General features: G+C 40.1%; 4 protein-coding genes across 6 annotated transcripts; all 4 read left to right on the top strand.

Annotated features, from left to right (window-relative positions):
* The first annotated feature begins 5,303 nt into the window (after window positions 1-5,303).
* LOC122762625 (CD81 antigen-like) lies at window positions 5,304-10,639 on the top strand. Its single transcript, XM_044017814.1, has 6 exons — window positions 5,304-5,444; window positions 6,781-6,855; window positions 7,171-7,293; window positions 7,426-7,524; window positions 8,586-8,669; window positions 8,859-10,639. Exons 1-6 carry the CDS (start codon window positions 5,319-5,321, stop codon window positions 8,919-8,921), a joined length of 570 nt encoding a protein of 189 aa, XP_043873749.1. The 5' UTR covers window positions 5,304-5,318; the 3' UTR covers window positions 8,922-10,639.
* A 2,288-nt stretch (window positions 10,640-12,927) lies between these two features.
* LOC122762623 (plakophilin-3-like) lies at window positions 12,928-29,125 on the top strand. The gene is made up of 13 exons (XM_044017809.1): window positions 12,928-13,220; window positions 16,842-16,930; window positions 17,092-17,630; window positions 17,819-17,942; window positions 21,370-21,574; window positions 22,240-22,399; window positions 22,695-22,803; window positions 23,016-23,180; window positions 23,912-24,091; window positions 24,202-24,355; window positions 24,751-24,946; window positions 25,092-25,179; window positions 26,992-29,125. The coding sequence occupies exons 1-13, from the start codon at window positions 13,010-13,012 to the stop codon at window positions 27,031-27,033; spliced, it is 2,262 nt and encodes a 753-aa protein (XP_043873744.1). The 5' UTR covers window positions 12,928-13,009; the 3' UTR covers window positions 27,034-29,125.
* A 3,268-nt stretch (window positions 29,126-32,393) lies between these two features.
* asb7 (ankyrin repeat and SOCS box containing 7) lies at window positions 32,394-39,505 on the top strand. Of its 3 annotated transcripts, none has more exons than XM_044017811.1 (5): window positions 32,394-32,623; window positions 33,882-33,990; window positions 34,558-34,769; window positions 35,788-36,393; window positions 37,440-39,505. In XM_044017811.1, the coding sequence occupies exons 2-5, from the start codon at window positions 33,953-33,955 to the stop codon at window positions 37,577-37,579; spliced, it is 996 nt and encodes a 331-aa protein (XP_043873746.1). In that variant the 5' UTR covers window positions 32,394-32,623; window positions 33,882-33,952; the 3' UTR covers window positions 37,580-39,505. The 3 variants fall into 3 exon arrangements, with proteins under 3 accessions (XP_043873746.1, XP_043873748.1, XP_043873745.1); XM_044017813.1 differs by having other exon boundaries at window positions 32,394-32,619; window positions 34,516-34,769; XM_044017810.1 differs by having other exon boundaries at window positions 32,394-32,619.
* Window positions 39,506-47,509: 8,004 nt separating this feature from the next.
* On the top strand, window positions 47,510-62,117 carry LOC122762621 (aldehyde dehydrogenase family 1 member A3-like; the record flags this gene model as incomplete). The annotated part of the gene is made up of 9 exons (XM_044017808.1): window positions 47,510-47,668; window positions 49,979-50,083; window positions 51,741-51,881; window positions 53,733-53,862; window positions 56,102-56,163; window positions 60,308-60,436; window positions 60,743-60,856; window positions 61,678-61,780; window positions 61,893-62,117. Coding segments are annotated over exons 1-9 (1,111 nt in total), but the record flags the coding sequence as incomplete, so codon positions are not given.
* Between the last annotated feature and the right edge of the window lie 269 nt (window positions 62,118-62,386).

Consider the following 62,386-nt stretch of genomic DNA (forward strand, 5'->3'; position numbering starts at 1 on the left):
TGTTATATACTGTAATATAATGTTATACACTGTTATGTAATATTATATACTGTTATATAATGTTATATACTGGTATATAATGTTATATCCTGGTATATAATGATATATATTGTTATGTAATGTTATGCAATGTTATACACTGTTATATACTGTTATATAATGTTATATACCGTTATGTAATGTTATACACTGTTATATACAGTTATATAATGTAATATACTGTTTTACACTGTTATATACTGTTATGTAATGTTATACACTGTTATATACTGATATATAATGTTATATAATGTTATACACTGTTATATACTGTTATGTAATATTATATACTGTTATATAATGTTATATACTGGTATATAATGTTATATATTGTTATGTAATGTTATACGGGTTAGGGTTAGTACGTAACTGTTTTACACTGTTATATACTGTAATATAATGTTATACACTGTTATGTAATATTATATACTGTTATATAATGTTATATACTGGTATATAATGTTATATCCTGGTATATAATGATATATATTGTTATGTAATGTTATGCAATGTTATACACTGTTATATACTGTTATATAATGTTATATACCGTTATGTAATGTTATACACTGTTATATACAGTTATATAATGTAATATACTGTTTTACACTGTTATATACTGTTATGTAATGTTATACACTGTTATATACTGATATATAATGTTATATAATGTTATACACTGTTATATACTGTTATGTAATATTATATACTGTTATATAATGTTATATACTGGTATATAATGTTATATATTGTTATGTAATGTTATACGGGTTAGGGTTAGTACGTAACTGTTTTACACTGTTATATACTGTAATATAATGTTATACACTGTTATGTAATATTATATACTGTTATATAATGTTATATACTGGTATATAATGTTATATCCTGGTATATAATGATATATATTGTTATGTAATGTTATGCAATGTTATACACTGTTATATACTGTTATATAATGTTATATATCGTTATGTAATGTTATACACTGTTATATACAGTTATATAATGTAATATACTGTTTTACACTGTTATATACTGTTATATAATGTTATATACTGTTATACACTCTTATATGCTGTTATACACTGTTACATAATGTTATATACTGTTATATGATGTTATACACTGTTATTTACTGTTATACACTGTTATATAATGTTATATACTGTTATATAATGTTATTCACTGTTATACACTGTTATATACTGTTATATAATGTTATACACTGTTTTATAATGTTATATACTGTTATATATTGTTATACACTGATATATACTGTTATACTCTGTTATATACTGTTAAACACTGTTATATAATGTTATATACTGTTATATAATGTTATACACTGTTATATACTGTTATACACTGTTATTTAATGTTATATACTGGTATATAACGTTATATATTGTTATGTAATGTTATACAATGTTATATACTGTTATATAATGTTATACACTGTTATATACAGTTATGTAATGTTATATACTGTTATGTAATGTTTTACACTGTTATATACAGTTATATACTGTTATATATGTTATATGATGTTATACACTGTTATTTACTGTTATATAATGTTATATGATGTTATACACTGTTATTTACTGTTACACTGTTCTATAATGTTATATACTGTTATACACTGTTATATAATGTTATTTACTGTTATATAATGTTATATACTGTTATACACTGTTATATACTATATATGTTTATAATGTTATATACTGTTATATATTGTTATACACTGATATATACTGTTATACACTGTTATATAATGTTATATACTGTTATACACTGTTAAATAATGTTATATACTGTTATATAATGTTATACACTGTTATATAATGTTATAATGTTACTGTTATACACTGTTATATAATGTTATATACTGTTATACACTGTTATATACTGTTTTACAATGTTATATACTGTTATATAATGTTATACACTGTTATATACTGTTATATAATGTTATATACTGTTATTTAATGTTATATACTGTTATATAATGTTATACACTGTTATAATGTTATATACTGTTATATAATCTGTTATATATTGTTATACACTGATATATACTGTTATACACTGTTATATAATGTTATATACTGTTATACACTGTTAAATAATGTTATATAATGTTATACACTGTTATATAATGTTATACACTGTTATATAATGTTATATACTGTTATACACTGTTATATAATGTTATATACTGTTATACACTGTTATATACTGTTTTACAATGTTATATACTGTTATATAATGTTATACACTGTTATATACTGTTATATAATGTTATATAATGTTATATACTGTCATATAATGTTATATACTGTTATATAATGTTATACACTGTTATATACTGTTATATACTTCTACATCAGTACGTATCTCGTTCACACTCCTCACAGCAGCATTTCAAACATTAAAATGACGCTCTTTGAGGTGAAAGGTGAATTGATGACAGTGCACAGCGCCACTTACAGGCCTGGCACAGGTACTGCAGTGTTGCTGTGAGGTTATGGTGGAAGTGTGTTTCTGTCAGTGATCCACACAAAGACTCTCATTCTCAACACCAGGAGAAAAAGACCAGCACAGGAAAACATTCCTCACCAGTCGCCCATCCCCCTCTTCCTCCTCCTCCTCCCCCTCCTCCCTGGCTCCACCCCTCCTCCTCCTCAAAGTTTTCCTTTCCTCTCTTTCTTTCCACCGTCTGTTTCTCCTCCATCTGGTTGTGGTTAGTGTTCCAGTCGCTCTGTCTCACTGTTTTCCCTCCATCTTTGTTTTTGAAACTTCAGTATCATCTCTGTCTGTCTGTCTGTCTGTCTCTCTCTCTCTCTCTGTCTGACTGTCACAGAAACATTATGATTTAATACTGTAAATCTATCACACACACAGATGCTGGTTTTACATTCCTTGTGAGGACATTCAAAGACATGAGACAGTCTCTAGCCTCTAACCCTAAAAACAGCTCTTAATCCTCAAAAAGTCTGTTCAGTTTGTGTGGACCAGTGTCAGGATTAGTACCATTGAAATCAAAATGAGGCTTTATTTATTATAAAACATGAACAAAAAAAGGCAAAGAAAAACAAACCTAGAAACTAGAAACCAAAACTAGATCAGACGAGACGAGGACAAGGTGGACGAAATGCAGACCAACAGGAAACCCTAAACCCTCACCAAAATAAAACAGGAAATGACAAAAACGTGACACACAAAACAAACATGCTGAAGACAAAATGTCCTCCCAGCTGAGCTGATAATAAACTGTGACATCATCACACTGCCGGCCTCTGATTGGTCAGAGAGTGTCGTCACTGAAGAGCAACAATGTCCCACTGTAGATTAAAGGAAACAGAGTTAAACGTGTGTTCACAGAGGAGTCATAGCGTTAGCACGGCTCAGTCCACACAGCGCTTACCTGTTGGCAGTGCACTCATGACATGTTTTATTTTTTCAAAAACACTTTGAAACATTTCTGCTATTTTATGATTCAGGTGTTTTGAGTCATATTGTGGTAAAAGTTTAAGAAGTCATCGTTATTATGGTTGTCATGGTTCTGTCACAATGTAACATTAGTTTAAATGATAAAGTCCAACAACAACAGGAAGCCTTTGTCTCATAAACAATGGTCGGACTTAATTACATAGGCTTCATTGTTACGTCAACTTCATCAGTTCATAGGGAAGTTCCACCTGATGAACACATGAGGAAAACAACTGGCTCCTGTGTGTGTGTGTAACTGAATCACCATGAACAAGTTATTTAGACTCATTTTTAAATGTGAACTATTTTCCAAACATTAATGAAGTCTTCACTCTTTTATTTTGTGAATCATTTCCATCAAAAACAGCAAAGTCGTAGTAAAGTCAGCTTGGTTACCTGGTAACCTGGTTAAGATTAAGGTTAGTGTTAGTCATGAACTGGTCATGGTTAGAGTCCTGAGAAGGATAGCATTACTAACATAAATGTGTGTGTACTGTTTTATTAGAGAGGGAGAGTGAAGGTAAAGCAGAGAGAGAGAGAGGGAGAGTGAAGGTAAAGCAAGAGAGAGGGAGAGTGAAGATAAAACAGAGGCGGGTGAAGGTAAGAGAGGAGAGTGAAGGTAAAGCAGAGAGAGAGAGAGAGAGGAGAGTGAAGGTAAAGCAAGAGGCAGAGTGAAGGTAAAAGCAGAGAGAGAGAGGAAAGGGTAAAGCACGAGGAGGGAGAGTGAAGATAAAGCAAGAGAGAGCGGGGAGAGTGAAGGTAAAAGGGGAGAGAGAGGGAGAGTGAAGGGTAAAGCAGAGAGAGAGAGGGAGAGTGAAGGTAAAGCACTTCGAGAGGGGAGAGTGAAGATAAAAGCAAGAGAGGAAGGTAAAGCAAGAGAGAGGAGGTGAAGGTAAAGCAAGAGAGAGAGAGTGAAGGTAAAAGCAGAGAAGAGAGAGTGAGAGGTAAAAGCAAGAGAGAGAGAAGGTAAAGCAAGAGAGAGAGAAAGGTAAAGCAAGAGAGAGAGAAAGGTAAAGCAAGAGAGAGAGCGTGAAGGTAAAGCAAGAGAGAGAGAGAGTGAAGGTAAAGCAAGAGAGAGGATAGTGAAGGTAAAAGCAAAGAGAGTGAAGGTAAAGCTAAGAGAGAGAGAGAGTGAAGGTAGCAAAGAAGCGTGGAGGTAAGAGCTAGAGAGAGAGGAAAAGCAAGAGAGCAAGAGAGAAGGTAAAGCAAGAGAGAGAGAGAGCGAAGGAGAAGCAAGCAAGAGAGAAGCGGAAAGGTAAAGCAAGAGAGAGTTAAGATAAAGCAAAAGTGAAGAAAAGCAAGAGAAGGAAAGGTAAAAGCAAGAGAGAGAGAGTGAAGAAAGGTAAAGCAAGAGAGAGAGTGAAGGTAAAGCAAGAGAGAGAGAGAGTGAATAAGCAAGAGAGAGAGCGTGAAGGTAAAGCAAGAGAGAAGGAGAGTGAAGGTAAAGCAAGAGAGAGAGCGTGAAGGTAAAGCAAGAGAGAGAGTGAAGGTAAAGCAAGAGAGAGAGAGTGAAAGCACCACTCGAGGTCATAAATGACTTGACAAACATCTTAAAGGACAGTTCAGCTGTTCTGAAGTCACTGGTTTTTAACTGTAACGTTTCCAGGACTCACCAATATTGTCAATAATATCAATAATATTACCACTACACTGTCTGTGATGAACTATGAAACTTAGCCTGAAGGTTTCTGTTGGTTTGAAAATACCAAATATTTATTATTAGTTACAGCCCTACTTAAGTTAATCCCAGGTTATACAAGTGTGTGTGTGTGTGTGTTGCCATGGATACTCACACCATCTCTCTCTCAGGTGTTCACATCCTGATTGCGGTCGGTGCAGTGATGATGGTCGTCGGTTTCCTTGGTTGTTATGGTGCCATCCAGGAGTCGCAGTGTCTGCTGGGAACTGTGAGTCACAACCATCCTCACTTTTACACCAGAGGTCAGAGGTCACTGAAGCTTATGTTAGTATGTTTAACGTTCACAGCTTTATGTCCAGAATATTCAGACCAATAACATCATCATGTGACCCAAACACCAGAGAGTGGAGACCAAGAACTCACTGATTAAAGTCAGACAAGTTATGTCACATGATCTGGAACCAAAAGTAGGAGCTTTAATCCAGAAAAAAACAATAAACTTGTTACTTCTTTCCCTGAAAATTAAACTGTACTACTAAACTAAACTGACTGAAGTTTAACTAGAACCTTTAGTAGCATTAGTAACATGTGTTTATTACATTAGTATCAGATCTTTAATAACATCAGTAACATGTGTTTATTACATTAGTAACATGTCTTTCATAACATTAGTAACATGTCTTTAATAACATTAGTAGCATGTGTTTATTACATTAGTAACATGTGGTTATTACATCAGTAACATGTCTTTAATAACATTAGTAACATATGTTTACTACATCAGTAACATGTGTTTATTACATTAGTAACATGTGTTTATTACATCAGTAACGTGTTTATTAAATTAGTAACATGTGTTTATTACATCAGTAACATTTGTATATTAAATTAGTAACATGTCTTTAATAACATTAGTAACATGCATTTATTACATTAGTAACATGCTTTTATTACATAGTAACATGTGTTTATTACTTTAGTAGCATGTCTTTATTACATTAGTAACATGTGTTTATTACATCAGTAACACGTGTTTACTACATTAGTAACATGTGTTTATTACATCAGTAACATGTGTTTCCTACATTAGTAACATGTGTTTATTACATCAGTAACATGTGTTTACTACATCAGTAACATGTCTTTAATAACATTAGTAACATGTATTAGTAACATTTACATCAGTAGTAAAACATCATGTGTTTATTACATCAGTAACATGTGTTTCCTACATTAGTAACATGTGTTTATTACATCAGTAACATGTGTTTACTACATCAGTAACATGTCTTTAATAACATTAGTAACATGTATTTTTTACATTAGTAAAATCTGTTTATTACATCAGTAACATGTCTATTACATTAGTAACATGTCTTTAATAACATTACTAATATGTCTTTAATAACATTAGTAACATGTGTTTATTACATCAGTAACATCTGTTTATTACATCAGTAACATGTGTTTATTACATTAGTAACATCTGTTTATTACATCCGTAACATGTCTTTAATAACATTAGTAACATGTCTTTATTACATTAGTAACATGTCTTTATTACATGTCTCTTTTGTCTCCCGTGTGTCCCTCGTGTCCTGCAGTTCTTCGCCTGTCTCGTCATCCTGTTTGCCTGTGAAGTTGCTGCAGGGATCTGGGGCTTCATGCACAAAGACACTGTGAGAACAAAACTCAGACATTAATTCTCATTCATGGCTGAAATTATTTGTGTTTTCAGAACTTTGTGAAAATCCTTTAAACACAGATCATCATGTGATCATCACATGATCACACACGTGCTCCTCCGTCAGCCACACAGTTCTTGTATTCATGTTTTCTTCTATTCTTTAAATAAAAATGCTGCCTTTTGTGGTCACTTTGTGAGGTCTGAGGACTGAGGTCAATCGAATTGGCATAATAGATCATTTGAACTTAGTGATGGAGGCAGGCAGCAGTGTGTGTGTGTGTGTGTGACACGTTGTGTTTTCTTGTAGGTGTCGAAGGAGATGATCAACTTCTACGATTCTGTGTACGACAAAGGAATGACGGACAGTCTCTCCATGGACAAGAACAAGGAACAAGCTGCTGCCACTGTGCTCAAGGTGTTCCACGAGACGGTACGAACCTGTGCATCCAGTCATTTCTGTACAACAAAGACATGAACACACAAGTTCACTGTGCTGCTGTTGTTGTTGTTGTTGTTGTTGTTGTTGTGTTTCAGCTAAGCTGCTGTTGTTGTTGTGTTTCAGCTGAGCTGCTGTGGTAAAGGTCAGGGAACGGCCATTCTGACAAGCATCACTGACAGACTCGGAATAACGGACATCTGCCCCAAAAACCACCTCCAGACCGTAAGTTTGTCCGTTCATCGTGTTCACAAGTGTTTGTCACGTGTGTTCATTACGTATGTTTGTCACATGTGTTCATCACGTGTTTGTCACCTGTGTTCATCATGTATGTTTGTCACGTGTGTTCATCACGTGTTTGTTACATATGTTTGTCACGTGTGTTCATCGCGTGTGTTTGTTACATATGTTTGTCACGTGTGTTCATCACGTGTGTTTGTTACATATGTTTGTCACGTGTGTTCATTACGTGTGTTTGTCACATGTGTTCATTACATGTGTTCGTCACGTGTGTTCATCACGTGTGTTCATCGCGTGTTTGTTACATATGCTTGTAACGTGTGTTCATCACATGTGTTTGTTACATATGTTTGTCACGTGTTTGTTACATATGTTTGTCACGTGTTTGTCACATATGTTTGTCACGTGTGTTCATTACGTGTGTTCATCACATGTTTGTCATGTGCGTTCATCACATGTGTTTGTCACGTATGTTTGTCACGTGTGTTTATCACGTATGTTTGTCACATATGTTTGTCGTCACGTTTGTCACGTTTGTTCATGTTCATCACATGTTTTGTCATGTCGCGTTCATCACATGTTTGTCACGTATGTTCATGTATGTTTGTCACATATGTACATGTACACATGTTTGTCACGTGTTTGTCACATGTGTTCTCGCATATTTGTCACATGTTTGTCACGTTTGTCACGTTTGTTCATGTTTGTTGTCACATGTTTGTCACGTGTTTGTTACATATGTCTGTCGTGTCACATATGTTTGTCACGCGTGTGTTCGTGCGTGTGTTCATCACATGTTTGTTTGCGTTCATCACATGTGTTTGTCACGTGTGTTTGTCACGTGTTTGTCACATGTGTTCGTCACATATTTGTCACATGTTTGTCACGTTTGTTCGTCACGTTTGTTCGCCACGTGTTTGTTCGTCACATGTGTTTGTTCGTCACATGTTTGTCACATGTGTCTGTCACATGTATGTTTGTCACGTGTTTGTTGTTGTTGTTGTTTTGAATCTAACTTCCTGTTTGAATGTTGTTGTAATTCACAGAGTTGCCACCAGAGGATCGAGGAGCTCTTCTCGGACAAGATCTACCTGATCGGTATCGCCGCCCTGGTGGTTGCTGTAATCATGGTGAGATATGAAACCTTAATCCTTTTAGACTTTTTCTCCAAATGTTGCGACTTTTTATTGGGTGTGTCATGTGATGTGGGCATGTCCTGTGACATGGGCATGAGTCATGTGACGTGGGCGTGTGTCATGTGAGGTGGGCGTGTGCTGTGACGTGGGCGTGTGCTAACTGGATGTTTGTTGTGCTCACAGATCTTTGAGATGATCTTCAGTATGGTTTTGTGCTGCGGGATCCGTAACAGCCCCGTCTACTAAAGATCACGGTGGACGGACGGACGATGACGACTCTGCCGTCTGTCTCTCTCTCTCTCTCTCTTTTCTCCGCCTACATTCTTATTTACTGCTTGCTGGATTTCGTCGACTCGCGGAGAAGACGACGTATAAAACCTCTCTGTTTTTTTTATGATTCTTTTCAAACCTGCTCCTCGGTTCTGTCGCAGTCGCCTCACTTTAAACCTGTGAGCCGCAGCCCCCTGGTGGACCCTGAAGGTGCTGCAGGTGACCTGGAAGAGTTGAGGTTTGTGTGGCTGTGGGAGGTAGCGCCCCCTGCTGCTGAGAACACACAGGTTTTAGCCTCTCAAAGACTCAGCTGATCTAATCATTTTATGAGTTGTAGCTTTTTTAAGGCTAAAATCTGTCTTTATCTTCTTCAGACACACTTAACTTAAGTAAACCTTTAAAGTGAAATCAGTGGAAACATTAAAACTTTTAAAAAGTACAAATATTATTTTTAACAGTTTGTAGATCTGGTGTCGCAGGATTTATCATCTCCTCACGTTCACATGGGAACTTTGTTTTTCACCCGTGTGTGTGTGTGTGTGTGTGTGAGATCCATCAGCTGTTTATTGTTTACTTGTTTTCGCCTCGTTCTTCTATTCTTTGATGTTTTGATGACGTCACTGTTATGAACGTATGAACTGTATATAAATATATATATGAATATTAACAGTGCTTTATGACTGCATGAGCATGGACATTAGACTGTTTCCTTCCTGTTCATCTGAAGCACACACGTCAGTCACATGACCCGGTCCACACCACTCTCACCTCATGAGGCTTAAAGTGACGCCATTGTGATTAGTTTAGCTTAGCTTAGCTTGGTCAAAATCCTGGGTAGAAGTCATGACGACATGTTGCTCTGCTAAAAGAGGCAGATGAGGTTTTTAGATGTGTGGTTGTGTGAGGCGCTGTGAGCGCCCCCTGCTGCTGAGAACCAGACACACACACATACTCAGTGAAAACATGATGTTATTCACTTTAAAGACTCAGTCCGTGATCTCTGCGTCACATGATCACGACTTTATCTCACTGAAGTCTGTAAACCACACACACACAAGATCAAAGTACAAATGTCTTCTTTTGTCTCTTCACTGTTTGAAATGTAACGTTCAGATTAACGTCAGTGACACAGCGTGACCACACGAGGCAGCAGAGGACCAGCAGCTCCTGTGTGTGTGTGTGTGTGAGTGGCGTACAGGCGTCTGTGTAACAGTGAGATAAAGACGTGATAATGTGATGTGGTTTTTTTCCTTGTGTCTCTGTGGACAGATGTGTCTCCACCTGAGTGTGCTGTTGTTTGTTTTTCATGAGCTCATTACAAATATGTGTCACTGCTTCATTCATTCATTCATCCTTTCATCTGATTCTAATGTAACCTTTGAAAACTAAACCTTTGTCTCGTTCACATCTCAAACATAAAAGTGAGAAACGATTTTTACTAACGAAAAATAATGAAGGCTGTAAAAAGACCACAACGTCTCTGTGTCTCTGTGTCTGGTACGAGTTTGGAGGGTGACAGGGTGAGGACGCAGGGGGCAGAGTCCACTCACACTGACTCACACCTGAGACCTGGTCTCAGGACCAGGAACCAGAACAAACAGATGCTCATGAGTCCTCTGTCCTCTGTCCTCTCTGCCCCTGTAGACTTTGGTTTGCCCAAATATCAAGGGATTAAATGTCTTTTCCAAATAAAAGTCCTGCTGTGTTTGTCTTTTCTTACAACAGCAGGGACGAGGATGGGATTAATCTATAAATTTAATCTCTTAGATTCATCTATGGGATTAGTCTATGAGTTTAATCTGTTAGATTAATCTATGAATTAACCAATGGGATTAGTCTATGAGTTTGATCTGTGGGATTAATCTATGAAATTAACCTATGGGATTAATCTATGAGTTTAATCTGTGGGATTAATCGCTGAGTTTAATCTGTTGGATCCATCTATGGGATTAGTCTAAATGTTTAATATGTGGGATTAATCTATGGGATTAGTCTGAGTTTAATCTGGGATTAATCTATGAAATTAACCTCTGGAATTGATCTATGAGTTTAATCTGTTGGATTTGTCTATGGGATTAGTTGATGAGTTTAATCTGTGGGATTAATCTATGAAATTAACCTATGAGTTTAATCTGTTGGATTCATCTATGGGATTAGTCTATGAGTGTAATCTGTGGGATTAATCTATGAAATTAACATATGGGATTAATCTATGAGTTTAATCTGTTGGATTCATCTATGGGATTAGTCTATAAATTTAATCTGCGGGATTAATCTATGAAATTAACCTATGGGATTAATCTATGAGTTTAATCTGTTGGATTCATCTATGGGATTAGTCTATACATTTAATCTGTGGGATTCATCTATGGGTTTAATCTGTGGGATTAATCTATGAATTAACCTATGGGATTAGTCTAGTGGTTAGCACTCTTGCCTTGCAGCAAGAAGACCTGGGTTTGAGCCCCGGTTGGAACAAGGGCCTTTCTGCATGGAGTTTGCATGTTCCCCCCGTGTGTGCGTGGGTTCTCTCCGGGTTCTCCGGCTTCCTCCCACAGTCCAAAAACAAGCCGTGTGAGGATTAGCTGAATTGGACACTCTAAATTGACCGTGAGAGTGAATGGTTGTTTGTCTCTATCTGTGTGTGTGGCCCTGCGATGGACTGGTGAACTGTCCAGGGTGTACCCCGCCTATCGCCCGATGGAGCTGAGATTGGGACAGCACCCCCCGTGACCCTCTGGTGGAGGATGAAGCGGTTAGATGATGACTGATTAGTCTATCAATCATCTGTGGGATTCTTTTGTGAGTTTCATTTATGAGTTTAATCTATGGGAAAAAAGAATAATCTATGGGATTATTCTACAGCAGGAACAACACAAGTGATTAGTTTAGTGATTGAGTTTAAATATTAAACTTCACACGATCTGAAAATAATATATTAAAACAATACATAAAAATAAATAACACGTCATTCTCGTAATATTGCAATTTTTTTAAATGTATTATTAGTTTTTTGTTCTATTTAAATGTGATAAACAAATATGACACAACACTTTTACATGACACAACACGCTCTGTCGGTGACTGTTGTTACCGTGGTTACAGGTCATGGACCAGACCCTGGTCACTTGTGTGTCACTGAAGCTTTTTAAGCAGCAGAGGGCAGCAAAGGTTTGATGGTGGAAGAATAAAATGAGTTAATTCGTTCATTTCAACTTTGTATTTCACTGCATTTCTGTGATTAAATCTCAGCAGCAGGGGGCGCTCTCACACACACACACACACACACACACAAACCCTGAACTGTCATGATTCAGTTCAACACTTTTAAAAACAGAAGCCTTGTATGGTTGTGATTTTGTTGCCAGGCAACCACTCGGTACACTGTTGCTCTGTGTGATCATGCGACTCATGTCTTTCAGCTTGTTGTTTAGGTTTTACGACTTTAAACTTTTGTTCTCTTGCATCAATCTTTGACACACACACACACACACACACACACACACACACACACACACACACACACACACACACACACACACACACACACACACACACACACACAGACACACACACACACACACACACACACACACACACACACACACACACACACACACACACACACACACACACACACACACACACACACACACACACACAGACACACACACAGCACACACTGTCTTCTTTTTCTTAAAATAGTGAATCATTTTAAAAGTTAATAAAATAATCATATTTATTACATCAACAATATTATAACTCTATAATAACCTTATCCACTATATTATAAATATTATAACATTAAATATTAAATCAACAAAAAACTCTTTTACATAAAAGTCATTTCTAGAAACAACCCTTTAAAACTGTGTCCCGCCCCTAAACTCCCTGGAAACGCCCCTGGTCACCCTGACAGACAAACAACAGGTGACCTTTGATTGGCTGCTGCCCAAGCCTGTAGCCCCGCCCACAGACGGACGGACAGACAGAGCAGAGAGGAGAGGGCACGAGGATCCACGTTCTCTTCTTCTTCTTCTTCTTCTCCTTCTTCTCGTGTGAGGATGAGTGTGGTCCTCGTGGACAGCGCGTGTCTCCTCTCCGCCCTGCAGCCGAACTCCTCCTGCACCGCGTACGCGCTGCCCTCGGACGGTCCGAGTCCGGACCCGGCGGCCAGAGCCCGGAGAGTCCAGGAGCAGGTCCGGAGGAGGCTGCAGGAGAACAAGAAGTCCAGCTCCCTGACCAGACTGGACGAGCCGCTGTCCGGATCCACAGGTGAGACACAAACACGGACCACATCAGAACCGGATCTCATCAGACCACAATCACGCAGGTGTCCGTGCAGCCAGAGGCGTTTCATGAAAGGCCTGTGTGCGCGCGCGCGTGCGTGGACATGTATGTATGTCTTCGTGAGGACATTTGGTCCGGTCCCCACATCTTTAAAGAGCTTTTTTAGGGTTAAGACCCGGTTTTAGGGGTCAGATTAGAAGTAAGTTAAGGGTTTAGGTTAAGGGTAAGGGTCTATGAGATGCATAATGTCAATGGTGTGTCCTCACAAAGAGATAAGAACACCCCTCCACCCCTGAGTCGACCCACATCGACTCCACCCCTGGCTGATTTGTACTCAATTCCACTGTAAGTCGTTTTGGATAAATGCGTCTGCTAAGTGACATGTAACGTAATGGTAGTTTCTCCCTGGTGATCCCTGTTGCCGTGGCAACGAGTCTGTAATGGCCCACGTTCCACTTAATGTCGGTCGCTACTTAACGTGAACGACCGACATAGTTACTACTTACTATGTTAGTGGAGACGCTAGCTACCGTGGCGTCATAACTGTCTCAGGACAGATTAAGATCTTTGAACAGCAGGGGGCAGCGTTCTTCTCTCAGACACCACGTCGTTGCCCATGTTTGCTAGTCCGGTTAGCAGTTAGTGGTTAAGGTGTGGGCGTGGACGTGGGCGTGGCTTGGTCGGGTGTCTCGTTGTTGTGATTTTTGAACAGTTTGGTTAAATTAACCGACGTAAACTAGTGAAGTTAGCGTCAAATTATCTCCGACCTCCTGAAGTTTGAAAATGTCAACGTGGCGTTGGCAGAGCAGAGGTGTCAAACCTGCGGCCCATGGGCCACATGTGGTCCATCACTTCATGCCAGGTTCTGTTTTTTTATTGTAAATTATACATCATTCAACGCACACACACACTGCTGTCCTGGTCCTGGTCCTGGTCCTGGTCCTGTCACAGAGACCGACATGAAGTCATTTTCCTGTGAGAGGAAATAACACACAGGAGTTTCTGTGGAGAACAAAGAATCAACTTTAGCCTCATTAACACACACACACACACACACACACACACAGGAGCTGATGGTCCTCTGCTGCCTCGTGTGGTCACTTTGTGTCACTTAAATGAATCAGATTAAAGACATTTGAACTTAGTGATGGAGGCAGCAGTGTGTGTGTGTGTGTGTGTGTGTCTCACAGTGAGATACAGACATGATCATGTGACGTACACATCACAGTCCTGAGTGGTTCCTCATGTGTGTCCACATTCCTGAGCATGAAGACAATGTGAGACTCCGCCCCCTCCGACCTGCTGCACCCCTGCTCTGCTGCTGTACACATACAAACGCTCCCTCAGTCAGATCTGACAGTTTTGTTACGTACTGCAGCTTTAAGGAGTTCAGATGTTTCAGAGTGTGTGTGTGTGTGTGTGTGTGTGTGTGTGTGTGTGTGCGTTTCCCTGCAGACAGGATGGAATGTTAAAAGGAAAGTGTGTCAGAGGAAGGTTTAGCCCCGCCCTCAAACCTGTGCTTGATAAGACAATAGGCCGTCGGTTACTCATGTGTGCACATTCATGTGTGCACATTCATGTGTTCACGTTCATGTGTTCACATTTTTATTAGTCGTTTTTTATTAGAGGTAGTTTTTATAAGTTCGTTTTTATTAGTAAGTTTTTATTAGTGTTAGTTTTTATTAGTTAGTTTTTATTAGTTAGTTTTTATTAGAGTTGGTTTTTATTAGTTAGTTTTTATTAGTTAGTTTTTATTAGAGTTAGTTTTTATTGGTTAGTTTTTATTAGTTAGTTTTTATTAGAGTTAGTTTTTATAAGTTAGTTTTTATTGGTTAGTTTTTATTAGTGTTAGTTTTTATTACAGTTGGTTTTTATTAGTTTTTATTAGTGTTAGTTTTTATTAGTTAGTTTTTATTAGAGTTAGTTTTTATTAGTTAGTTTTTTATTAGTGTTAGTTTTTATTAGAGTTAGTTTTTATTAGAGTTCGTTTTTATTAGTTAGTTTTTATTAGTTAGTTTTTATTAGTGTTAGTTTTTATTAGTTCGTTTTTATTAGTTCGTTTTTATTAGGGTTAGTTTTTTACACTTTGTGGACACTGTGGACTGTTTGGACATGAATCTGTCTCTGTGTCCTCATCTCTTATCAGAGTCTATTTTAAACTGCCCTGACCTTGTGACCTTGTGACCTTCAGCCTCATGTGATTTTAGAACAGCTGATCAAACACGTTTAAATATTCACTGATTTTAAAAACTCAAATAAAACATCTATGAACAGCTTGTGATGTTAGTCTTTAGTTAGCTTGTTGTGTGTCACTGTGTTTGTGTTGTTGTTTGTCAGTGGAGTTGTTTGTGTTGTTGTGTGTCACTGTGTTTGTGTTGTTGTGTCAGTGGAGTTGTTTGTGTTGTTGTGTGTCAGTGGAGTTGTTTGTGTTGTTGTGTGTCACTGTTGTTGTGTTTCACTGTGTTTGTGTTGTTGTTTGTCAGTGGAGTTGTTTGTGTTGTTGTGTGTCACTGTGTTTGTGTTGTTGTGTGTCAGTGGAGTTGTTTGTGTTGTTGTGTGTCACTGTTGTTGTGTGTCACTGTGTTTGTGTTGTTGTTTGTCAGTGAGTTGTTTGTGTTGTTGTGTGTCACTGTGTTTGTATTGTTGTGTGTCAGTGGAGTTGTTTGTGTTGTTGTGTCACTGTTGTTGTGTGTCACTGTGTTTGTGTTGTTGTGTGTAAGTGGAGTTGTTTGTGTTGTTGTGTGTCACTGTGTTTGTGTTGTTGTGTGTCACTGTTGTTGTGTGTCACTGTGTTTGTGTTGTTGTGTGTAAGTGGAGTTGTTTGTGTTGCGTGTCACTGTGTTTGTGTTGTTGTGTGTCAGTGGAGTTGTTTGTGTTGTTGTGTGTCAGTGGAGTTGTTTGTGTTGTTGTGTCACTGTGTTGTGTTGTTGTGTGTAAGTGGAGTTGTTTGTGTTGTTGTGTGTCAGTGGAGTTGTTTGTGTTGTTGTGTGTGTTTTTTTAACCTGCTCATATTTAACTGTGTGTGTTGTTGCTGAGTTGTCACATTTTTATCACTCATCATTTCTGAGTGTGTGTTTTTGTGTGTATAATCAGAGTTTAGTGCAGTATAGTGGGGCGGGCCCCCCTGGGGGGCGTGAGAGGCAGGGCAAGAGAACTCATACAGTGGTTTATACAGATAAATAAATAAAAATTATCAGGTTCGGGTGGAAACATTTCTGTCCTGTGGGGGGCATGACAGTAAAGAACCACTGGTTTAGTGTGATGGGACGCATCAGCATTTAAAGAGAAATTCCACTGGCAGTTCAGTCCACACACACACACACACACACACACTGTCTGTGGATCAGAGCCTGAACTTAGCAGCTGAAGAGAAAAAAACCTCAGGGTGATATATTTAAATACTTCCCCTGACCTTTGACCTGATGATTCTTGTGTCCAGGCATGCAGCGCACACACACACACACACACACAGACACACTCTGGATTACAGTGTTTAGATTTTCATGGTCTGGTCTAAACCTGATTGACAGTAAAATCAACATACTGTTTATTATCATGTAACAAGTGAAGGACGTTCATATGTAAATGTTTGTTTGTTTGTTTCAGATTTTTATTTTCCTGAGACCAAGAACCTGGTCCACCATCATGGTTTTAGTTCCAGATCCATGGGTTACACACCCAGCCGTGTCATGGCCGTGAGTCTGTCTGTACCAGTCTATACCTGTCTGTACCTGTCTGTATATATACACATATATATGTATATATATTTATATTTATATATTTATATATACATATATATCCGTTTTTTCTTGAGTTTGTTTCATAGTGTCTTTGTCTCCACGTCGCCGCCCTGCAGGTCCCCACAGTTCCTCTCCTGTCCTCGGGTTTCTCGTCTCACTCTGCCGTTGAAGGCAGTTACAACACAAACCACAAGAGAAGCAGCGCGGTGCAGAGCAGCTTCCAGACCAGCAGTAGGCGCTCTAAGTCTCAGTGCCAGGCCGAGCACGAGTGGCTTCCCCCCGAGGTTTCCTCTGTGCCGCTCACAGCGCCGCCCTCAGGCAGTCTGCGGCGCAGCCTCAGTGGGACGCTGGCTCAGGACAGAAGTTTCTGGCAGGAGGAGCCAGCGTTACAGTCCACCTACAAAGGCCCCTCCCACCGCACCATCAGCCGCATCGCCAACCGTCAGCTGCAGCAGGAGAGCTGGCAGGGGACGAGCAGGGCTGTCCCTGCGGGGGGGAACAGCTGGGGGACTCAGTGGCAGCAGCACGTGTCCAGGGCGGGGACATACCAGGTCCCCCTCAAACGCACGCCGTCTGTCCGCAGTGTGAGGAGCGTCGGGAAAGGAGTGGACGTCCTGGACGGAGCGTCCATACACAGCAACGACGCTCTGGCAGAGTGAGACCTCCTCCTCCTTCTTCTTCTTCTTCTTCTTCTTCTTCTTGTCTACTGATTTTCTCTCTCGACTTTGGTGTGAGAGAGTGAGTGATTTACAGTGAGATAAAGATGTGATCATGTGACGTAGAGTTTATTTACTTTGTTTCTGCAGGAACCTCCTCTCATGTTTACTGTGTGTGTGTGTGTAGGATGCAGGGTCTGGACATGGTCACAGCGGTCAGATATCTCTCTGAACCGGACGTTGCTCTGCACGTTCTTGGAGCTGCATTCATTCAACACCAGTGTTACCATAGCAACGAAGCCAAAAACCAGGTACTGTGTGTGTGTGTGTGTGTGTTTGTTATATTTACAGTTATTTCTGTGAGGAAAACAAGCAGGGACTTCCGTACTGTAAGCTCCGCCCACAAAGCTTCTTTATTACTTGATGAAATATTAACATCACACAGTTTTTACATTACATTACATTACATGTCATTTAGCAGACGCTTTTTATCCAAAGCGACTTACAATGGAATCAAGTACAATTAGCCAGGGGTGGAATCGAACTTGCGACCATGATGTCTTTGGTACACAAGGTAGGGTCTTAACCACTGAGCCACTCCACCCCAGTGGAGAGAGGGACTACAGTGTTTGAAGGGTTACAACTTGTTCAGCTTGTTCACGCTCGTTCAGCTTGTTCACGCTCGTTCACGCTTGTTCACGCATGTTCAGCTCGTTCAGCTCATTCATCACTGTAGACCCTCTCTGTACTGTAGACTCTCTCTGTACTGTAGACTCATCATCACTGTAGTCCCTCTCTATACTGTAGACTCACATCACTGTAGACTCATCAACACTGTAGACTCATCAACACTGTAGACTCTCTCTGTAATGTAGACTCATCATCACTGTAGTCCATCTCTGTACTGTAGACTCACATCACTGTAGACTCATCAACACTGTAGACCCTCTCTGTACTGTAGACCATCATCACTGTAGACTCTCTCTGTACTGTACTCTCATCAACACTGTCCTCTCTGTACTGTAGACTCATCATCACTGTAGACCCTCTCTGTACTGTAGACTCATCATCACTGCGACCCTCTGTACCCATCCTGTAGACTCTGTACTGTAGACTCATCATCACTGTAGACCCTCTCTGTAGACTCATCATCACTGTAGTCCCTCTCTGTACTGACTCCATCATCACTGGCTCTGTACTGTAGACTCATCATCACTGTAGTCCCTCTCTGTACTGTAGACTCATCATCACTGTAGTCCCTCTCTGTACTGTAGACTCATCATCACTGTAGACCCTCTGTACTGTAGACTCATCATCACTGTAGTCCTCTCTGTACTGTAGACTCTGTACTGTAGACTCATCATCACTGTAGACCCTCTCTGTACTGTAGAATCATCATCACTGTAGACCCTCTCTGTACTGTAGACTCATCATCACTGTAGTCCCTCTGTACTGTAGACTCATCATCACTGTAGTCCCTCTCTGTACTGTAGACTCATCATCACTGTAGACCCTCTCTGTACTGTAGACTCATCATCACTGTAGACTCTCTGTACTGTAGACTCATCATCACTGTAGACCCTCTCTCTACTGTAGACTCATCATCACTGTAGATCTCTGTACTGTAGACTCATCATCACTGTAGTCCCTCTCTGTACTGTAGACTCATCATCACTGTAGACCCTCTCTGTACTGTAGACTCATCATCACTGTAGTCCCTCTCTGTACTGTAGACTCATCATCACTGTAGACCCTCTCTGTACTGTAGATCATCATCACTGTAGACCCCTCTGTACTGTAGACTCATCATCACAGTAGTCCTCTCTGTACTGTAGACTCATCATCACTGTAGTACTGTAGACTCATCATCACCAGACTCTCTGTACTGTGACTCATCATCACTGTAGACCCTCTCTGTACTGTAGACTCATCATCACTGTAGACCCTCTCTGTACTGTAGACTCATCATCACTGTAGACTCTGTACTGTAGACTCATCATCACTGTCTCTGTACCTCATCATCACTGTACTGTAGACTCATCATCACTGTAGTCCCTCTGTACTGTAGTCACATCACTGTACCCTCTCTGTACTGTAGATCATCACCACTGTACTGTAGACTCTGTACTGTGACATCATAGACTCTGTACTGTAGAATCATCATCACTGTAGACCCCTCTCTGTACTGTAGACTCATCATCACTGTAGTCCCTCTCTGTACTGTAGACTCATCATCACCTCTCTGTACTGTAGACTCATCATCACTGTAGACCCCTCTCTGTACTGTAGACTCATCATCACTGTAGACCCTCTCTGTACTGTAGACTCATCATCACTGTAGACCCTCTCTGTACTGTAGACTCATCATCACTGTAGACCCTCTCTGTACTGTAGACATCATGTGAAACGTTCCTGTCGTAGATCACTGATCATGATGAAGATTATAGCTGAGGTGAATATTTCTGATGCAGCTGGAAACACTTTAACTTCACTGTAGTTTAAAAGTGACTTTTTGAATCTTGCTGCAGACGAAATCTTAATGTTTGACTGTGTTTATATTTATACGTGGAAATATAGTCATGAAATAGTGTTGAGCAAAATGTTTGAATGTAAAATAGAGTTAAATAAAGTGAGTCAGTTTGAACATGGACACTTTTATAATAATAATAAGGTCCATAATAAACTATGTTTTCTCAGTTTGATCCATATTCTCATCTTCAGATTCCAGCTGAATAAAGATCTAATCTAATGTAACATAATGGTAGGACTGCAGCATTAATCATCATTAATGAAATGATGAATGAGTGAACTGAACTAATGCTATCAGCTGTTCTGAAACCCAAAACTCAGAGTTGCTCAACCTAGAGTTAAGTTAACTCAGAGTTTGTTGAACCTTCTTTCTGAAACAAACCCCAGTACACACACACACACACACACACACAGGAAGGAAACTGTCTCCGGAGGGAAACGGTCAGGGCGGGTCAGCAACATCCACTGCCAGCAGCAGCCCCGCCTTCTTTTTACCTCAGTTCAGTTTACAAAGAGCTGAGGTTGTTTTAATCAAAAACAACATGTTATTAATGTTCCGTAAACAACAACATGTTATTAATGTTCCGTAAACAACAACGTGTTATTAATGTTCCGTAAACAACAACAAATACAACAACATGTTATTAATGTTCCATAATCAACAACAAATACAACAACGTGTTATTAATGTTCCGTAAACAACAACAAATACAACAACATTATATGTCATGACATGTCATTTAGCAGGCACTTTTATCCAAAGCATTTCAACATTTGTGTACAAACAAGAGCGAGAAGTAAGTCAAACTATAAGGTGCTCGTCATAAGTAAGTGTTGATTTTGTGTTTGTGTCGGCGTCGGAAGCTGTGGAGGTTTTCTTCTGTCCGGATGTCGATGGGGAGCTCGTTCCTCCATTTTAGAGTCAGGACAGTGAACGCCTCTGTGATCCTCTCAGTGAGGGGGCAGCACGCCGGTTTACCAATGCAGAGCGGAGTGGGCGGGCTGGGGGTTAGGGTTTGATGATGTCCTGGATGTCGGCCTGACCAGATCCGTTTGTAGCATGGAACGCATGCACCAGAGTGTTGAAGCGGATGCGAGCAGCTGCAGGAAGTCAGTGAAGGAGCGGAGTAGTCTGTGTACTGGACTGTATCATGACAGAAACACAGCAAACATGGACTGACACAGTTTTTTATATTACCTCTGTCCCAGGTCCGGGTTCTACACGGTATCCCAGCTCTGGTTCAGCTCTTCACCAGTGACAACCAGGAAGTGCAACGCTATGCCACCGGTGCCACACGGAACCTCATCTACGAAAACGCCGACAACAAAATGGCACTCATAGACGCTGGAGGACTGACGCATCTCATCGGTGTCCTCAGTGAACCTGACGAGGAACTTCGGAAGATCATCACAGGTGCCTCAATGTTTACTGATCCACATCACATTGTCGATCCAAGTAGATTCAAGACCTGATGGGTTTTTCTTTTTCTTCATATTTATTATCTGCACAAAATCCAGAAACAACGCCCACTAAAGTCCATCCATGGCACCTGTTTGTCCAGGATGTTCTAAACGTGGTAGTCTGCTTCGGTCTACCTGAGTCTTCTTGGTCTACTTCGGTCTACTTCGGTCTTCTTGGTCTATTTAGGTCTACCTGAGTCTTCTTGGTCTACTTCGGTCTACTTCGGTCTTCTTGGTCTATTTAGGTCTACTTGGTCTATTAAGGTCTACTTAGGTCTATTTGGTCTACTTATGTCTACTTATGTCTACTTGGATCTTCTTGGTCTATTTAGGTCTACTTGGTCTACTTAGGTCTATTTGGTCTACTTATGTCTACTTCGGTCTTCTTGGTCTACTTAAGTCTATTTAGGTCTACTTGGTCTATTAAGGTCTACTCAGGTCTACTTGGGTCTACTACGGTCTTCTTGGGTCTACTACAGTCTACTTAGGTTTTCTCGGTCTACTTCGGTCTTCTTGGTCTATTTAGATCTATTTGAGTCTAGTTGGTGTACTTAGGTCTACTTGGGTCTACTTGGGTCTACTTAGGTCTTGGTTTATCAGACGTATGTTGTCCCGCAGGTGTCCTGTGGAATCTGTCCTCCAGAGACAACCTGAAGGAAAAGCTGTGTCGAGACGCTTTAGCCGAGCTGACGGACAACGTCCTGATTCCTCTGTCCAACAGTCTCCCACTGTCCCCGTCTGAGAGAGACATCTTCTACAACACCACTGGCTGCTTCAGGTGACCACGCCCACAGACACGCCCGCCCACCCACAATCACGCCCCTCATCTTTACCACACATGCTAATCAGCAGCATGTAACATTATGACACATTATGAACATTAAGTGTGTGCAGAGGTGAGTTCACTGAGAGCGCCCCCTGCTGCTGAGAAGAGAGGAAACATTACTTATAAACATATATGATGTAATAAACTGAAAACTAAGTTATTCTTATAGTTTTACTAAAGTTCTGTGTCTGTGTGCCCGTGTGTGTGTGTGTGTGTGTGCTGTGTGTGTATGTGTGTGTGTGTGTAGGAACTTGAGCTCAGTAAATGAAAGGACAAGACAGAAGATGAGAGACATGCGAGGCCTGGTGGACTCTCTGGTGTCTTACATCCAACAAGAGGACACAGCAGAGAACAAGGTAACAACTCGGTTAAAGGGACAGTTCATGTGTTCATGTGTTTGAAGTGTGTCACACACACACACACACACACACACGTGGTTACTTTGTGTCACTGACGTCAATCTGAACGATTTCAAACAGTGAAGAGACAAAATCAGACATTTGAACTTTGATCTTGTGTGTTTGTGTGTTGTGTGTGTATGTTTTGTGTTGTGTGTGTGTGTGTTCAGGGTCTGGAGAATTGTCTGTGTGTGATGAGGAATCTGTCGTATCAGCTCTACACGGAGCTTCCTCCGTCTGTGCGTCTGCGTCTAGAAGGACCGACCCGAGCTTCTGCCTCCAGGAACATGGACGCCATCAGCTGTTTCCCTCTGTACAGCAAGAAACACACTCAGGTCAGACTCACACACACAGACTCACACACACACACACTGTCATACACACAGACTCACACACACACACACACACTCTCACACACACACACACTCTCCACACACACACAGACTCCACACACACACAGGCTCACACACACACAGACTCCACACACACACACAGACTCACACACACACACACAGACTCACACACACACAGGCTCACACACACACACACACAGACTCACACACACACAGGCTCACACACACACACAGACTCACACACACACAGGCTCACACACACACAGACTCACACACACGACTCCCACACACACACACAGACTCACACACACACACACTCTCACACACACACAGGCTCACACACACACTCACGACTCCCACACACACAGCTCACACACTCTCCCCACACACACACAGGCTCACACACAGGCTCCCACACACACACTCACACACACACACACACACAGACTCACACACACACTCTCACACACACACACACTCTCTCCACACAGACTCACACACACACAGACTCACACACACACACTTCACACAGAATTGAATTGAAATTGAATCCTTTTATTGTCATTTATACCAAGGTACAAGGAAATTTAAAATACAAACCTCCACACACACACACTCTCTCACACACACACACACACACCTCTCACACACACACACACACACACACACACACACAGACACACACTGTGGTAAACCTGTTGTGTTGACTGCAGTGTAAACAGAACCTCAGCGTTCTCTCTGAAGTGTCCCGTCAGCCCAAAGGTTCTGAGTGGCTCTGGCACCCGAGGATTGTGACACTGTACAAGAAGGTTCTTCTGGACTCAGACAGCAGCGCCACCTGCAGGGAGGCTGCTGTAGGAGCTCTGCAGAACATCACCACAGGAGACACCTGGGTGAGCTTTGTGCTCCACAGGAAACACACACTTCAGCTGTTGTTGAAGCAGGTCTGTTTGACTGTGTGTGTGTGTGTGTCTCTGTGTGTGTGTGTGTGTGTGTCTCTCAGTGGTCATCAGTACTGACCGCTGTGGTCACAGAGCAGGAGAAGATGTTGTCCGTCCTCCTCGATCTCTTAGACTCCAGCAGTGACACGGAGCTCCAACCTTTGACTGGTCTGCTGAGAAATCTGTCCAGACACTCGTCCAACAAAGACCACATGGGTAAGACGTCAACGAACATCACTGAGGGACATTCTGTCTCTTCTGTCTTCTGTCTTCTGTCTCCTGTCTCTTCTGTCTTCTGTCTCTTCTGTCTTGTTCCTCCTGTCTCTCCTGTCTCCTGTCTCCTGCTCTCAGCAGAGACAGGTCTTGAAGACAGATGTGGACTCTTCTGAACATGAAGGAACCACAGGTGAGAAGAGTCTGGACTGAGATGATCTGGTGACACAGTGTCAGGGTTAAAGTTCAGCATCAGTTCTAGAACACGTGTACAGACCAGGTCAGAGGTCAGTGAGCAGCAGACTGACCTCAGGTCCAGCAGAAGACACAGGAGATGAACGTGGTCTGTGGAGTCCAGACCTGATGACACACACACACAGCTGTTCTTTGTTCCTCAGCGAAGACCATGGTGAACATCATTGTGTCCAAGCTGCCGTGTGATGGACTCCAGAAGACACCGTCCAGCGAGGTGGTGTCCAACCTGTGTGGAGTCCTCAATCACCTGGTCACCTGCAGCTCTCTGGCCGCGCGTGACATCACTTACTTCAACGGCCTGTCCAAGCTGGTGGGCATCAAGACCTTCCACGACCACAGGTCTGAGAACGACCGCCGCTCTCCAGCAGGGGGCAGACGTTTAATATCTCACTGTGAGACAGGAAACCACCTCTGTGACCTCTGTGACCTCAGTTTCTTGTGTGTGACCTCTGACCTCTGTGACCTCTGTGACCTCTTGTTTCAGTCCTGGGAGAGTGAAAGCAGCGAGAGCCGCCTCCACCGTGCTCTACAACATGTTTCAGTACAACAAGCTGCACAAACACTACAAACTGGTGAGACACACAAACAGCACTTCACATCAGAGCGCCCCCTTACTTCAGTTCACTTAATAACATCTATTTCACATGATCACGTCTCACTGTGAGACAGACTCACTCTGCCACACCAAAGTCCAGAGAGAAAACCAGTGATTTTAACAGGAGCTGGTGATCCACTGCTGCCTCGTGTGGTCACTGTTGCCGTGTTTCCACTGGCTCGACTCGCCTCGCCACAGAACCTGCTGCCAGGTACCTGCTCTGGGCCTGACGACGATGAACTGTACATGAGTCAAAAAAACTTAACAATCCTAAAAACAAGAGTGAACCTCCAACAACGGGCAGTTATCACAGACCTGCTGCTCAACTGATGATTCTGATGATTCTAATGATTCTGATGATTCTGATGATTCTAATGATTCTGATGATTCTGATGATTCTGATGATTGTAATGATTCTGATGATTCAGTTACACTGAAAACAACTGCCACTGTGTGTGTGTGTCTGTCTGTCTGTCTGTCTGTGTGTGTGTGTGTGTGTGTTTGTGTCTGTGTCTGTGTCTGTGTGTGTGTGTGTGTGTGTGTGTGTGTGTGTGTGTGTCTGTGTGTGCTGTCTGTGTGTGTATGTGTGTGTTTGTGTCTGTCTGTCTGTCTGTGTGTGTAGAGGTGTGTGTGTCTGTCTGTCTGTGTGTGTCTGTGTAGAGGTGTGTGTGTATGTAGAGGTGTGTGTGTGTGTGTCTGTCTGTCTGTCTGTGTGAGTGTGTGTGTGTGTGTGTAGAGGTGTGTGTGTATGTAGAGGTGTGTTTGTGTCTGTGTGTGTGTGTGTGTGTAGAGGTGTGTGTGTGTCTGTCTGTGTGTGTGCGTGTCTGTGTGCGCGTGTGTGTTTGTGTCTGTATGTGGTGTGTGTGTGTGTCTGTGTATGTCTGTCTGTGTGTGTGTGTGTAGAGGTGTGTGTGTGTGTCTGTGTGTGTGTGTGTAGAGGTGTGTGTGTCTGTGTGTGTGTGTGTGTGTGTGTGTGTGTGTGTGTAGAGGTGTGTGTGTGTCTGTGTGTGTGTGTGTGTGTGTGTGTAGAGGTGTGTGTAGAGGTGTGTAAACTGTAAGCTGTAATTTTAAAACTTGAACACATTCAGAGAATCAAACTAACACGTTGTGATTCTGTGAGAATGAAGTGAAAAGAAAGAGCAGAAGTGGGCGTCGCCGACACTGTGCTCTGAACTTTTATCTCCACCACATAGTTTACTGGTTTCTTTCTGCACACATCTGCTTTTCATCCCACTTGACCTCCATTCCTCTGTGATAATTGGTCCCACCCCTCCCTCCATCACGCCGTTCTTCTCTCCACGCCTGATCCACACTTGGCTCTGACGACGTGAAATACCTCCACTGATTACTCCGATATTTACAGGGTTACCAGAGTTCTCTGAGAGACTTCTCACGCTCAGATTGTCCTCAGTGACACAAAGTGACCACACGAGGCAGCAGAGTCTCTGTGTCTGTGTGTGTGTATCACACAAGAAATAGACTCCACTGATTTGTAACGTGGGCAAACAAAGTTAGTGAGGAGTTCATGGCGTTTTTTTTAGATGTCTCTTTGTCCTGATTGTTGTGTCTCAGAAGGACACGCACACAGAAACACACCAACTCAGCCAAACAACCAAAATCACCTTGTTATTGATCATTTCCTGATCAATCATGTAATAAATGAATCCATATAAACACATTTCTTTACTTCATTACTCAGATGAACATTTTATGCTTTAATATTTAATATTCTTTTATTTCTGCTGACAGGAAAACATCTCACTGTTTTGTTCCTTTCTTTGTTCTTCAGAAAGGATTTTCCCGGAAGGATTTCACAGATGCCTCCATGTAGACATGTCACATGACTGTGGACAGAGGAGGAGGAGCAGGAGAAGGAGGAGCAAGACGAGCAGGAGGAGCATGGAGAGGTGTTTATCTAAACGTGTCTGAATCGCAGGAGGAGTTGATTTTAGTAGCTCGTTGTTAAAGACACAGTCCCGGGTTCTGACTCACTGTCAGAGCTGACTGCTGACTACTGCGCCCCCTGCTGCTGAGAACCAGCCTGACACTCAGGAAACAATTAAAATGAAATTGAATTGAAACTGAAGTCTGTAAACTACTCACTCTCCCACACCAAAGTCCAGAGAGAAAATCAGTGATTGTAGCTGCTGGTCCTCTGCTGCCTTGTGTGGTCACTTTGTGTCACTGACTCAAAATAAGACATTTGAACTTAGTGGAGGAGGCAGTGTGTGTGTGTGTGTGTGTGTGTGTGTGTGTGTGTGTGTGTGTGTGTGTGTGTGTGTGTGTGGGAGAGTGAGTTCTTTACAAACTTCAGTTTCCTGTAATAAAAGTCAGTCTAACAGTGAGATAAAGACGTGATCATGTGACGTAGAAAGTCTTTTGTTAAAGTGGATAAAAGCTGTCTGTAGTTTATGTGAAGGAGACAGTGAGACAGAAGTGAGACAGTCTCACCCTCAGAGAACTCACTGCTCTTTGTCAGTGTTTTCCTCAGAACAGCGTGTTCTGTCGACTCCTTTTTTAAAATAAGTTTGTTTGAATTCATTTAGGAGCAGATTTGAACTTTTTATACGTTGGTATTGTTTGTAAATTAGTTTTACTTTCGTTTTATTAGTTTGAGTTTTTCGTAATATAGATATAGATTAGGTGATTCACTTCATATCATTATGTATGAAATTCATTTGCAAAGATGAAAACTAAGCACATTTTTTGAGTTAGTTTTATAAACACACAATTCACTTTCAGTTTGTTATCGTTTTTAGTTTTATTTCAGTGAATAAAAATGTTTTTCTTACTTATTACAAAGTCTTACTTTGAGCAAATGATTAATCTTTTTCTTTATCGAACATCAAAGCATTAGTCTTTGATGTTAGATAAAGAAAAGATTAATCATGATCTTAATGCGTTCATCTTTTCCTTCTTTTTTTTTTATTTTCCTCTCCTTAGTGGTTGACAACTCGTGTGTATGTTAATGTGTGTGTTAGTGTCACCAGGTTAGTGACTCCAGGTCCAGGTCAGGGACTGAGGTCCAGATCGTGGATTGAGACGTGGCTCCTGTGTCTCAGACTGGTTCTCAGCACAGTCTAACAGAGAAGATAACACAACTAAAACATCGTTCAGAGGAGTTTCCAGATGTTATTTTAGATGTGTGGTGGTGGGAGGAGACACAAAGCCTGACCTTCACACTGAAAGTGTATGTTAGGGAGGCTCAGAGATTCACTCACCCACTCACTGTGACGTCACAAACTCACCAAAACACAAAAACACCTTTGAAACTTGTTACGTTGCCATTAAAATGAAGATGAAATAAGAGTGAGAAAAGTTCAATATGTAGTTTGATGTTAAATGAATCTATAAATGAAAATAATCCTTCTAACTCAGTATGAAATCCATAGGAACAGTTTCATGCTCTAACTTCACCAGCCACCAGGGGGCAGAATATCATGAGTCACATTCAAACTGTCAAAATTCAGAAAAGAAAACAATTGAATGATCAAGTGTTTTTGAGAAAATCATCGACTGCACCTTTACTTTGACATCCAAACAGCTAGCATTTGTTGACAAGCATCATATCCAAAGATGCTAATGTTAGCAACTTTGCTAATATTAGCAAACATGGCTAAAGTTTGCAAAGTCTGCTAGCAATCCTGCTACCTAAAGCAACGTTGCTAATGCTGGCTAATGTTGCACAGTTCTGCTAATGTTAGCAACTTTGCTAACGTAAAGTTTGGTGGGAAAACAAAGGAAACAAAATGGCCACCACAGCAGTAAATGTTTTAAAAGAAGATTGACATTATTTTACGATGAACGTCCACACGCGTGAGTGTCGTGTCTGCGTTGAGGAGACACAAACACATCATGTATTCATCACTTCTGTAATCTGCTTGTTTGTACTAATACATAATAAACTATAAATATCTAAAGTCCTTCATTCTTTGAATGATTTAATTAAATTTCACTTTATTAGTTTCGTACATTTGAACATAAACAAACATCAATTGATCTAATAAAGAGTGAAAATCTTCTTTGTTGTTTTTCACAGTAGTTGAGGGCCACACGGTGGTGTAGTGGTTAGCACTCATGCCTTTGCAGAAGAAGAAGAAGACAAAGTTCGAGTCCAGGTTGGAACAAGGGTCTTTCTTTCAGGTCACATGTTCTCCGGGTTCCTCCCACAGTCCAAAAGGGTTAGGGTTAGGGTTAGGGTTAGTGAATGTGAATGTGAGAGTGAACGGTTGTGAACGTGAGAGTGAATGATTGTGAATGTGAGAGTGAATGATTGTGAATGTGAGTGTGAATGGTTGTGAATGTGAGAGTTAGGGTTTGTGAATGTGAGAGTGAATGGTTGTGAATGTGAGAGTGAATGATTGTGAATGTGAGAGTGAATGATCAGAATGTGAGAGTGAATGAATGTGAGTGTGAATGTTTGTGAATGTGAGTGTTAGGGTTTGTGAATGTGAGTGAATGGTTGTGAATGTGAGAGTGAATGATGTGGAATGTGATTGTGAATGTGAGTTGTGAGAATGAATGTGTGAATGTGTGTGAATGGTTGTGAATGTGTGAGTGAATGGTTGTGTGAATGTGTAAATGGTTGTGAATGTGTGAGTGTGAATGAAATGTAAGAGTATGGTTGTGAGTGTGAGAGTGAATGATTGTGAATGTGAGAATGGATGATTGTGAATGTGAGAGTGAATGATTGTGAATGTGTGTGTGAATGATTGTGAATGTGAGAGTGATTGGTTGTGAATGTGAGTGAATGATTGTGAATGTGAGAGTGAATGGTTGTGAATGTGTAAAATGGTGTGAATGTGAGAGTGAATGTGAGTGTGAATGGTTGTGAATGTAAGAGTAAATGGTTGTGAGAGTGAATGATTGTGAATGAGAATGGATGATTGTGAATGTGAGAATGATTGTGAAAGTGTGTGTGAATGGTTGTGAATGTGAGAGTGAATGATTGTGGATGTGAGAGTGAATGGTTGTGAATGTGAGTGTGAATGGTTGTGAATGTGAGAATGAATGATTGTGAATGTGTGTGAATGGTTGTGAATGTGAGAGTGAATGGTTGTGAATGTGTGTAAATGGTTGTGAATGTGAGAGTGAATGTGAGTGTGAATGGTTGTGAATGTAAGAGTAAATGGTTGTGAGTGTGAGAGTGAATGATTGTGAATGTGAGAATGGATGATTGTGAATGTGAGAATGAATGATTGTGAATGTGTGTGTGTGAATGTGAATGTGAGAGTGATTGGTTGTGAATGTGAGAGTGAATGATTGTGAATGTGAGAGTGAATGGTTGTGAATGTGAGTGTGAATGGTTGTGAATGTGAGTGTGAATGGCTGTGAATGTGAGAGTGAATGCTTGTGAATTGTTGTTTGTCTCTGTGAACCTGCAGTCATCAGACACCTGTGTGGAGTCAAAGAAGTGCTGGTCATTAAAGGTGACATAGAATGCTTGTATCACACATATATGTTAGTTATGGAGGTCTACTTACATATATTAACTTGTTTTCATGGTCACATATATGTTAGTTATGGAGGTCTACTTACATATATTAACTTGTTTTCATGATTAAAAACCTCCTAGTCGCTGCAAACGAGCCGATCAAAATATCTCCTCACTGACGCTCTCGTCAGCCGCGCTGTTTCAGACCAAAACCACACCCCTAGAATGTGGCCTGTATTGTGATTGGCCAGCCAACGAGAGCTTTCCCACTGTCCTGTGATTGGCCAGGTACCTGGAAGTGACGTAATAGATAGGCCAGCTCTCAGATACACAGCTCCCCCTCTGGCACACGGTGGATGCTCTGCATCTCAGCAGCTACAACTAGAGTAGTTCTTCTTCTTCTGCGGTTGAATGTACGCAACCGGATGTGCCGGACTAGTGCCCGCACCAGGAGGCGCTACGGTGGTGAGAGGAGTGGTGAGGATTTTTGATGACGACATCAAATTAAGGAAGTGTCGATCCGCTTCGCAGAGCCCAGGAAAACAATACAACACTATTTTCTCAGCAGTGGCTGAACTGTTTGTTCTGAATCTTTAGGGTTTCATAAACGAGGTCATGACGCAGATACACACACACAAACGCAGCGTTAATTGGAGCTTCCGGTCTATGTGGGCTTTAAGTTATTAACCGCTCACCTCAAAGTAAACAGGAGGTTTTTCAGAATGTGAGGTGATGAACACATGATAGGTCATCAGACAGCAGGTGTTTGTTCAGTGTTTTAGCCTCATCCACACATCTTTCTGTGAACTGCAGGTTCACCTGAGTCTTCTTCTTGATGTTGTTCTTCATGGTGTGGTTCTTCATGATGTTGTTCTTCAAGATGTTGTTCTTCGTGGTGTGGTTCTTCATGGTGTGGATCTTCATGATGTGGTTCTTCATGGTGTGGTTCTTCATGGTGTGGATCTTCATTATGTGGTTCTTCATGGTGTGGTTCTTCACTGTTCTCTTCATGACCTTCATAATGAGTGAGGTGAGAGCCACATGTCAGAGGTCATCACTGTGGAGTGATTCCACAGCTGCTGGACTGTGAGCTCTAGAACAGGAGATAAAACATGCCCTCTAGCTGCACTGCACAGTACTGCAGGACCCGGACAATCTGTGGAGATTCTGTTATGGAACATGTGACCATCATACCTATGATAACTTCACCTGGTACCATTTAACCTGCTGAATGTGGCACCTGCAGTAACAATAATAATGATAATAATAACAGCAATAATAATGCATTTATATTGGTGTGTTTTAACACAGCCAAGGACTTGTCAACAAACAAAATACAACACAACAACAAATGTTTCTGTCTTACAGAGACTTGAGATAATGTACGTTGTGATTTAGTGTGATACAAATAAAATGAAACTGAGTTGAGTTGATCCTGACGGGATCCTCATAAATGTCCAGTTGTGTTTGTGTGTTTGTTTTATGTTATTTTGTGGGTGTGTAAATAACTGTTTAAATGATGGGAATAATAAGGATAAGAATAAACATAATAATGATACCAGTAATAATAATGATGATGATGATGATGATGATGATGAAATGTTGTTAAATAGTTCGGTAAACAACCTTTTTGATTCCTCCGGTAAATACTTCAAGACAGTAGGTGGCGGTAGTGCTCATTAACGCAGGAATACCGTAAAGAAGAAGAAGAAGCGGAAGTGACAAAGCTTTTATTGTGAAAGGTGTGATGGGCGGAAGTGTCGTTGTTGTTGTCTCTCTCACACACAGAGAGTTTGTGTGTGTTTAAAAGAGTGATTTAAAAGATGCTCCGCGCGCCACAAACACACATTTAAACGTTTGTTTTCGTCACGCGGATGTTTAAGAGTTTGACGGAAGCGGACAAACATGAGAGAGACGCCGCTGTCACGTGTGTTGTCTTCTGGAAACTGATTGGTTGAGCGCAGCAGCGTCGGCTCCTCGTCTGTGAGTGTGTACAATCTTTGTTTTACTTTAAACTTGTTGTTTTTGGGGGTAAAAGCGTCACAGTGAAGTTCCGACACGTTTAAACTCCGAGTATTCGTTGTTTGTGTGAAAGTGACGGCGCGAAAATGCAGTTTAAACCTCAACATTAGCTTAGCCAGGCGAACGCTAGTGAGTATGTTAGCCTGTTAGCTAACAGGCTAGTGAACATAAATACAAACACATTCTGATTTAAATCAATAATTGAAATGTTATCGCGTTCTGTGTAAAGTGTGAAACCGCGTTTTAATCACATGAACAGGTGTGTTTCACCTGTGACTGCTGAACTTTAATCACTGCGAGCTTTGCTTTGTTTTATTTGTGTTAGCAAATAAAGGCTTTTTCTATTGTCCACTGGATTTTCATCAAACCGCTTAGACCCGAGTTCATTCATTCATTCATTCATTCATTCATTCATTCATGATTTTCAACTCATGTAAACTGTGTGTGTGAGTCTCCAGGTCCGGGTATTAAAGCGTTGTTGATGCAGCACTTTGTCTTAAGTGTAAAGTTCGTGTATTTAATGATGAATAATAAATAATCACATCATTATATTTAAGTAAAGACAGGGAAATTAAGCTGTTCGTGAGTCTTAACTGCACGTGGATGTGCTGTTAAACCACATGTGTATGTTTTCAATTCCACTTTGTTTATTCTGATTGTAGCAATTACATTTTTAAAGTAATATTAAACACATGAAGGAGGAAGTTAAACTGTTACAATGTGGCTGAAAAAACTGATGCGCAAGAAAAAGTCAATAAAAAAGTGAGTAATTCACAGTTTGAACTAATAATAAAAAGTATGGACAGAGATGTTCTCAGAAACACAATGAATGTATATAATTATTTTATATAAGTTCAGGCACAACATGTGGATTATAGAGACGGACTAATTTAAAATAAATATTTATTCAAAGTTAAAGTTTGTGTGTAATACATAATTAAAACAAAATAAATCACTCAGATATATCGACTGCACTAAGTAATAATGATAAAAAAAACCTGAGCGTTCACTCCATCTTTAATCGTGTTATAATTTGACCTTTTTCATTTCATTTGAACTGTCTATTATTTTTCTGTATAAAGATGTCTTCAGTCTGTTGTTGGTAAATAATGGACAGGTGAATGTAATCTTTAGTTGCAGCTCTGCTGCGATGTCTGATGTTTTCAGAAATGACAGACTGTTGTGTTTAGCTGTGAATGACTGTGGTGTTGTTTGTGTTGCAGGATAACTGCTGCAGACAGAGTGAGACCGAGTGCAGACGGTGCAGCTGTACAACGACAGGTGCAGCTTCGATATGACTAAGAGAAGCCCGTCTTATCAGCTTGTCAAAAGGTAAAAAGGCTTTTATTTGAGAGTTGTCACTGTCACAGTGAGAAGTTCACATATTTAAGAAAATAAGTCCCAGCACATGCAGATTTGGGCTTTAGACAGAGTGGACATTCTAATTTGACCATAGGTGTGCATGTGAGAGTGGACAGTTGATCAATTCACACTCATTCACTTTGCATCACTCATTCACATGCTTGTGCACAGGAGCAGTTTGGAGTTCAGTTCAGTGCTCAGTGTCTTTTCCCAGTGACTCATGAGCTTGTAGACTCACAGAGCCTGGGATCGAACCCCAACCTGAGTCTTCACTGCATTCTTTTGTCTTTGCTGTTTTCACTGATGACAGTTGTGTCTAAAGCGTCTGAGTGCGTCAATACTGTCAAACTTCTATATTATTTATATGTGTGTCTGAGTGATCAGTGGTGAGGTGTGACAGACAGACAGACAGACAGGCAGGCAGGCAGGCAGGCAGGCAGGAGACTCTTTGTTCTGCCGTGAACACAGAATGTATTGACTGGTTTTTCCTAACAGCGGTTAGGTACAGATCAACATTCCCATTCCGACATGTGACAGGATGCTGAACCATCACTGCAGAAGGAACCCGGAGCTTCACGATGAGCTGCAGATCCAGGCTGCGGTGGCAGCCGGAGACGTGTGCACGGTCAGGAGAATGCTGGAGCAGGGATATTCGCCCAAAGTCCGCGACGCCAACGGCTGGACGCTGCTCCACTTCTCTGCCGCCAAAGGAAAAGAGAGATGTGTGCGAGTCTTTCTGGAACACGGAGGTCAGTTTCTGTCCCTCTGGCTGCTGAAGCCTTACTTCATCTGGTGGTTCTCACTGTTAACACTAGAGGGCATTATTGCACTGAATAAGACGGCCTTTCATTCACTTCTGTGTGAGTTGAAAACCTTTTAGTTTATTGTGTTCGAATATTATAATGTTAGAGTTCAAAGAGGTGAACATTTGTTAACTTAAGAAATTAGAAAATATTCACATTTAAGAAGCTGAAAAATGACAGAAAGTAGAAAATATTCACATTTGAGAAGTTGAAAAATGACAGAAAGTAGAAAATATTCACATTTAAGAAGCTGAAAAAATGACAGAAAGTAGAAAATATTCACATTTAAGAAGCTGAAAAATGACAGAAAGTAGAAAATATTCACAATTAAGAAGCTGAAAAATGACAGAAAAGTGGTAAAATGTTCACATTTGAGGAAGAAAACATTGCAGAAAGTAGAAAATATTCATATTTAAGAAGCTGAAAAATGACAGAAAGTAGAAAATGTTCACATTTGAGAAGCTGAAAAATACAAAGTAGAAATGTTCACATTTAAACTGAAAAATGACAGAAAGTAAAAGAAAATATTCACATTTAAGGCTGAAAAAGACAGAAAGTAGAAAATATTCACATTTGAAGCTGAAAAATGACAGAAAGTAGAAAATATTCACATTTAAGAAGCTGAAAAACCACAGAAAGTAAATATTCACATTTAGAAGCTGAAATGAAATGAGCTGAAAAATGACACAAAGTAGAAAATATTCACATTTAAGAAGCTGAAAAATGACAGAAAGTAGAAAATATTCACATTTAAGAAGCTGAAAAATGACAGAAAGTAGAAAATATTCACATTTAAGAAGCTGAAAAATGACAGAAAGTAGAAAATATTCACATTCAAGAAGCTGAAAAATTACAGAAAGTAGAAAATATTCACATTTAAGAAGCTGAAAAAGAATTATTAAAATAAAAACACTCCTCCTGTGTTTGACTCTTTGTCTTAAACTCCTCCCCCTTGTGTCCACAGCTGACCCCACAGTGAAGGACTTCATCGGCGGCTTCACAGCTCTTCACTACGCCGCCATGCACGGTAGAGCACGCATCGCCCGCCTCATGCTGGAGTCCGAGTTTCGCAGCGACATCATAAACGCTAAAAGCAACGACGGCTGGACGCCGCTGCACGTGGCCGCACACTACGGCCGCGACACCTTCGTACGCCTCCTCCTCGAGTTCAGGGCCGAGGTGGACCCACTAAGCGACAAGGGCACCACACCGCTGCAGCTGGCCATTATTCGTGAGCGCTCCAGCTGCGTGCGGATCCTCCTGGACCACAGTGCCAACATCGACATTCAGAACGGCTTCCTGCTGCGCTACGCCGTCATCAAAGGGAACCACTCGTACTGCCGCATGTTCCTGCAGAGGGGGGCGGACACCAACTTGGGCCGTCTGGAGGACGGTCAGACGCCGCTGCATCTGTCCGCACTCAGAGACGATGTTCTATGCGCACAGATGCTCTACACGTACGGAGCCGACACCAACTCCAGAAACTACGAGGGACAAACGCCTGTGGACATTTCTGCTGGCATGTCAGGACTCAGCCGACCCTGTCTGGACTTCCTCCAGGAGGTCACCAGTAAGTCTCACCCTCTCACCCCGTCACCACACACTCTCAGCCCGTCACCCTCTCACCACACTCTCACCCCGTCACCACACACTCTCACCCGTCACCCTGTCACCACACACTCTCACCCTCTCACCACACACTCACACCCTGTCACCCTCTCACCTCACTCTCACCGTCACCACACTCTCACCCCGTCATCCCTCTCACCACCTCTCACCCTTTCACCACACACTCACCCTGTCACCACACTCTCACCCTGTCACCACACTCTCACCCTGTCACTCACCCTTATTTTGGAACTTAAGGATATTTTTGAGGACGTTTTTTTTTCACGTGGTTGCCGTGACGTCCGTCTCTGACCAATCAGCTGATGTTGGTATGAAGAGTTTGAAGTGGGCGGGGCTTAAGCAGAGAGAGTATGAGTAGGGTTTCCGATTGTTGGCGGGGGAACAACGGTCACATTCCTCTGTCTTTGATATCAAAGAGGCGAGTCACATGACACCTCCAGCACCTGGATTAACGGCTGCCATCAAAGACTCGTCCCTCGCTGAGTGACAGACGCCGCCGGCTCTTTTCTGCCGCTCACACAAAAGCTTTGAGAGCCACAGCTGTGACGTCCACGTCGTCATGACGACAGCGTTGACTTTCATTTGAATAAAGTGCAGAAAGTTTGTTTTCCTGATGTAATCTTCATGAATGACGCTGGAAACCGAGGCCTTAATGTTTCCATTTTGTCAATTTTATACGTCCGGTTTTTCCCCTTTAGGGGGCGCCACAGATCCTCTGCCTCCGTCTTGTCCTCTTGTGTTTCACCCGCTGTCCCCTGTCCTCTGCACGTGTCCAAAGCTGTCCGCCTGACTTGTCCCTGGTTCACAGCTGTCTGTCACTTTTTGTTTGAACTTTAAATTTATTTTCATCGTGGGAATAAAAGGTTGCATGTTTGTTTGCTACAGCGAGGACAACATCCTGTCCACGGGGACACTGTCCTCTGTCCTCGACTAAGTGGTTAAATCCAAATTGTGAGACTGTGTTTGACCGAGTCTTTGTTTTTCCAGGACACCCTCGGACCCTGCAGGACTTGTGTCGGATAAAGACCCGTCAGTGCATCGGCCTCCAGAGTCTGAAGCTGCTGGACGATCTGCCCGTCGCTAAAGTCATGAAAGACTATTTAAAACACAAGTTTGACAACGTGTGAAGAGGGAGACGTTGTAACGCCCCCTGCTGTCAGGAATGAAGACTATGCAATCGTCAGGTCTGTAGTCAAACGCTGAGCGACAGTCTGTCCGCGTCTCTTTGTCCAGTTTAACGTCTTCACTCGTCGAAGGAGAATCAACTGTCATCTAATCTGGTTTCATTTAATCTGGTTCATCTTCACTGCTGAAGATAAAATGACGTGGAAACTGAGAAACTTCACACAAGTCATCGCAGCGCCCCCTGCTGCTGAGAGCCAGCCTCTGACTCTCTGCGTCACATGATCATGGAAACAGTCAGTCATGCTCAATGACTTTAACATCAGCACCAGGGGTTTGGACTCAGATTTCAGGCTGAAATGATGAGAGATCATCAGAATGTTCTTCCTGCTGCTGATTGGTCGGATCCAGACATCAACAGGAAGCTCGGTGTGAATGAGTGAGTTTTATTAAAGTGCTTGCTGATTAAATCACATGATAGTTTTTATTCTCGAGGCTGAAACTTTCACCCGTTCATCGATCCCGTCGTGTTTGTCGTTTTTAAAGCACATGTCATCATGAACATTTGAAGTGAGTGAATTCATGTTCACTCATTAACTCACTGTGTTTTTTTATCTCTGAGTAAGTGTGTGTGTGTGTTGTCTGACACACACACACAGTCAGTGTAAATATGTACAACAGATATTTTTGTAGATTTATTTAAGCCTTGATCTCTGCTCTTCTTAACGTATTTAAAGTTTGGATATAATATAAGGATCTGTTTGTTGTGACTTTATTGTTGTTGTTTTTGTTTGTGTGGTGAGTTCAAAGACTTCACAGCTGACTCTGAAACATTCTGGCAATTATAAATAGACGTTTAAATCCTGTTTTACTTTGTTTTCAAATCACAAATATTCCCGTGCGTTAAAGCCTTAAATCAGATTATTTTCACCCTCACTGTTTACAATAAATATGAATTTGAATAAGACGAGCAACAAAATGAATTATGGGAGAAAAGTAAAAACAAAAATTTGAAGCCATTTGTTTTTAATCTTCATTTTTTCAGACCTGGTCATTTAAAAAAAAACAATTTTTATATGATTTCATTTGAACTCTTCAAGTGTTTCCTTTTTCAAACGCAGTTACACAACGTTGTACGTTAAATATGCAGGATTTTCCATGTGCTACATGATTTACTCTGGAGGAAAAACACAGATTAGTCTTTTACTCCCTCTCAGCACCTTGAGGCCAAAAATGTCCCGTTCATATTAACTGTGAATTGATGAGGGTTTTTTTTGTTTTTTTTTACCTTAAATTAATCTTTACATTAGTCCTGATTATTATAACAATGTAAGTTACTGGAAGTAAACAGGCTTCCACTGGACAACAACACTGCCACCTGCTGGATTACTGTGGAAATGACATATATACCAAATGGGAAAATGGGTCAAAGTGGAAAAAAAAAAGGTTTGACACTTAATGTACGTCAGAGGAAGAACGGAACTATTTTTTAGACAATGTGTGAAGTCACTATTTTAAAAAAATCACTACTCTGAAGTTGCACGAGGGTGTTTTCAGTTCATGTTTCCTTTGACCTTTGACCTTCAGGTCGAGGAAAGTGAAAGTGTGAAGATCGTCTTCTCGTCTGCGTCCGTTTGTCACGTTGTCAGGGTTATGAATGCTGAGTCATTTGAACGTCACTTTTACTTTGAGTCTGATTCATTTAAAAAATCTCTGTGTGCGTGTGTGAGGGAATTTGTGTACGTGTGTGTGTGTGTTTTATAGTGTGTGTGTGTGTGTGTCAGTCGGTTCCTCAGCAGACATTGGTCGTCAGGGAAACACGTCACACATGGTCTCATGTGACCAATCACGCGAGTCTTCCTCACCGCTAACTACTGAATGTACAGAATATGCAGATTTTCAAACGTGTAAATAAACTGAAGTTAATGTTTCTGCTGATTCACCTCTTCCTGTGTGTGTGTGTTTGCCCAGGTATTACTAATGTTGTGGGGACCTAAACCTGTTTACAGTCACATTATGGGGACTTGTCTTCCTTGTGGGGACAAAAATCAGGTCCTCATGATATAAATGACTACATTTTAAGGTTAGTGTTAGGATTAGGATTAGGCCAGTAGTAATTGTGGTTAAGGTTAGCGTAAATCTCCAGGAAATGAATTTAAGTCAATGCAATGTCCCCTCAAGTCATGAATGTTGAACGTGTGTGTGTGTGTGCGCTTTACAAAAGTGAGATAAAGATGAGATCATGTGACGTAGATGTTTTTATGTGTGACTCGTTGATGAGTCATTATTCATACGTTCACTGTGTCGTTGCAGGATGAATGAAACATAAATTTGTCCTCCAGGAAACGAGGAGACATTCCAGCAGCTGACATCGTCTCATTTCCTCCGTCCTCTGTCAAGGAACTCTTTATCTTCCTGCTCGCTTCAGGAGACAAGTGTGTGTGTGTGTGTGTGTGTGTGTGTGTGTGCGAGTGAGCGAGTGAGACCGAACAAAGACACTCTTTCTGACCACCTGTTAGCATTAGCCACTGTTCTGTCTCTGTCTCTGTCTCTGACTTTGTCTCTGACTCTGTCTCTGTCTCTGTCTCCTGTCCCTGTCTCTGACTCTATCTCTGTCTCTGTCTCTGTCTCTGACTCTGTCTCTGTCTCTGTCTCCCCCTGTCTCTGACTCTATCTCTGTCTCTGTCTCTGACTCTGTCTCTGTCTCTGTCTCTCCTGTCTCTGACTCTATCTCTGTCTCTGTCTCTGTCTCTGTCTCCGTCCCTGTCTCTGACTCTATCTCTGTCTCTGTCTCTGACTCTCTCTGTCTCTGACTCTATATCTGCCTCCTCTGTCTCTGTCCCTCAGGGTCTGTTGTGTCTCAGATCCTTGAACCCTTGAACTCTTGACTTTTTCAAATGTTAATGAAGTTTAAAAATAAACTTCCTGATTTTAATGAGGTTTAAAAACTCAAGAGCTTCAGACTTTTCAAAGTTTCCTGTCAGTGAAGCAGAGGCTGATGTAACAGACTTAAATAAATGCAACTCAAAATAATGACGAGATATGCAAATAGAACATCACAAGGTAAATATGTAACAACCGACAATGCTGAAGAAATGAAAATAAATCAAAGACGTTTGTAAACATAATATGATAAAAAATGATCATTCTCAGAATGAAGCTGTTACACAGACGTCTGTGAACCACTCACTCTCCCACACCAAAGTCCAGGAGCTGCTGCTCCTCTGCTGCCTCGTGTGGTCACTTTGTGTCACTGACGTCAATCTGAACGTGAAGAGACAAAATAAGACATTTGAACTCAAATAACCACTGAACAAACGTGAAAAATCCCAGAGTCTCACAGACGAGCTCCAGGTTTCTACACAAGACTGTGTTGATTCGGCATGTTACTGTGTGTGTGTGTGTGTGTGTGTGTGTGTGTGTGTACATGTTATCAATTTAAAAAACTGTGAAATTATCTGAATGTCTACACTGTAAAAAACAAACAGTTTTCAGTAGAAAACTGTCTTCTCTGACAAACCTATTTAAACAGGGTAGAGCGCCCCCTGTCCTGAAGACTGTGTATGATGACAGTACCCATAATGCATTGTCCCACTTCAGGTGTATTCTGTGTTTTTTCCACAGCTCTGGACTGACTCAAACATGACATTGTAGACTATCATGACCTCTCAGGTTTTGCTGAGTCATGACTTCTCTGAAAGCTCTTCTCTGCTCGCTGATCTGAGCAAAGTGACGAGTTTCACGCTGAGGTTTCGTCTTTTCTACGTCCACTGATGATGATCTACATGTGATGACACCATCTGTGTCTGAGCTTCTTCTCTTTCATTCTGTCAGTGAATGAATGTGCAAATTGGTGTGATGTGAAAAACAAAGGTTTCCGTTTCACGTTGAAACAGCCAGGAGTCACAATCATGAAAACTCTGTGTATGTGTGTGTGTGTGTGTGTGTGAACCAGCTGGTTCTCTTAAACCTGGTCAAATATAACCCTCAACATACTCAACATGACCCGGTTATTTATTTTATTTACTGTATTTCATGTTAATTGTTCATGCACTTTTCCAAAATGCCTTGTTTGTTATTGTACATTAAAAAACGTCAACAACAGAGTTACAGACAAATCAACCAATCAAAAAATGATTTGTGGCGATGTGGCACCGCCCCCTCCCATCACCAACCAATCAGTGTAAGTAATTCTTCGTGTACGGGGCAGCAGGGGCACGCGGACACTCACGGCTTTAAAAAAGTAAAATGGCGCTGGTGCCGATTCACTGTGGATTCTGTTTTCTAGACTCAGTTTTTAAGATAAAAACATGTTTTACGACAGACAGAGGACAGACAGAGGATAGACAGGATAGACAGAGGACAGGTGAATGATGAGGACACTTTTCGGAAGCTAGCTACATCTAGCTGTTAGCCGCGGTGTTAGCGACAGCAGCTAACTAGCAGCTAATCGACGTTTGCTGTTTGTGTGTGCAGTTTTAGGAACAGCGGGGATTGACGTTTAAAAGGACACAACGACGGAATGATTGTTTTAAACCGCAGCAGAGAAACAACAGCGAGAAGCAGCTTAACTTCATCCTAGTTCGTCCTAAAGATCCATGAAGTGACAGGTGAGTCCTGCTGTTTTATCAAAGATAATTGTCACATTTGCTGCTGTGGGATAAATTACCTCATTTACGTCTGATATATTTGTTATGTAGAACTGGTTGTTGGTGATGAGTGTGGTTTCAGACTGTGGTGTTGACAGTGTTGTCTCAACACCACTGTCGACAGTGTTGTCCACAGTGTTGTCGACAGTGTTGTCCACAGTGTTGTTGACAGTGTTGTCGACAGTGGTGTTTACAGTGTTGTCGACAGTGTTGTTTACAGTGTTGTTGACAGTGTTGTTGACAGTGTTGTCAGTGTTGTCCAGAGTGTGCTGACAGTGTTGTCCATAGTGTTGTTGACAGTGTTGTTGACAGTGTTGTCAGTGTTGTCCACAGTGTTGTTGTCTGACAGTGTTGTCCACAGTGTTGTGTTGACTAAAGTTTACAGTGTTGTCGACAGTGTTGGAAAGCAGTGTTGCCTACAGTGTTGCGACAGGTGTTTACAGTGTTGCGCCAGTGTGTCGACAGTGGTGTTTGCAGTGTTCGGTGTTTACAGTGTGGCATGTTGTTGACAGTGTTGTCGACAGTGTCAGTGTTATTACAGTGGTTGCCACAGTGTTGTCCACAGTGTTGTTGTGTTTGTAGCGTTCGACAGTTGTTTGACAGTGTTGTTGACAGTGTTGAGTGTTGTTGTTACAGTGTTGTCGACAGTGTTGTTGACGGTGTTGCTGACAGTGTTGTGCAGTGTTGTTGTTGTTGACAGTGTTGTTGTGTTGTGTGATGTGTTGTGACAGTGTGACAGTGTTGTGTGACAGTGTGTTGACAGTGTGTTGCAGTGTTGACAGCTGACAGTGTTGTGAAGTGGTTGTGTTGACAGTGGTGTTGACAGTTGTTGTTGTTGAAGTGTGTGACAGTGTTGTCTGACAGTTGTTGTCGACATGTTTGTTGACAGTGTTGTTGTTGTTGACAGTGTTTTGACGTGGTGTTGTGACAGTGGTGTTGACAGTGTTGACAGTGTTGTGACAGTGTTGACTGTTGTTGTTGTTGAGTGTTGTCAGGTGTTGACAGTGGTGTGACAGTTTGTGACAGTGTTGTTGACAGTGTTGTTGACAGTGTTGTTGACAGTGGTGTTTACAGTGGTGTTGACAGTGTGTTGACAGTGTTGTTGTTGTTGTTGTACAGTGTTGTGTGTTGTTGTGGACAGTGTTGTTGACAGTGGTGTTGACAGTGGTGTTGTTGTTGACAGTGGTGTTGACAGTGTTGTTTACAGTGTGTTTACAGTGTTGTTGACAGTGTTGTTGACAGTGTTGTTGACAGTCAGAATGTCAGAATGACAGCAAATCAAATGATTGATTTGCTGTCACCTGCATTCACTTACTGTAATAGGGGTCCTCGTCTCCATTGAATTGATTGATTTGCTAAAATGATTCTAGATAAATAACAACTTTTTTTTACAATCAATAGATCTGTCATATGATTATTTCCTATAGAATAATAACCAACATTGCATTTCTCCATGTAATAATCCACCATCAATTGTATGATAAATGTGATGAGTCATGTAAAATACGTTGATTAAATGTAGCCTATTATTATCAAAAATGTAGGCAAGGCAACTTTATATAGCACATTTTAGCACAAGGTGATTCAAAGTGCTTTACATAAAATAAAATGAAAATACAACAATTCAACATACAGCATGTGGGACAAAATACAGAAGTAGCACAAATACAGCATGTAAAAATGACAGGCTTAAATGAAAATGATATCAATTCTATACAATTGGCCATGCAGGAAATAAATGAAAGCTATCCCATCGATTTGCACAACAATCAGTTGATAAATGTGATGAATATCACTTTCTAACGTTACTACTCGGGCTGCCAAAAGATAAAATATGGAGAATTTACATAAATTGCAGTGAAACAATAATGCTATTTTAATGATGTTCATATGAATGTTACTTATTAGTGCTGTCTTTTTGTTCTTTGGGGATTTTCCTTTTAATTTTAGGGATTTGGTTGCATTAATAGGTCCACATAATTGATTAGTTTAAAACAAAAACCATCAAGAAATCAATTGGTAGATTATTGTCTCCATATATTTTGTCCCTTTGATGGAGGATTTATATAACATGATGATGCTGAAATACTTCATTTTCTTTGTCACTTACACATTCAGCCTGTCGGCAATATTCTGCCTCGCTTTATTGATTGCTGCAGTATTGCCCTTCTTTGGGATTATGTGGCTGTAATCCACATATACCTCCGTGAGGAGGGTTTGCTCCACTGAGGAGAACATCTCTGCACACTCTTTTTTTCCCTTGCTTGTCGGTATTTTTCACGCTCGACTAGAATGGGCTTTTTATTTTCCCTGTGGGCGTGCACAAGTTGAGGCTGAACAGGTGAGGCTTGACTAAGCGTCAGGTGGAGCCAGCTGATTTCACTTGATGGAACAACTTGGAGCTCGATTGGGAAGTGGAGCTTAGTCAAGCTTCAAGCTTACACCTAAGTCTGGCAATTCTTAGCTACGTTGATGGAACACCCCCCAGCTGAGGCTCCATGCTTGCTATGAAACAGAAACCAAGCTTCTGTCTGAGTTCGGCTCTTTTTATCCCGATATTTTTGCAACAAGTGGAGGAGCAGTGCGTTCTCATCACGCTCTGAAAGGAGCCTTTGTTTGGCCGTGAACACCTGGACAAGGTTATCTCAGCAGTTCCCTCTCTCTCTGTGCGTCCAACTGCAGCAGCATGATTCAAAGTGCAGGCAGATAATAGACAGGCTTGGGAAAGTGCTTTAATTTTGAAGAGAAAGCAACAAACGGTCATGATGAACAGGTGGAGGTCACATCTATGGTCATGTGACGTCCTCCAGAGTCTGATTCCACAATTGAAACCAAAACCGGAGACTTGATGATATTAAAATACACTAATAATAACTTTTCATTTCAGATAATACCTGCTTTATTCTTTTAAATGAATGATATTTACATACGTTACAGTCACATTGACTTTAAATGTGGTCAAATTCTGCTGTAACACAAATAAATAGACTTAAAATGAAACAGGTATCAATGCAACAGCCTTTTAAAACCAGGAAAAGTCATCACAGATACTGTGATCCAAGAGCACCATATATAGATATTATATCCACATACTGATCAGAGCTTGATGCAGGTTTGTCATCTTTGTGCTCATTTGTTTCATGTCATCTGTAGTTTGACCACATGCTCATCACGTCCTGAACTCTGAGCTGTGACTGATGAGCTGAACAAAGACAAACTCTCCTCCACATGTAGTCTGCTCATGAACTGACTGCTCAGTGATTGTAACCGGCCTTGAAGCCTGCAGATGGGACTGTATCACTGGAAGGTGTGCAGTGCCAATTAGTGTGAGCAGCCAAGCCTGGTAGAGGAGAGGTCACCTGACTCCACTTTCCCACGACAGGCTGATCACCCACCTCTCAGTTAGCGGATAGGCAGAGTGAAATTTGGCAGAGTTACCTGGGTGGAACACATCGTCAGATGTATCATGAATGAATGAATGAATTCTCTCTCTAGTAATGTAAAAAAAACAAACATGAAAAAGCCTAAATGCAGTTTTTGGATTTCTGTGAAATATCCAGTCCCACCATAGAAATAAATATCAATATCAATAAAAGAGTAATTATAAAAAAATGAAGCCATTTAAAAGACATTTCAAAGCTTATGGGAGCAGTGGCAGAAGTTCGCCACCAGGGGGCGACTCTGCTGCTTGTTTCAATGAACATTTATGGTAAAATAAAGTCGGTACACATGTTGCTGAGGAGGTAACTGTGCCTGTCTCTAGTTTTAGCTTCTCTTCAATAGAACATGACACAGTCAATTATCTTCACAATTAGAGGAAAATAGATGGTGTACAAAACACGTGTGATTGACTCAAACAAGCTTCTTAAATGTGAATATTAGTTTTCAGGTTTGACAAACAATGATCGACATTTTATGGACTGAAAAACGAATTGGCTAATGGAGAAAATTATCATTGCACACAGTCCCAGTATTGTCCAGTAGGAGCCTGGTTCCAAGTAATGGCTCTGAAATTCACAATGTGTATTTGGAGAGTCTGAACATACTGAAGATTGACTGGTACTTAAAGACAACCAGTGTCGACCTGGTCCTGGTGTAGAAGAGGTGAACTAAAAAGACAAAATGTCCTTATTAAAAGGACATGTGAGGTCCACATTTCAGTTAGTCTGACAAAACAACTCATGTCGTTCAGAGCAGGTTTCTGAGGGATTTGCATGAGCCTGGGCCTGTGTTTTGCATCACACACACACACACACACCTCTCATTAGAAAGTGTTAGAAAGCTGCTGAAGTGAGAAATGAGCCTGTGAAAGCTGGTTGTCCTCATTAAACTTTGACATAAAGGGTGAGAAGAAGCGATGAAGGGGAAACAGTAGCAGACTGTGCATGAGTGTGTGTGTGTGTGTGTGTGTGTGTGTGTATGGAGTGAGCGCACAGCTTTGTTCCTCATAACAAAAGTGTTTGTTTGCATGTGTCCAGTTCCATTTGGCTTCACCAGGCCCCAGGTGCAAAAAGACCAACTTCACCACGATAACACATGTTCACTCCTGCTCAGTCGATGCAGTCACATTCAAACCTGCTTAATCCTGCTTTAAATGACGTTTGCAGTGTGAATGTATTCACTCCTGGGAAAAATGAGTGCAGTGCACGCAGGAGAGATCAGTGAGATTGTAACTATATTGTTGACTATATTCATGGAGGAGCATCACGCAGAACTTCTGCTGAAATATAATCCAGCTGACAAGAGCTGCTGCTTCAGATGTTAAACGAGACAACTGTCATGTCTCTGCGATCAGTTTGACCTCAGAGTTAAAAGATGAGTCGATTTCAGTTTTAATGATATACATTTTTATGCATGTTTCACTTTTAGCAACTTAACGAAAGGCTCAACTCATAAAATCTACGTCACTCTGAGTCCACTATATGTTCAGAACATGTCTTTATCTTTCCAACAGGAAACTGACGTCTGTAAACCACTCACTCTCCCACACCATAGTCCAGAGAGAAAAGCAGTGATTTTCAGGAGCTGTTGATCCACTGCTGCCGACATCACTAAGTTCTAATGTCTTATTTTGTCACTTCAGTGTTTGAAATCCAATGTTCAGATTGACCTCAATGACACAAAGTGACCACACGAGGCAGCAGAGGACCAGCCGCTCCTGTTGTAAAATCACTGATTACCAAGCTCTCAGCTCAGATAAGGGCCCTTGATATTTGATAGGGGCGGAGCTATGTAAGGAGAGGGGGAGGAGTTTTGCTCTCTGCTATAAAATGAAAAGTCCAGTGCTGATGCTGACAGTGACCGTGTGTGACTGTGTGAATGTGTGTGTGAGGAGAAGTCAGAATGGCACAGAACGGAATCTCAGAGAATGAAGAGAGAGAGCGAGAAGGAAACATGGCAGCGCTGCCTCAACCTGTCACTGTTCACCAGGTCACACACACACAGGTGAGAGGCTGAGGGAGGGGTGAGGAGATCGCAATCGATGCACTGGAGTTGTAAGTGGATTGTGGTTAATGGAGAAAATCTTTCGCTGCCTCACTCGCCAACACACAGACTGAGTGATTTATTGTGCCACAAGAGGGCACTGCATCTTTTCACTCATTCCAGGATTTCATGACATTTCGGTTTAAGATTCTTGTTTATTCCACAGAAAAAGTATGGATCCTATCTGCAGTACAACAATACATTGTTACTAACTTTGTTAATGTGTTTGTAACACTATTTTTGTACGTTTTGCTTCATATTTCATAAGTTTTTTCTAATGTTGGTAACACATTTTTGTAATGGTAAGTAATGTTTGTAGAGTTAGTAACAAGTTTTTTGTAACACTAGTAACTTAATGTTTGTAAAGTTAGTAACATAATTTTGTAAAGTCAGTAACAAGGTTTTTGTAACATTAGTAACATAATGTTTGTAGAGTTAGTAACAAGTTTTTTGTAACACTAGTAACTTAATGTTTGTAAAGTTAGTAACATGATGTTTGTGAAGTCAGTAACCACTTTTTTGCAACATTAGTAACATAATGTTTGTAAAGTTGGTAAAAAGTTTTTGTAACATGAGTAACTTAATGTTTGTTAAGTTAGTAACATGATGTTTGTGAAGTCAGTAACCACTTTTTTGTAACATTAGTAACATAATGTTTGTAAAGTTGGTCAAAAGTTTTTTGTAACACTAGTAACTTAATGTTTGTAAAGTTAGTAACATGATGTTTGTGAAGTCAGTAACAAGGTTTTTGTAACATTAGTAACATAATGTTTGTAAAGTTGGTAAAAAGTTTTTGTAACATGAGTAACTTAATGTTTGTTAAGTTAGTAACATGATGTTTGTGAAGTCAGTAACCACTTTTTTGTAACATTAGTAACATAATGTTTGTAAAGTTGGTAAAAAGTTTTTGTAACATGAGTAACTTAATGTTTGTTAAGTTAGTAACATGATGTTTGTGAAGTCAGTAACCACTTTTTTGTAACATTAGTAACATAATGTTTGTAAAGTTGGTAAAAAGTTTTTGTAACATGAGTAACTTAATGTTTGTTAAGTTAGTAACATGATGTTTGTGAAGTCAGTAACCACTTTTTTGTAACATTAGTAACATAATGTTTGTAAAGTTGGTAAAAAGTTTTTGTAACATGAGTAACTTAATGTTTGTTAAGTTAGTAACATGATGTTTGTGAAGTCAGTAACCACTTTTTTGTAACATTAGTAACATAATGTTTGTAAAGTTGGTAAAAAGTTTTTGTAACATGAGTAACTTAATGTTTGTTAAGTTAGTAACATGATGTTTGTGAAGTCAGTAACCACTTTTTTGTAACATTAGTAACATAATGTTTGTAAAGTTGGTAAAAAGTTTTTGTAACATGAGTAACTTAATGTTTGTTAAGTTAGTAACATGATGTTTGTGAAGTCAGTAACCACTTTTTTGTAACATTAGTAACATAATGTTTGTAAAGTTGGTAAAAAGTTTTTGTAACATGAGTAACTTAATGTTTGTTAAGTTAGTAACATGATGTTTGTGAAGTCAGTAACCACTTTTTTGTAACATTAGTAACATAATGTTTGTAAAGTTGGTAAAAAGTTTTTGTAACATGAGTAACTTAATGTTTGTTAAGTTAGTAACATGATGTTTGTGAAGTCAGTAACCACTTTTTTGTAACATTAGTAACATAATGTTTGTAAAGTTGGTAAAAAGTTTTTGTAACATGAGTAACTTAATGTTTGTTAAGTTAGTAACATGATGTTTGTGAAGTCAGTAACCACTTTTTTGTAACATTAGTAACATAATGTTTGTAAAGTTGGTAAAAAGTTTTTGTAACATGAGTAACTTAATGTTTGTTAAGTTAGTAACATGATGTTTGTGAAGTCAGTAACAAGTTTATATGATAAATGTACAGTATGTCATATCTGAGTCAGGCTTATCTTAAAAGTGCATCGAACAGAATATAAAGCAACGATCAGTGATATCAAAGCTATCGGGTTACACAGAGTGCTGCATTCATGGTCACTGATACTGTAGGAGTCTTAGAGGGTCAGTGAAATGCGTTTTTCTTGTTTTTTCTCTCCACAAGACTCTATTTAAATCTGGCTTTAAAGAAATACTTGTTTTGTTTGTCTTTTTCAAGTTGCTGATATTTTCTTGTGGATTGTAATTTTGTTTTGTCTTTGCTCAGTGATTTTGTTGTTGTGTATTGTGTGAAATGGATCAATGTTCTGTGTCTTAAGATAAATTCATTTCATATCACAAACACTGTCTTCTCACAGATTTTTATCAACAATGAGTGGCACACATCCTGCTCAGGAAAGTCGTTTCCCTCCTTTAACCCTGCGACAGGAGACAAAATCTGTGACGTGGAAGAAGCAGACAAAGTAAGACAGTCCTCACACGTCTGTCCAGCTTTTATCACTTTATAATATTCTACATATTATTCCATCATACACAGGACATCCTGACAGCTAATGGGAACGTGTTGAAATGAACGTTGGCATATTTATCATGCAGAATATTTTCTACTTTCTGTCATTTTTCAGCTTCTTAAATGTGAATATTTTCTACTTTCTGTAATTTTTCAGCTTCTTAAATGTGAATATTTTCTACTTTCTGTCATTTTTCAGCTTCTTAAATGTGAATATTTTCTACTTTCTGTCATTTTCAGCTTCTTAAATGTTATTTTCTACTTTCTGTCATTTTCAGCTTAAATGAATATTTTCTACTTTCTGTCATTTTCAGCCTCTTAAATGTGAATATTTTCTACTTTCTGTCATTTTCAGCTTCTTAAATGTGAATTTTTGTACTTTCTGTCATTTTTCAGCTTCTTAAATGTGAATATTTTCTACTTTCTGTCATTTTCAGCTTCTTAAATGTGAATATTTTCTACTTTCTGTCATTTTTCAGCTTCTTAAATGTGAATATTTTCTACTTTCTGTCATTTTCAGCCTCTTAAATGTGAATATTTTTACTTTCTGTCATTTTCCTTCTTAAATGTGAATATTTTCTACTTTCTGTCATTTTTCAGCTTCTTAAATGTGAATATTTTCTACTTTCTGTCATTTTTCAGCTTAAATGTGAATATTTTCTACTTTCTGTCATTTTTCAGCTTCTTATATGTGATATTTTTCTACTTTCTGTATTTTTCAGCTTCTTAAATGTGATATTTTCTACTTTCTGTCATTTTTGTGAATATTTTCTACTTTCTGTCATTTTTTCTTAAATGTGATATTTTCTACTCTGTCATTTTCAGCTTCTTAAATGTGAATATTTTTTTACTTTCTGTCATTTTCAGCTTCTTAAATGTGAATATTTTCTTTCTGTCAAAAATGTGAATATTTTCTACTTTCTGTCATTTTTCAGCCTCTTAAATGTGAATATTTTCTTTCTGTCATTTTTCAGCTTCTGAATATTTTCTACTTTCTGTCATTTTCAGCTTCTTAAATGTGAATATTTTCTACCTTCTGTCATTTTTCAGCTTCTTAAATGTGAATATTTTCTACTTTCTGTCATTTTTCAGCCTCTTAAATGTGAATATTTTCTACTTTTTGTCATTTTTCAGCTTCTTAAATGTGAATATTTTCTACAAAGTGCTTTCACAGAACACATTAATGAACAAGACGACCGACAAGAGACACACAAAAGTACCATAATATTAAAATATTAAAATAAAAAATAATAACTGAGAATCAATAAAGGGTCTTTATCTTACAATCACACATGGGCAAAATGTACTTAAGCATCCAACTAATGAATGTATAATACTAAACTGTGCTCTGAGGACATCATCACATGGATTCAAAGAAAGTTTTTTACAGTATTTTAAAAATATACGTCATTGAAGTATTTTCATCATCTCATTTAGTATTTGAAATACTGTCCATGTCATTGTCTGCCGTAACACTTTCATCTTCCTCTAACGTTTGACCTGATCACAGACGTGAAAATGACCACGTGGACGTGCTGAAGGACATGTGACCTGACAGGAGACATCTTTGTATCCTCCTGTCTCATATGTTTTATGTTTATTCTACATAGGAGGACGTGGACAAGGCCGTGGGGGCGGCGAAGGCGGCCGTGCAGAGAAGTTCTCCGTGGAGGAGAATGGACGCGTCCAGTCGTGGGAGGCTGCTGCACAAACTGGCTGACCTGATCGAGAGAGACCGACTCCTGCTGGCGGTGAGCTCGTTCACTTTGTGTGTGTGTGTGTGTGTGTGTATGTGTATACATATACTGTATATATCTGAAATAATAGGACGTGACGGGCGTGAGACTGCGACACACTCTAAAATAAGTTGGGACAGTTTGTGAAAGTGAACAGGTTACTTTGGAAAATCATTGTCACGTGACCACAGTTCACCATCGTGTCAAGAAAAGTCTCACCACAGCGTAAACATGTCAATCTGTGGGGGTCTGTCCCACACTCGAGGATTTTAAAGAAGAATGTTTAATAGTTGTGATTTGACTGTGTGGTTAACCCCTCACACAGTGAGGTCTCACCATCACATTCATTCACCGTCGTTATAGTTACAGTAATCATGATTATATCTGGAACTAAGACGACGTCCACCGTTTGTTTTTCATAAACTCATTCACCACACACTAGCTTATAGAGAGATACAGCGCCACCTACGGAGGCCGAGTCACACATTTTGTCATCCACATGTAAACTCAGACTCTGTAAATTGTCTGATTGTCTGTCTTAGTCAGACTACGACCTTAGTCTGATTAAAGGCTGACTGTAAACGGACTGAGTGTTGTAAGATGCGCCCTCTGCTGGATTCTAAGTGGTACTACCAGTGGGAGCATTTTGAGCACATAATTAGTTTGAACTTGAACCTTACATAAATGATATAATATGATATATAATATAGACTCTTGAATAAAGAGTGACGGGCGTGGAGGCCTGGTGTTTTCTTTAACATCATAATCCAGCCAGTTTTCCCAGCTGCACTTTGATGTTCAGACACAGATGCTGAATATAAGATCCCACGTCGCCTGAAGAATCTTTATTTTCATCATCATCTTCACCACAAAGGCCATGTGATTTTACTGGACACACACACACACACACACACACACACACAAACACTATATGTGTGTGTGTGTGTGTTGATCTGAATAGATTCATCATGGTCACAGTCAAATATATCTTTTTTTTTTCTTTTTTTTTGGCATAGTGTATATATTGTGAAAATCGCATTGTTGTGGTTTATTGCTGTGTTTGATATGCATGGTTATTATTTTGTGTGGGTTGACTAACTTATTTTTTTGTTCTGTTTTATTTTACTTTGTCAGACTTGACTCTGACTGGCAACCCAAAAATTAGTCTATCTAGTCAAACCCGCTACAAAAAGTGGCACCCCAGATTCACTGGATTCACTAAAACCCTGGAATTGTGAAAAATTCAACCAACCCTTAATAACTGCTGCTTCATTTAAATCATTGCTCGTTTATTTGTTCATGTAGTTGATTAGTTTGTTATGTCTGTGCCGTGTCTCACATCATGTTATTATAATGCATTTTATTACAGTGCAGTTGTGTATTTTCATATTTCTCTGATGTATGTGTGAACATTGTTTATTTAATTATTGTTGTATGAGCAGAGGGGTAAATGAAATACATAAAACAATTGTTATGAAACCAATTACCAATATTATTGACATTCGGGCTGCAGCAATGAACCAATTACTAAATGAATCGTCAACTCATTTTATAATCAATTCATCTTTCATTTCTAATTATTTAAGCCAGTTTCTGTCATTTTTTAGCTTCTTAAATGTGAATATTTCCTAGTTTCTTTGAATTGATCCAAACTCAATCATTTTGGTTTGTGGACAAAAACGAGACGTTTGAGAACTTCACTATTTCCAAAGTTGACAAACACGGATTAATAAACGATGACAGAATTTATGGAGAAAATAATGGACAGATGAATCGATGATGCATTAAACAGGTTTATAATGCATGTGCATAATAGTTTTGATGTGGCTTGACGCTGTGTTGAAATTTGTCTTCCTGATTCTTCAGACTCTGGAGACTCTGGACACGGGGAAGCCCTTCCTGCAGTCCTTCTTCATTGACCTGGACGGAAGCATCAAAACTCTCCGTTACTACGCTGGCTGGAGCGACAAGATCCACGGCAAGAGTCTGCCTGTAGGTGAGTCAACGAGTCGTCAGTGTGGGACCCTGTGATGGACCCGGGTTCTTCTCATGGAGCCACTAAGAGCTGACTGTATTAATGATCAGCACGTGTGAAAAACGAGAAAAGTGGACGTCCTCCATTATTTTTGTCATTTCCTCTTTGTAGTTGTCGCTCTGTCGGTCAGTGATTGTAGCTGCTGCTCCTCCTCTGCTGCCTCGTGTGGTCACTTTGTGTCACTGAGGTTAATCTGAACGTTGGTCAGTCAATAGTTACACGAACAAAGAAGAATGAGATCCTTTCTGGTGTGTGGAGGTCACCGTAGTTAGGAATGGGAGGGGTGAGTTATCGGCTTTCTCACCACAAGATGTCACTAATTTGTTCACACTGGACCTTTGTGTGTATTTGACATTGAAACAGAATGTGTGTGTTCTGTGGTTAAATCACTTTACACACTTTAAGATAATTGAGATAATTAGAAGCTCTGGACACGCTTTTGTCTTTCACATGTCACTGAGTCTGTGACCAGCGCACTGCTGGAGGTTAATGAGTTAACCTGGCCCAGGATTGTCCTCAGCCCTGGGTGGTGTCTCATTCAGCCACAGTCTGCACTCTGTAGGACTTTAGTTAGACTAAACACGCCGGCCGTTTCCTCCTGATTACATCCCAATGGAGCGCTGAGAGACACTCGGTGAGCAGGACAAAAGTGAAGAGGAAGAGGCTGAGATAGTGATCAGTGAGGTGCAACCATCAGTGCTGGCTCAGCGCCTCACTAACCCAGCAGTCAGTCAGAGTCACTCATGTGCACAATCACAACAGATTATCCATGTTTGATTATTCAATTTAGTGCGATTATGCGATAAATCCAGTACTAAATTAGCCGATTAACCTCTTTACAAACGTCAGAAATAATAGAAGATGGAGTTTACAGAGATGCACCATCCACACTCATGACCTCTGACCTTTCTCTTTGCCCTCCAAACTCCTCACACACGTACAGACAGATATCTTCATGTATCACTACAGCATCGTTGTTGTATGGTGATATTATTGCTATGGTGATATGTTAATCTATCCAGTCACATGACGCCCGCAGCTCTGTAGTGCATGATGAACTGTTGAGCAGCTTCCTGTGAGACACTTTTCATGAATGAGCTTCAGTGATGTGCAGATGCTTCACTCAGGAAACTGGAGAAGGTCAGAGCTGAGTGTGTGACGGGACGTCTGTGTGTGTGTGTGTGTGAGGATTAAAGCTGCAGAAATACCTACTCCTCGGCTTCTCTTGTCATAGTGACCCTGTTTTGTAATAGTGTTAAATGTTTGACCTCCTTTTCTTCCAGTTAAACTGCGCTGTGATTGGCCACTTCCTCGCACGTGATGCTACACATTTAGTTGAGACTGTAAACAGAGAATCAGGTCACATGATGATTGTGCAATAATTGATCAATCATGGAACTTAAATAATTGTACTCTTTTCATATCATAAGCATAGTTCTGTTGTGTATAGTAATTAAACCCAGTTTACTCATTTTAATTCACTCACTGCTTAGGCCAGCTCACCAGGGCTTTTATTCCTGTTTATATTATGTATAATTGCTGTTTCATTGGTAGTTTTTCAGATATTTTGATCAGAATCAGAATCAGAATCAGAAGAGCTTTATTGCCAAGTACGATTTGCACATACAAGGAATTTGTTCTGGTGTCATTGGCGCATAACAAGCATACAAAATTTTCTAAAGTGAACAGTAAACGTATATATACACAGTATATAGATGTTTTTAAAGATGAAAAAGATGAAAAAGATTGTATGTAGTTCTTATTCTGATTTTTTATACCCTATTTTATTATTATCATATATTCATACCTCTATTGTTTAGCTTAGCTGGAGGATCTGTAATGAAACCTAATGATTCACAAAGTATTATTGATTCTGAAGTAAAACAAAAGAAAGAAAATATGTTGCATAGAATCTGCTTGTTTGGACAAACCTTCTCCTGTTATCGTGTTCTCAGTCTGTTAGCTGATGCCACACAATCCCACAATGCAACAGTCGAACCCAAAGCAACTCCCTTTTGGCAGGAAATGTCGCCGTAGCAACACATTGCCTGCCAAATAATGAGCTGTTCTATAAATCTAGCAACACATTGCCTGCCAAATAATGAGCTGTTCTATAAATCTATTAACACATTGCCTGCCAAATAAGATGAGAATAAGTGTTAGTTTAAAGTGATGTAACCATGTGTTTCCTTTGTTACAGATGAAAGCTTCATGTGTTTAACCAAACACGAGCCTGTTGGTGTGTGTGGAGCCATCATTCCTGTAAGACTTTATATTACATGCATACCTACATGTGTAATGTCTACATTACTGTGTGCAATGGTGCGTGTGTTTCTATGGGAACATGTTAACACAACCTCATCCTTTATTCACTCAGTCTGATTACATTAATCTTATTCATGTTTTGATTGTGTGTATGTAGTCGGCGCCCCCTGCTGCTGAGACACAGAGGCTCACTGTCACTGAAAACAACATGGCTGCCACAAGAGTCATATATAAAAACTGATTTTAGCCACAAGGAACTTTTGTAACAAGAACATAAGGAAACTGAATCTTGTAAAGCACTCCCCCCACACACACACACACACACACACTGCTGTCTCCATCACTAAGTTCAAATGTCTGATTTTGTCACGTCACTGTTTGAAATCCAATGTTCAGATTGAGCTCAGACACAAAGTGACCACACGTGTGTGTGTGTGTGTGTGTGTCTAACAGTGAGATAAAGACGTGATCATGTGATCAGTGCTGAGTGTGTTTGTAGCTCTTTCAACCATACTTGAAAAAAACAACATCAAAACTCAGCCCTTGCCTTAAAGGCTTATTCAAACCTGTGCTGAATGAAACTTAATCTTAATCTTTGCTCTCTCTGAACAAGACCTCGTCTCTGTTAATCCCTTCAGGGGAACACACAGTCTCAATCCTGTGCTGCTTGGATTTACTTTCACACACTGGAATATATGTTTTTTTTGTCTTTTGATAATAACTTGATCAGATTCAGGGCGGGGCAGCGTATCGTCTTTCACTCAGTCGTGGATGCCCACAGACAGACGGCGTGACAGAACATAAGCCTGGAAACTCTAAAGCTGCTTTGGCAACAAAGGAACAAAACGACTGTTGTTTGACATGAGAGATTATATCATAAAAGTGAAATTTATACTGAATAACGTTGTGTAATTACAGAAAGTACTGCTGGCACACACACACACACACAAGGACAAACAGGAAACCACCATCCACACATATGATCCTCAGATCCTTTTTTGTTTGGTTTTGTGAGAGCGTCACAATACAGTGCTTACTTTCACTCGAATAACACACAATGGTATTTCCGGCATTCACAATTGAAATGTTTGCATACAAGAAACAAAACACACAAAGACAAATGAAAGTATATTTGAGAATTGGGAAAGATAGATGTATATAAAAGAGCAAATAATAGTGTAGTGTCATAGTGTTTCCAAAGTGTCACGATTGACACACAGCGCTCTCTGTCCAACACGGAAAACAAACAACCTCTTTCTCAGCTTCGTCTGATGAATTCTAACCTAGTGGATTGTCTCGTGCGTTTCCTCCACAACAGGGGTGTCAAACTCATTTTTGTTCAGGGGCCACATACAGCACAATTTGATCTCAAGAGGGCCGGACCAGTAAGAATAGTAAAATAATAGCATAATAACCTATGAACAACAAGAACTCCTTGCTTTTTTTCTCCTTTGTTTTACATTTAATGAACAATATTTTTACAAAACATGAAATTTCTTGAGAAATATAAGTGCAATTTCAACAATATCGTGCCCAAATGTACTATTTACACAGCACACAGGATCTAAAAAGGCACAGCATTTAGTAACAGGTATCTGGATGAGAAAAATATTGTATTTGACATTACGTTTAGATTAGGGATGCACCGATATGACTATTTCCGCCGATACCGATATCCGATATTAATATTGCTGCTATGGCCGATAACCGATATCTACCGATATCGATATATGTTTTTAAAAAAAGTTTCTGAGATGATAAAAGTTTGTACAGAATGAAAATCATGCAAGCTGAATTTTTGAATGTCTTTCTTTATTTTCAAAACATGTTTTACCTCCAAATAACAAGGTCACATAAGACACAAGTAACCAACTACAAGTAAAGGTTTTTAGAAACCTTTACCACTTGTAGCAAGTGTGTAACTAAATTAAAGTACAGTTTAACTCCCTCAACTCACTAAACTCCTGTGAGAAAGTTTGGATCATAAATTACAAACATGAACATAAATAAAAATAATACCCTGCCAAAGTTACTCTAACCGAGATAAGGGCGTCTATACTGGGTACGTAAATAAAGTCAACAACCCTTCCTCCCGGCAACAACAACAACCGCGCCACTTCCCTTCACAATAAAACTACACAACAAATATGAGAAACAATACCTGACAAGCTCTACTAAGAGCTGCCATAATAAAAGAAAACATGTTAAAATACTTTATCAAACTTGCCAGTATTCATGGCAACCAGATATTTATTCAATTGCAAAACATCGGAAAAGTAGCGCCGACTTGGCAGGTTGTTGCGGGGTTCAATATGCGCTATCAACCGTCGGAACCCTGGGTATGTGTATGTTATGATCAAACATGTGTATGTCATGATCAAACATGTGTATGTCATGCTCAAACATGTGTATGTCATGATCAAACATGTGTATGTCATGATCAAACATGTGTATGTCATGCTCAAACATGTGTATGTCATGATCAAACATGTGTATGTCATGCTCAACACTCGCAGGTTGATCATGCTGGGGTTCAATATGCCATCAACCTCCGTATGTGTATGATCAAACATGTCATGTAACATGCAGATCAAACATGTCATGTATGTCAATCAAACATGTGCCATGCTCAAACATGTATCATGATCAAAACATGTGTATGTTGACCGCGATCACGTATGTCACTCAAACATGTATGTCATGATCAAACATGTGTATGTCATATCAAACATGTATGTCATCAAACATGTATGTCATGATCAAACATGTATGTCATGCTCAAATGTATGTCTCAAACATGTGTATGTCATGATCAAACATGTGTATGTCTCAAACATGTATGTATACATGTTACACAACATGTATGTCATGTCATGCTCAAACATGTGTATGTCATGATCAAACATGCATGTCAAACATGTGCATGTCAAACATGTACGCGATCAAACATGTGTATGTCATGATCAAACATGTGTATGTCATGTCAAACATGTATGTCATGATCAACATGTGTATGTCATGATCAAACATGTGTATGTCATGATCAAACATCAAACATGTATGTCATGATCAAACATGTATGTCACATCAAAATGTGTATGTCATGCCAAACATGTGTAAACATGTGTATGCATCAAACATGTGTATGTCACGCTCAAACATGTATGTATGTCATGTCATGCTCAAACATGTATGTCAAACATGTATGCTCAAACATGTGTATGTCAAACATGCTCAAACATGTATGTCATGATCAAACATGTGATCAAACATGTGTATGTCATGCTCAAACATGTGTATGTCATGATCAAACATGTATGCTCGCGATCAAACATGTGTATGATCAAACATGCTTGCTCAAACATGTATGTCATGATCAAACATGTGTATGTCATGATCAAACATGTGTATGCATGTCAAACATGGTCATGTCAATCAAACATGTGTATGTCAAACATGTATGCATGATCATATGTCATCAATGATGCGTGATCAAACATGTATGATCAAACATGTGTATGTCATGTCATGATCAAACATGTATGTCATGTCATGATCAAACATGTATGTCATGCTCAAACATGTGTATGTCATGCTCAAACATGTGTATGTCATGATCAAACATGTATGTCATGATCAAACATGTATGTCATGCTCAAACATGTGTATGTCATGCTCAAACATGTGTGTATGTCATGATCAAACATGTATGTCATGATCAAACATGTGTATGTTATGATCAAACATGTGTATGTCAAACATGTATGTCATGATCAAACATGTGTATGTCATGATCAAACATGTATGTCATGTCAAACATGTGTATGTCATGATCAAACATGTGTATGTCAAACATGCTGTCAAACATGTGTATGTCATGATCAAACATGTGTATGTCATGATCAAACATGTGTATGTCATGCTCAAACATGTGTATGTCATGATCAAACCTGGCGTAATAGAGGTTTTTTTGAGCAGATTTTTCTTTAAATGACAAACACAGGACAGGAAGGAAACTTTATTACAGAGACGTAAAAGATAACATATGGAAGTGTGAGACTGAACATAAACATGATCTGTTACTGGATAAAAGCGTCTGCTAAATGTATTGGAATGATTTAACTAACGCTTTGTTTTTCAGTGGAATTTTCCTCTGCTGATGTTCATGTGGAAGATCGCCCCGGCTCTGTGCTGTGGAAACACTGTGGTCATCAAACCTGCCGAGCAGACGCCGCTCACCGCACTGTACACCGCGTCACTCATCAAAGAGGTCAGCGGTCACAGTGTCAAAACGTGTGTCACTCATCACAGAGTCACACGTACTGCTGCAACCATATTACTAAATCAACTGTTCATCGATTAAACAGAGTGTTTTTAGTCATTAAAACCAGTTTGGGATTGTTCAGCTTCTTCAATGTGATTATGTTCTACTTTCTGTGAGATATTTACATGTGTATATAAACATATATGTATATATACTTTACCCACTGTATATATGTATATATGTGTGTATATATATGTGTATTTATACATATATATGTAAATCACTGACGTGTTGTGTGGCTCACGTGTTCAGGCAGGTTTTCCTCCTGGAGTGGTGAACGTTGTTCCGGGTTTTGGTCCGACAGCAGGAGCAGCCATCGCTGAACACATGGACGTCGCCAAAGTGGCTTTTACTGGTTCTACTGAGGTTAGTGAACTTAAATAGTCTTAAATTATTATTTGACATTCCATCGTAATAGCTCAATGAAAATATTCATGACATTTCCATATGGAAAGTATTTATGATGCAAAATTATTCTTTAAATGACAACATTTTTACAGAAATATAAAACAGTCAGTCAGTCATCATCTAACCGCTTTATCCTCCACCAGAGGGTCGCGGGGGGTGCTGTGCCAATCTCAGCTACATCGGGCGATAGGCGGGGTACACCCTGGACAGTTCGCCAGTCCATCGCAGGGCCACACACACACAGATAGAGACAAACAACCATTCACTCTCACACTCACTCCTATGGTCAATCTAGAGTGTCCAATTCACCTAATCCCCACATTGCATTTTTTTGGACTGTGGGAGGAAGCCGGAGAACCCGGAGAGAACCCACGCACACACGGGGAGAACATGCAAACTCCATGCAGAAAGGCCCTCGTTCCAACCGGGGCTCGAACCCGGGTCTTCTCGCTGCAAGGCGAGAGTGCTAACCACTACACCACCGTGTGGCCCAAATATAAAACAATATCAGAAAATTTAAATCAAACATGTAAATTGTAATTAAAACACATAACTAACCTACCATGTACAACACACACTGTGTCCACTTGGTCAGTTTTCATCATGCGCCGCATGTTTGAGATCTCTGAGGCTTAGCTGTCTTCTGATTGATTTAGATCATAATACTTCATTAATCCCTGCAGAGAATTTGGTTGCGTTACATTTCTCCTCTACAGAATTAAAATAACATATTATTATTGTGTGTGTGTGTGTGTGTGCGCGTGTGTGCGTGTGTGCAGGTGGGTCAGCTGATCAAAGAAGCAGCAGCCAAAAGTAATCTGAAGAGAGTGACTCTGGAGCTGGGAGGAAAGAACCCCTGCATCGTGTTTGCTGACTCTGACTGTAAGTTTAGCTGTCACTCACTCACACAAACAACCACCCACCCACCCCACCATCCCACTCACTCACTCACTCACTCACTCGTGTGTGTGCGTGCGTGCGTGTGTGCGTGCAGTGCAGATGGCGGTGGAGGAGACCCAGAAAGGAGCGTTCTATAACCAGGGTCAGTGCTGCACAGCTGCGTCTCGAGTCTTTGTGGAGGAAAGTATTTACGAGGACTTTGTGCGTCGCAGCGTTGAAAACGCCAAGAAGATCGTGATTGGAGACCCGCTCGACCCGCAGACGTCACATGGTCCACAGGTGTGTGTGACATCAGCATCACAGGACACATGTCTACACTGTATATAAACTCATTAATTTAGTTATCATAACTCATGTAACTGTATATAAACTCATTAGTTTAGTTAACTGTATATAAACTCATTAGTTTAGTTATCATAACTCGTGTAACTGTATATAAACTCATTAGTTTAGTTAACTGTATATAAACTCATTAGTTTAGTTATCATAACTCGTGTAACTGTATATAAACTCATTAGTTTAGTTATCATAACTCATGTAACTGTATATAAACGCATTAGTTTAGTTAACTGTATATAAACTCATTAG

Source organism: Solea senegalensis, unplaced genomic scaffold (assembly GCF_019176455.1).
Source record: "Solea senegalensis isolate Sse05_10M unplaced genomic scaffold, IFAPA_SoseM_1 scf7180000015857, whole genome shotgun sequence".
In the NCBI taxonomy this organism is placed as follows: Eukaryota; Metazoa; Chordata; class Actinopteri; order Pleuronectiformes; family Soleidae; genus Solea; species Solea senegalensis.

Bases quoted from the DNA above. Each gene is read 5' to 3' on its own strand.
- asb7 (XM_044017811.1), top strand. From the start codon at position 33,953: ATGACTAAGAGAAGCCCGTCTTATCAGCTTGTCAAAAG. The intron at 34,770-35,787 runs GTCAGTTTCTGT...TTGTGTCCACAG, and splicing joins AGTCTTTCTGGAACACGGAG to CTGACCCCACAGTGAAGGAC. The intron at 36,394-37,439 runs GTAAGTCTCACC...TTGTTTTTCCAG, and splicing joins CTTCCTCCAGGAGGTCACCA to GACACCCTCGGACCCTGCAG.
- LOC122762623 (XM_044017809.1), top strand. From the start codon at position 13,010: ATGAGTGTGGTCCTCGTGGACAGCGCGTGTCTCCTCTCCGCCCTGCAG. The intron at 17,943-21,369 runs GTACTGTGTGTG...CCTCTGTCCCAG, and splicing joins GCAACGAAGCCAAAAACCAG to GTCCGGGTTCTACACGGTAT. The intron at 21,575-22,239 runs GTGCCTCAATGT...GTTGTCCCGCAG, and splicing joins ACTTCGGAAGATCATCACAG to GTGTCCTGTGGAATCTGTCC.
- LOC122762625 (XM_044017814.1), top strand. From the start codon at position 5,319: ATGGATACTCACACCATCTCTCTCTCAGGTGTTCACATCCTGATTGCG. The intron at 5,445-6,780 runs GTGAGTCACAAC...CGTGTCCTGCAG, and splicing joins CGCAGTGTCTGCTGGGAACT to TTCTTCGCCTGTCTCGTCAT. The intron at 7,525-8,585 runs GTAAGTTTGTCC...TGTAATTCACAG, and splicing joins CCAAAAACCACCTCCAGACC to AGTTGCCACCAGAGGATCGA.